The following is a 72,089-nucleotide window of genomic DNA, read 5'->3' on the forward strand; positions in this document are numbered from 1 at the left end:
GAGAATCAGCCAATCGTCTAGGTAAAAAAGTAGACAACTGCTGTGAGACTAAGTTGCCACTATGGGGAAGATCCTTGTGAATACCTGGGGGGGGGGATGAGGACACACTAAAGCACAGCACCTTGAATTGGTACATCTGGTTATTCAGGATGAATCTTAGGTACTTCCTTGAAGACGGATGGATAGGGATCTGGAAGTATGCGTCTTTCAAATCCAGATTTATAATGAAGTCCATTGGTCTGACGGCCTGCGTAACCATTTCTGTGGTCTCCATCTTGAAAGGAGTCTGCTGGACAAAATTGTTCAAGGCTGAGAGATTGATGACTGGTTTCCTGCCTCCAGATATCTTTTCTACAAGAAAGAGTCGACTGTAGAAGCCTAGAGACCTGTCTAGGACCTCTTGGAAAGCATTCTTCTCTAGCATGGTCTGAACTTTGGCATGAAGGGCCTGTTCATTCAAGGATTCCTTCCAATAGGAAGAGGGAGAGAGAGAGTGAATGGGACAAGGTATACCTCTCGGAGGATGGACCAAGGTTCGGCCCCATGAAACATCCACCTCTGCCACCTACTCTGTAGCTATCCTCCCATTGGTGGACTGGTAAGAGGAATAGCCCCTTAGCAGGAAAGGTCACATCTACCTCGTGACCCTCTAGCGTGAAAGGGCTGTTTGGGGCCCAGCTTCTAAGAGGCCGCCTGCTTTGGGACATTTGACTTTCTCTTGTGCCCCAGTCATCTTGTAGGAGACGATATCTGTGGCGGTGGTGCTGAGGAGTATGGACGTGATGTCATTGCCTGAAGGAAGAGGAGGTCTTGGTTAGCCTTCCTTCACTGCTCTGCAACTGACTCGAAGTCCTCCACGTTAAATAGAAGTGACCGTTCATCAAGTCATTGCGAAACTTAAGAGCTTTTCTCCTTAGCACGTGCTTCTAGAATTTTGAGATGACGGCGCCACACCTTCTCAAAACCCACTTGACTCGCTAACAGAGAACATTGTGGGTTAGGAACTCCACCATTCTGGTGCCTAAGAGAATGAAGGAGCAAATCACTTCTCTCTTCTGCTCGGTGAAGTCTTCATTCTTGAAGAGGTATGCCATCGATCCCAACAAGTACTCCAACCACGAAGAGTACATCTCAACCCGCTCCATATTTGCAGCGTCAGTCACTGTGAAAGTCACTGACAGAGATGGGAGTCTTTCGATGGTTGAAGTCTGGCTTAAGGCAAAAATGTTGCAGTATTTCCTGTCATATATACAGCTGGGGAAGTAAATGAGACGAGCGTACAGACCCAAGGGACTGGGAAACTCGTGCCACTTGGGCATATGCCCTACTCTTGGTTTCCTTAAACTCCCTAGAGAAAGGCAAAGCTACCTTAGTATTGCTGGGGTATCATAAAAGAGTTCAAGAACAGTACCCTTTCACTTGTGGGAACATCATCTGGATCTCCCATGGAGTTGATCTTCCTTATGCAGTATAAGACCTACAGAAATAAATGGTCAGAGTCATTCTCTTCAAAGAGAGAGAGATCATTGGACTAGCAGACACCAGCAGCATGCCATCTGAATGTTCCAAGCCCTCGTCAAAGGAATCTTCCACCCCTGAACTTACATCCATAAAAACCCGAGTGGATCAAAGTAGTCAACTATGAATCTAGCAGGACTTGAGACGTACGAGGTAAGCCACAGTCCTCTGGTCTTGAAGAGGCCAACCTGGGATCAGTAATGCCTTTCTGGGAATCTGGGATCTCAGATGTCGAGAGCTATTCTTCAGAATGGTCTACGTGTCCTATCTCTCTCACGGCCGAGTGGTAAAGGTCATGAGGTGCAAAGACGACTCCTTCCTCCTAGCCTCCTTAGGTTGTATGACCTTCGGTGGTATGGAAGGAGGAAGTATTACTTCTGCAGTTAGAGTGAGAGGTTAGGGTTAATCTAAGTCCACCTCTAGCCCCTGCTAGTCCTAGGATGATGAGTCATCTGGGGTGGATTTGAATGTCATTGTTTCTGTTTCTTCTTCTGAGACTTAAGCAGAATAATTCCCAGTCTCTCCCACTCTTGGTGGTCAAGGCCGGTGTTGGAGGCCTTCGAGTCCAGGTACCGTTGATACAGGCATGACCATTGAGGGGCCCGGAGAAGGCGCCTGTCTTGCTGCAGTGCTACTACATCTAGGGTACAAAGGATGACTACTCCTTCCCGAGGACTAAATAGTAGAATAGGGTGTGTCACTAAAACAGTCCTCCCCCATGAGTGTGATGGATGTACTACAGAATGGTGGAGTGAACGTTGGCGAGCAACTGTAGAGGCGTGAGTAGGTAAGGTGGAAGCACCTGTGTTTATTCTCTCGCTGTAGATGCATAGTGCGATGGCAAGCGAGTGCGCCCTACTAAGGTAGCTCGTGGTCATGGTATTTGCATTCCCGAAGCATAACATATTGGCGAGTATGCCTGTACTAATCCACAACTGTCCTCATTCGAGTGCTTAGGTAGGACGAACAAAGGGTGGAAGAGTAGAAGCAGAAGTTGCTACAGCTAGGAGCACAAGATGCTCCTTCAGTACATTACCTATGGAGTCTCAAGGGAGAAGACTGTAGTCAACCCAACGGGAGGCAGGTGTGTGCTCCCGCTGTGTCCCCAAGTGCAGAACCTCTAGCAGCCGTACCTTAGAGAGGTTTCCTCAGGGCCACAAGGAAGGCCGCAGCTGCCACTTCGCTGGGGAAAGTGCTAGTGTCCTCAAAACCATAAGATTGTCCAGGGGTCAAGCAGCCACCACTCTAACTCACCGATCCCCAGATGAAGCCAACTGAACAGAGTCGGCGTGGATGAAACGAGCCAATGGAGTAAGACACTGGAACGTCTTCACCTTTGGGGATGACCCCGAAGGAGAGAAGTCCCTTTTGGCCTTCTTCCACTGACTACCAAACCACTCCCAACAAACATCACAAGGAGACTCCTTCAAGCAGGAGTGACCTCTGCACACAGGACAAAGAGCATGAGGATCCATCTCCGATGCTGACATAAAAGTGCCACAAGGGCGACCTTCCACACCAGGACAAACCCACATCGTCGAGCTTCACAATACACTCACTCCTGATTAAGAAAAATAATTTCTAAAGAAAAATAATTTTTATTTTAAAGTTTCAGGACAATTTGTATTATTCTTAAGTAATAGATTCTACTGAGCCAAAATAAAAAGTGACGTCATACCATCGGTGTTTGCGTGAGCAGGGAGGCTGGTCTACCCCTCGCTAACTAGCAGTGGGTGGTTATACCTTGCTAAAAAGTCTTTTGGCTGGTTTCAGCTTTTGCTAAGATACACATTCACTGTAAAGAGCAAAGGGGTTTGTATTAGGTGTTGGAACAAATCATGAATTAGTTGACTTTTACATTAACAGCTTTATACATTTCACCCAGCTAAGTCAACTTTTCTCCAAAGTTTGGGAGCCAAAGATTGTGTGTATATAAGAACATATCAATTCCTGCTTATTTAGTTACAGACTGCTGCTTAAATCATTACAGTATACCACTGAAATATAAAGAACAATTTTGTTGATCTTAGGTACAAAGTACAGTAAAGTATTTGCTAAATATTATGAACATACAGAGGAAAATTATAGGTTTTAATATCAATATTATTGTGATATACAATTTTGCTTGACCTCATCAGAGACTAACAAGTTCAAATGTAAAGTGAAAAATTGTCTGTTTTCAAAATCCATCTTCAACAAGATCAGGTTACTTATATAAACAAAACCAAAATTACGTTAATTTGTTGGAGTAAACATAGTGTTAACTAATCACCTAAATTGTTTGCCAATGTGAAGTTAACAGTGTAGCCATGTCCCCTAAATTATTACAAAATAATCATAATAAAATCTAACTTTCACCCAATTGCCCCTTTGACTGCAGAGCTCCATGCCTTATGCTCTTTTTCTTCTTTGAATATTTTTTGTTAATTGGAAATGTTTTGGCTTTAGAAGTAAATATCTCAAATCCTAAATACTTTCTGTCTTGAGACCTGTCCATTTAATAATAATGAAGTGTGAAAGGAACTATAGTATAAATAAAATATGAAAATTGTTATAGAAATAATTTATTCAATCGTTAAATGCATGTTAAAAATACAATATCTCAAATTACCAATTAATTTTACATTATAAGAATATTACAAAACATGTTTCAATTACATACAAATAAAGATGAAAAAAAATAGAAGAAATATTCAAAGTCAATTTACAACTTTACAGACACAAAAACCTTCCCTTTTGTTTATAGTCTAACTGACAAAAATATCAATCTAAGAAGAACTTCAAAGTAAGGTAACATTTTGTACTTAGGAATTCTAAACTTTCCCTTAGAATTTAAACTGAAAAGGAACCTTTCTATCAGCAAGGACACCATCAGGTAAGAAAACCGAAGCCAAAGTTTGACAGATTATCAATGCGCAAGAAGAGGATACAAAAGTCAACTCTGTGAGTTTTGCACCGCTAGTTCTGACACAGTCTGTTCCAAGACTGTCATCAAGTCAAAGATGGTTGGGTTGGGTGGAAAGATCATAGCCTCTGTACCATGGTCTTCCATTGTCTTAGGTTAGCGTTCTCTTGCTTTAGGGAACTCTCGGACACACTATTCTATCTTATTTCTCTTCCTCTTGTTATGTTAATGTCTATATAGTTTATTTAGGAAATATTTAATTAATGTTGTTTCTCTTCTTAAAATATTTTATTTTCCCTTGTTTCCTTTCCTCACTAGGCTATTTTCCCTGTTGGGGACCCTGGGCTTATAGCATCCAGCTGTTCCAACTAGGGTAGTAGCTTAGCAGTTGATAATAATAATAATAATAATAATAATAATAATAATAATAATAATAATTTTATAAGGTATGAATTTTATGAAAGGGTCTGTGGAAGGGGAAATATATCTTGACTGGTAATTTCTGGTAAGAGAGAATGTCAAGCTGTACACTTTACATAAACTTCTGACATAATCAAATGCTACTAAGAATTTGCGATTACCGTATTTCCTGTGTCATGAGACGCTACGAGTGGTAACACGCTCCCTTAAATTAGCAAAGCAGTTTTGGGGAGAAAAAGAGAAATTGAGTATCTTAGCAGCAATTCCTGTCAGTTGCCACCACAACTACACGTTTAGTGTTTGTTGCTTTAAGTATTGTTTACATTAAAACAGTGTTGCCAAATGTTCCTAATCAAATTTTAGCTGGCAAGTAAAATTCCAGTAATATATTCAAAATTCCTCATAAACCCTATATTTTCACACAAACTTAATCATTGGACAAAGGAGTCTCTAGAAATTCTCCTATGAGAAATATTTTTGCTAATGTATGTAATTCTAGGTCTAGTTATTTTTTTGCTAACTCAGTAACACTGCATTCAATTAACAGTGGGATTTTTTTTAACAAGGTTGTATTCAGCAACAGATTCCAAATCAAAATATTGCTTGATTATAAAATATAAAAAAATTATGAGAAAGTAACAAATACTGCATGAATAGCTTATATGTCATAGAATCGTCTGCTACGAGACCACTAATTGGCATGTTTCCTTGTAGAAGGGGGTTGGTGAGTCATCAGCTGATTACCAAAACGAACAAACAACTTGCTATTGTACTTCATTAAACGAATTTCAATATAAAAATAGATCCATTTATTACATACGAATGATAAATGTAAGTTTATATTACATGTCAGGTGAGTGCGAGTGTCTTTGTCATTTAGTTGGGTGCTTAAGGGTTGTCAAACTCCACTATACACCTATTTCTTAGTGTTAAGACCTGGGGTGAGTTTTGGGGGCACTTTTCTGGAATAATGGTGCATCTTATGACATTGGAAAAACGGTGTGTTAGGCCTATGGAGAACTAAGACTACATCCTATTGAAGCAGTGACCTAGATTGGCCTTAATCTCCTTACAATACTCTAGAAAAGGACTAATAAAATTGCCTAAATACCAGCAATTTTTATTTCCTTAATGACAACTGCTTGACTGCCATAGCCTGGGACCAAGGAGGACATTTAGCATTGGAATGGAAAGGGGGAGGGGGGGGAACCTGAATTTACATCATGAAATTGAAAGTTTAGAGAGGTAAGAAGAAAAAAGTTGGAACAGAAATACAGCCCAAAAAGGGGCTCTCAGCAGCAGAGGGACACATAAATATTTGCTCTCTGATATCCTGTGTTTACAATATATTCTCCCCTTGAAATTTGTCTCGCTATTTATACATTAACCTAATGGTCTCTTTGATTTGTGTTTGGATTTAAGACACAAATGTGAGGGGGTGGAGGAGGAGGAAAAATGGTTATTCAACTTCTGAAGATACAATACGCAGGATTGCGGAATGAAGCAAATGGTACAGGTGGCCAACTGCATGCACGACAGGAGAATATCATCATAGCAAATGCTGAGGTCTTTCTTGGAGGCCCTCCCAGAAGGAAGTGGGCACTTTTGCGGACTGTAAATACAAGACTGCTCTCTTGAAGAGAGGTAGGGCAAAGTGGCAAATTACACAAGAGGCAAAGAAGGAAAATTATTTAGACTAATGAAATAAAAGGGTGAACAGTTGGTGTTTCTGTTTTTTTTTTCCTAAGGTTAGGCTTTCAGATAAGGAACTGGGGATTCTGATAAATGTAAGGAGAGCTATTGAAAATGTCCAAGTCTACAAGCAGATAGGAGAGGTAGAAGATGGAAAGAAAACTCAAGTCATGGAATCAAAATGAAGCAGTAAAGATTGAAGAGCAGAGTGAATGAGCAGACGACACAGCACTGGATGCTGATTCCCGAGAAAAATTGTAGAGATTGCTACTGGGGGATGCGATTAAGAACGTAGCATGTGGACCCTTAGTGCCTGGAAATCATGTGTGGGATGACGGCACTTATGGATGATTGTGAGCGTAGAAGATCTAGTTTGTGGCGTTCTCATGTGAGAGAGATGTTCACGAGTTTGTAACATCTCATGCGCTTAACCTTGGCAATGATCGTAAACTTATACAGGTTCTAGATCAACCCAGCAATCATGTTTGTCGGAATGATAGTTCGTGTAGAGAGAGGCCAAGAAGTGTATGTGAGGAAAATGTACTCACTACTTATGAAAACTGATCTGAAGAGTCAACCATCATAGGAGAGCTCCTTATGGTAGCTCATGGTTGCCTGCTAGTTTGTGAGTGTTAAGAGAAGGTCACCAAATTGCTGGTAAGCATCCTGGCAGGAGAGGAATTAGAGCAAGGGGTATGTATCTTGACCAATAGAGCTTCTGGCTCATCTCATATGAGATTTGGCACTGGTAGCAGGGGCGTGTCCCCTGGTACTCTGTATTGTACCTCAATTCCTTCCCAATGGAAGAGTGTTGCTACAACATTGTTCCTCCAACAAAACCACATCAGAAGATTCTGTTATCGTCTCAGGAACCCTTCAACGGGGAGCCAATATGGCAGCGGGTATTGATATCAGTGGCATGCACTGCTCCTCTTTCCAGAGAGAGAGAGAGAGAGAGAGAGAGAGAGAGAGAGAGAGAGAGAGAGAGAGAGCAACTCATCGATCGGCCTTCCTTTGAAGATGAAAGATAGAACTTGAAGTTCATCTTCTGTAGTCAGAGATTGACAGACACTGAAGGTCTCGTACACATGAGGGATAGGACAGCATCAGACATGCAACCCAACAGGAACAGGTATACAGTATTTGATAAAGGCAGTTAGCACAGATACTGTAACACAATTACGCTACCTGGTGTATAGGGGAGGTCTACTCGCCAACTACTACCACTACTACTACCTGAAGTAATAGTCCTATGAAAGGTAAAAAGGTTTGTATGATGTGTAGCAATAAACCAATAATAGAAATTGAGATAAAAAAACAAATTAAGCATAATAATAATAAACCAATTGAGTGAAATTTAACTTGGTACAAAAATCCTTAAAGAAAGTTGCACTACAGTAATTATGTCTCCCCTCCACCACATACTGCGTAAGAGATCAGCAGACAAATGTAAATAAAACACTTCAGTTTTCTGTTGTTCAAGGATTTCCTCTAATTATTTAATCTCCACAAATGCAGTTAAGGTTCCTAACTGTCAAATGTTCCTAAGCAACAAAGGATGTGAATAATTAGGGAGTCAGAGGTACAGTACAAAGAGGAGGTGCATAACTAGTTAACATGAGATGGCCCATCAGAGTGCAATAGCACAAGCAGCTGAACATCACCAGGGAGACACAGCTCTCCTTTAATCGGACATGTTTCTCTTGCTTGATCAAAATTACATTAAACTTGTTTTTAAAGGTCCAGCAAAGAGACATTTGCAATGGAACTGTCTCAATTCCAGTTGATTGACCTAACAAGAGAGCGCACAGCTAGAGTCAGGCAAATATGGAAATTTAAACGCTTTGTACCAGCTTTCACTTCTTTTCAAAAGAACACAACTTCCCCACTTCCTTAAAAATTTTCTCCAGCACAAATCTTCCTCGTATGCTTTGAAAACTGTTCTCCAGGCAAATGTCATATCACACACACTGCACTTAAATGGCTTCACCCTTTGTCTTAATACCTTAATTGCCTCTACTTTATATTACTGATTCAATGGACCTCAACTTGGGGTCTACGGTTGTACCTCTAATACTCCATTAGCCTTGTATCAGAGGGATCTTTTCAAGATGGTCACCGTTCCCTTCATGGCAGCAATCTGCACCTCATTTATGCTTCGGCAACTTGGTATCCCTTGACCGTATGGTCTCAGGTTTTTCTTTATAAGTCCTGATGCCTCCACCACCACAGGTATTACTTCTATTTCTTTCAGTTCACAAGTATTTTTCAGATCGTTCTTCAGTTCTTGATATTTTGTTATTCTCTGCCTCTCAACTCTGTTGAGGCTGAAATCACTGGGTACTGTCACATCTATAATCTTTGCTGTTTTTTCTTGCTTATTCCAGATCACAATATCAGGTCTTATAGCACCTCCTATATATCTTCTTGCCGGGATTATCCTATCATAAAAGATCGTAATACATATGTTCGAGGTCACTGGATCTGGTTCATGCTTCCACATCTTATCTTTTACTTCAATTTCACATTCTTTACACATTTTCCATTGTATATATTTACAGATCTTAAGGAAGGCCCAATGCTGTCTCCAACACCATTTAACCAAAACTGACATCTCTCTCTCTCTCTCTCTCTCTCTCTCTCTGTAGGATTTAAAAAACATAACCCGGGATATCTATTCATGAACATAACATACAAAATCTATCATCGCAAATCGTGAAGCCCTGAACGTGTGATGATGAAAAAGAAGAAAATGAATAAGAAGAAGGAAGATCTTCCTTTTGATCGAAGGGAGAATGAAAAGAACAAATGTTCATTCCATTGGCGAATTAAAGTCTGCCAGCTGAAACCAGATGACCAACACTCTCAACTGCTGCATGACAAAACCTGCACTGGTTGTTTCCTGATATGCTCGACCAACTTTTTTGAAGCCGTTTGTTAGGAGGCCTTGGTCTTGCGTTCTTATCATCATCCTTTCTCCATCAAAACCCATTATGAATTTTATGATGCCTTGTGAGATAACCTTTCCGAGAAAATGCTTTGTAACAGACACTGCACTTTAATGAACCAGTGTGAATTATATAATGTATTGTGAGATAACTTCTCTCAGAAAATGCTTTGTCACAGACATTACACTTGAATGGTTTCTCCCCAGTGTGAATTCTAGAATGTGTTGCAAGATTACCTTTCGTATGAAATGCTTTGTCACATACATTACACTTGAATGGTTTCTCCCCGGTATGAATTCTAAAATGTGTTGTGAATTGACTTTTCGTATTAAACGCTTTGTCACAGACATTACACTTGAATGGTTTCTCCCCAGTATGAATTCTAAAATGTGTTGCAAGATAACTTTTCCTATTAAATGCTTTGTCACAGACATTACACTTGAATGGCTTCTCCCCAGTGTGAATTCTAGAATGTGTTGCAAGATTACCTTTCGTATGAAATGCTTTGTCACATACATTACACTTGAATGGTTTCTCCCCAGTGTGATATCTAAAATGTGTTGCAAGACAAGTTTTCCTATTAAATGCTTTGTCACAGACACTGCACTTGAATGGTTTCTCCCCAGTGTGAATTCTAAAATGCCTTGCAAGGGAGGCTTTCGTATTAAATGCTTTGTCACAGACACTGCACTTGAATGGTATCTCCCCATTGTGAATTCGAGAATGTGTTGCAAGATTACCTTTCATATTAAATGCTTTGTCACAGACATTACACTTGAATGGCTTCTCCCCAGTGTGAATTCTAAAATGTCTTGCAAGATATCTTTTTGTAGGAAATGCTTTGTCACAGACACTGCACTTGAATGGTTTCTCTCCATTGTGAATTCTAGAATGTGTTGCAAGAATACTTTTCAAATGAAATGCTTTGTCACAAACCCTACACTTGAATGGTTTCTCCCCGGTGTGAATTCTAGTATGTGCTGTAAGATAACTTTTTGTATGAAATGCTTTGTCACAGACACTGCACTTGAATGGTTTCTCCTCAGTGTGAATTCTAGAATGTGTTGCAAGAGTACTTTTCAAATGAAATGCTTTGTCACAGACACTGCACTTGAATGGTTTCTCCCCGGTGTGAATTCTAGAATGTGTTGTATGATTACCTTTCCAATGAAATGCTTTGTCACAGACACTGCACTTGAATGGTTTCTCCCCGGTGTGAATTCTAGAATGTGATGCAAGATGACTTTTTGTACGAAATGCTTTGCCACAGACATTGCACTTGAATGACTTTAACCTATTGTGAGTTTCATAATGTATGTTAAGATCAATTTCATTAGAAAATATTTTGTTACTTTCTCTGCATCTGAACAGGTCTCCAGTGGGAATTAGCATTCGAGTGTTGGGGTTAACTACTCCACTAAATTGCTTTTCAGAATTTCCACCCACAACCGACTTCTCTCTCGTACCAACATAAATTTGAGTTTTATAATCACTTTCCTGACAAAGAGGTTTTTCACAGCCTCTATTTTCCCTCTGCTCCTCTTTCTGTAAACCTTTTTTCCCACTTCCTCTTCCCTTCCCTTTGTCCTCTTTCCTATTGGATCCCAAATGTATGTCACTTTCCTCTTTTACACTTGTCTTTACACTCTTCTCCTCTTCTTTATTGACTTCCCTTTTGCTAATTTGTGAACCCTCCTCACTCTCTGATGCATCAGAGTCTAAACAGTATTTCATGTCACCTTCATTTGACTCAAATATTTCTGGTTCTGCTTTGAATTCTATTTCTGGCTTGGTTTTGAATTCTATTTCTGGCTTGACTTTGAATTCTATTTCTGGCTTGGCTTTGAATTCTATTTCTGGCTCTGCCTCAAATTCTGGCTCTGCTTTGAATTCCATGTCTGGATCCATGAAAAGAGAGTCATCATCAAAGAGTCCACAACTGTTGACCAAATCATCATTTTCTATCTTGACTGCAGAGTGTGAAAACGAATCTTCCTTTTTGCTTTTTATTGGAAATTCAATTGATTCAGAGTTCTTAATCCTCTCCCTATCATTGGATGACATCCTCTTCAATATTATCTTCAACAGTAGACAAATATAAAGTTAACAGCAAACTTCCTATTCTCTACATGAAAGTCTTACAGCATGAACTAACACAGACCCTTCCTCCTTTTTCTCAGTCCTGTATCTCTTCTAGATATTTTCAGTAGTTTACATAATCTTCGTCACAATAGCTGGATGATTATTTCCTTTGTGATGAAAAATCTGAAATAGTAGAGAACATCTATCATTGGAATAGGAAAAGAGGAAAATATTTGTTGAAGTTTTCTGAAATACAAATAAAAATGTTTAAATTGAAAAATTTTTCTTAAGTAATTGTATTTTTCATAGCCATAACAACCTGAGTCCTAAATTTAATTAGGTCAACTCACAGATTAGAGGGTTAAAAGTTCCCTTGGAACCAAAACTGGAAGTTTCTGTAACTTCACCGTAAGTGTTCCAGGCCTGATCTGTGGAGAAGCAAAGAGAAGCCACTATTGCCCCCTATATGTTTATCATAGGAGAAAGTGATAGGCCCTGGGTCATACATGAATTGTACCGTCCCCTGTAAACAGAAATCGTACCACCTGGAGGGGATGTGAGTAAGAATCACATACCAAGTAAACGAATAATGAGTAGGTAGTGTCGCGACGTGGCTGTGAGGTACTAACAGAAAGGAGAGGTGAATTTAAGAGAATTTATTCAACACGATAGTGAGCTTATATGCAAAAATTTGAGGACTACCATGGCACAAAACATCCAACAATGTGAAACATGCAATGGCAAGCTTAAACAAGTTTTTCTATTTGTGGGAGAGAGCGAGTGATGAATAAAGCAATAGCATTAGAGTGTATGAGCGTGTATAAAATATGTGCAGTACATGGCTCCCCCCCCTAAAAAAGACATACATGTGAAATAGAGTATCCTGCCCTAAAGAGGCAAACTGTAGGTGAGTCATCTTGGAGGAAATATGCAGGTTTTAGGCGATTCATAAAGACCCAGTCATCTGTGCCACGAATGGTAATTAAGAAAGCCTTCGGCGTGTGACAGATAACGAGGAAAGAGCCCGTGTAAGGGACATCAGCGGTGACTTGCTGTAATGTGATGTGATGTGATTAGATTGGCATTGCCTTCTAAATAAGAGGACCACGGGCTCTTACATTGGCAGCGTGTAAGTGGGATAACCTTGTGAAAGTGGCAGATCAGGAACACAGAGGACGGACAGGATGAAGATGGGCGACAACAGCATGACGACCGAGGTTGGAGTCTAAAAGCTCAGCTGAGCAAAGCAAACAAGGCCTCCCTAAACATGGTTTCTCTTCAGTACTAGAGAAATTGATTTTTTCTTATTGTAAGTCCGTAAGCGACTGTGGTGGCTTGCTAGTGTCAATGTGCACGGAAACGTGTTGTAGAGTTTAAATCTTTCGGTATGTGTTGCTTCACTGGGCGCTTGTACGTCTGAGGACAGGGAGTAAATTTTTCCACAACGTGACGTAGGCACTGCTGCCAAGTCTATCATCATGTCCTGGCACCTCAACCTCTGCTTGGGTATGGAATTTGACTTTTCTCAGATTACCACAATAACCAGATTGTGGCAAAATGCGAGAATCCAATATCAACTCTGAATCAATTGCCTCTGCAAGGAGGCCAGAATCAATAAATTGTCGAGATACCTCAGGAAACGTATCCCTAGCAAGTGGGCCCAAGCGCCTAGCAATGTGAACACCAGAGCAATCACCTTGGGAGCCATACACAGTCCCAAGCACTGAGTCTCTCACTTTTACAGTCAGTCCCAATCTTCAATAAGGTTAGGTAACAGAGACAGGCACGAAAAGCACAAATTCACGTATATTTGGAAAACTTACCCAAACCTAACAACTCACTGCCCATTGCCTACACTTGGATAATTAACATGCTAAGTACTGACTATTATCATTTTTACTTGGTTTCTATCACATGATAAGTAGTTTGTAATTAAATCAGAAATTATACAGTTCATGTGCACATGTGTACACTATGTACTGGACACGGTAAGGCTATAGTATAGTACGTAAAAATACAGTACAGTAAGCGTTGCCCTGACCAAAACTATAATTTTACCGAGTAGTGGTCATACACTTACAGTATAATAACCAAACACCGTTGTTCCTATCTAGTAATACAGTATAACACTCGCCGATACTGTAGTGTATGTTACTATAATATATATACAGTACTATCACTACAGTAAAGCTTAAATGTACTGTATGTGTTTGGTGTTTTCATTCGGTTGACTTGACTCACCGCACAAGTAGCCTACTTTTACAATAAACAATACTATGCATTACTCTAATTTGGTACTGTACAATATGTATACAATTTAAGGTTAACTAAGTGTATTCATTTTATACAACGACCACGAACTATTTTCGTACAAAGTTTTACAGTCATGAAGTATGACGCAACTCCTGATGTGTAGGCGTCGTCTCTTGCGCAGTACTGTAAGAAGTCATATATTTACAGTATCACCATCCCCACTGTTATCACCATATTAAGGGGTTGGTTGCCTGATGCGCCCTCTCTAATGCCATCTATCAAAGGCATCATCTTGTCTCCATATCATCCTTCACCTTATCTCGCCATCTAATCCTTTGCCTCTCTCTCGATCTTCTACACCTAACAGGGTCCTCCAATGCTCTACTCACTCCCTCCACAACATCCATCCTTCACACGTGCCCATACCTCTCAGTCGTGACACTCTTATCATCTCAGTAATTTTTAAAACTCTTCCATTCTTCTTATTTCCTAATTTTCCAATCTTTCAAGAAGTGATATTCCCATAATCCACCTCAGAATTTTCATCTCTGTTCTCTCAAGCTTTGCTTCCTCTTTTCAAGGGCGGCCTTTCTGGCCTTATGCATATATGCAGTATATTACCCAGTATATATAAAAAATGTTCAGTATGTACTACTGTATAAAAATAAATCACCTTTTTACATGAAAATATGATTCTGCTCAAAAAGAACTGAAGCGTGGATATACATGCGACGAGAGATGATGTACGACTGACGAGCAGGGTTGAAATTTCTGATGTTGGATATGCACCCCATGAACTTCCGAAAAGCGCTAAATCTTTTTTTAAGATATAACAATGATAAAGCTGAAATTGTTTTAATAAGTCAAGTTGGGAAGAAAGACTCTGAAAGGTAACCAATTTATCATATTATATACAATCACCGGGAAAAACACTTTATTCCGTGATGGCATAAAATGGCGAAACCGTGCCAGATAGTAAAAATGCGGTAATTCTCTATAAATGCGCCAGATCTAGCACAAAATGCGCTGAAGAGGCAACTCTAGCGACGAGTCAGAGTGAGATTGGAGCGGAGAGGGAAGTGGAGCGAAGCTAACAAAGTGCAGAGTAGCACGGGCTGTTTGAAATTGTCGCACTCTAGCAAAATCGCGAGGAATAAGCACATGTAATGCAGAGGCTGACTAATATACAATATCGTAGAGGGAAAACCAAAGGTACTTTTGAGAGAAGAGAAAAACAAGAGCTTGAAAATAAGCGTCCTTCAGATCTACCAAAAGCTTGAAGTCTCCCTCTCTGATAGAAGACATCATAGACAGCACTGTTTCCATCCTGAACTTCGTTTGGCACACACTTGTTCAGAGAAGAGAGGTTGATGACTACCGTATATTTTCTCGCATAAGCGATCCATTTGTAGCTTCACTTGTTAGGCCACTTGACCTCCTTGGAGCGTCTAGTGACAAATGGCCCTCTCCGCATCAGGTCTCTCCAGTGGCAGCTATAGACCTTTTGGTCTCAGCACAAGGACATCCCAAACCTTTGGGTTCCGAAGGGATTGAAGAGAAAGAGATGTGGCGGGTGTCACATATCAAGCTCTGAAGGGGAGTCGATCTTCTCTCTCCCCGAGAATTGATATTCTTCACAGATACATCAAAAGAAGGGTGGGGCTCACATGTTGAGCACTGTCTCTTGATTAGGGTACGAGTCCAAATGACATTATCACATAAACCTCCTGGAAATGAGGGCAGCCTTTCTGGCTCTCAAGCAGTTCCAACAGCAATGCCCTACTCCCTGTAGGGCTCATGTAGTGGTTGGAAAAAATTTGAATGACCCCATGATGTAAAATGTACCATAGATAGATAGACAGCCATTGCACCCAAAAAAATGGCTCAATAAATTTCTCCAGTCATCATTTACTGCAAATTTTGAGAAATACTACGAATTTTAAAGATAATTTGTATTCTTGCTCGCTACACAAACCTGCATCATTCACATTGTATGGGGTTTACTCCTAAGTCATTTAGTTACGACGAGAACAAAAGAGGTTGTGGGATTCTAGCAACATTGTATGGTGAGCAGCTATCCCATCCACACTGTGAGGGAGTGGCTGAGTCATCAAGGCAGCTTTACTTTTATTCCATGGTCAATTCTTGTGGGGGAGGGGGTGGTCGATGAGGCAGGATTTTTAAAATAAATGACTCAGGTTTGTAAAGCTGGGAAAATGACAAATTTGGAAATAATATGTATTTCTCCTAACTGTACATACCTGGAGCTCTTTACAATGGAGATGTATTTTGTAATAGCTGAAACTAGCCATTAAGCTTGTCACAAGAAGTCTTTACCCTCCACTAGTTAGCAGGGGGGCTGACCAGCCACCCCGCTCACACCTGCACTATTAACAAACCGTCACTTTGCAATTGCGTCATGACTTCCGGGTGGAAGGTGATGGTGGTACCAGTATGTGTAAAGAGTTCCAGGTTTGCATTACTGCAAAAAATAATGAGGAAAGAGCCCGTGTAAGGGGGTATCAGCAGTGGCTTGATGTAATGTGATTAGGGGACTGCACGCTCTTGCATTGGAACCTGTAAGTGGGATAATCTTGTGAAAGTGGCAGATCAGGAACACAGAGGAGGGACAGGATGAAGATGGGATGACAGCAGCATGGCAAACGAGGCTGGAGTCCGAATCTCTTCCCCACTGTCATCACCACATTAAGGGGTCAATTGCCTGATGCGGCCTCTCCAATGCCATCTACCAAAGGCATCATCTTGTCTCCATATCATCCTTCACCTTATCTCGCCATCTAATCCTCTGCCTCTCTTTCAATCTTCTATCCATAACAAGGTCCTCCCATGCTCTACTCACTCCCTCCCCAACATCCATCCTTCACACGTGCCCATACCTCTCAGTCGTGACACTCTTATCATCTCTGTAATCTTTAAAACTCTTCCATTTTTCTTATTTCCTAATTTTCTTATCTTTCAAGAAGTAATATTCCCATAATCCACCTCAGAATTCTCATCTCTGTTCTCTCAAGCTTTGCTTCCTCTTTTCAAGGGCAGCCTTTCTGGCCTTATGCATATCTGCAGTATATTACCCAGTATACAGAAACAATGTTCAGTATGTACTACTGTATACAAATAAATCACTTTTTTACATGAAAACATGATTCTGCTCAAAAAGGACCGAAGAGGAGATACACATGCGAAGAGAGACGATGCAAGACTACCGAGCAGGGTTGAAATTTCTGATGTTGAGTACGCACTACATGAACTTCCGAAAAGGGCTAAAATCTTTTTTAAGATATAACAAAGATGAAGATGAAATTGTTTCACTAAGTTAAGTTGAGAAAAAGACTCAAAAGGGAACCAATTTATCATATTATATACTATCAGCAGAAAAAACAATGTATTTCGTAATGGTGCAAAATAGCGAAACTATGCCAGATAGTAAAAACGCGCTAAATTCTCTATAAATGCGCCAGATCTAGCATGAAATGCACTGAAGTGGCATCTCTGGCGACAATTCAGAGTGAGATTGGAGCGGAGAGGGAAGTGAGGCAAAGCTAACAAAGTGCCGAGTAGCACGGGCTGTTTGAAATCATCCCTCTGCGAGAGTATTTTTCAAAATCATTTGATTTTTTATTCAACAGATTATACGGGTCTCTGTGTTGCACTCTAGCAAAATCGCGAAGAATAAACACAAGTAATGCAGAGGCTGTCTGGTATACAATATCATAGAGGGAGAACCGAAGGTATTTTCGAGAGGAGAAATGAACAAGCTCTTGAAATTAAGTGTCCTTCAGGTCTACTGAAAGCCTGAAGTCTCCCTCTCTGATGGAAGACATCCCAGACAGCACTGTTTCCATCCTGAACTTCGTTTGGCACACACTTGTTCAGAAGAGAGGTCGATGACTACCGTATATTTTCTTGTATAAGACGATCCATCTGTGGCTTCACTTGTTAAGCCACTTGACCTCCTTGGAGCGTCTAGTGACAAATGGCCGTCTCCGCATCAGGGCTCTCCAGTGGCAGCTATAGACCTTTTGGTCTCAGCACAAGGACATGCTGAACCTTCAGGTTGGGAAGGGTTTGAAGAGAAAGAGATGTGGTGGGTATCACATGTCAAGCTCCTCAGGGGAGTTTATCTTTTCTCTCCTACCCCAGAATTGATATTCTTCACAGATACATCATTAACTAGTGGTGGGTGATTATACCTTGATAAAAGTCTTAAGGCTAATTTCAAGCTTTGCTAAAAATATATTCCCTATAAAGAGTTTAAGGTTAATATAGCTAGAAAAATACAAATTACTCAAAAATTTGTCATTTTATATTCCTTTTGTTTTTTGTACGTTTATGTTATTTGCTCTCATCCCATCTTTAAATTGTCTCTAATTCATTTGTATTTTCTTTCAGTCTGATGCAATGCCCAACTCCCTGTATGGCTCATGAAGTGGTTGGAAAAAACTAGAATGACGCTACGATGTAAAATGTACCATAAGTAGATAGACAGCCATTACACCCCAAAAAATTACTCAATAAATTTCTCCAGTCTTCATTTACTGCAAAGTTTGAGAAATACTACAAATTTTAAAGATAATTTGTATTTTTGCTGGCTATACAAACCTGAGTCACTTACATTGTATGCGGTTCACTCTTAAGTCATTTGGTTATGACGAGAACAAAAGAGCTTGTGGGATTCTAACAACATTGTATGGTGAGCAGCTATCCCGCCCGCACTGGGAAGGAGTGGCTGAGTCATCAAGGCAGCTTTACTTTTATTTCATGATCAAGATTTGCAGGGTGGATGAGGCAGGATTTTTAAAATAAATGACTGAGGTTTGTATAGCTAGGAAAAATGACAAATTAGGAAATAATTTGTGTTTTTCCTAACTGTACATACCTGGAGCTCTTTACAATGGAGATATATTTCGGCGGTAGCTGAAACCAGCCGTGAAGCTTGTTATGAAGATTATTTACCCTACGCTAATTACCAGGGCAGGCAGACCAGCCATCCCACTAACACCTGCACTATCAACAAACCGTCACTTTGCAATTTCAGCCAGAATTATGGGGCAAGGTGATGGTGGGACAAGTACGTGTAGGGTTCCAAATTTATCATTTGTTCCTGCACTTTATATACACCATTATGCTCTTTATATAGGAGACTCCTTCCATAGTGGGTGGAAGTCCAAACACCAACTTGCTGGTGTTTACTCTTTGCTTTGCACGAGTTGTTAAGAGACACCCTAACACCTTGAGGGTTAATGGCTTCAGCAATCCATGCTAGGTGTAAAAATTTAGCAATGTGACTTGACCAGTTAAGCAAATTTAGAGCTAAACTCTGCACTTAACCTAGACATTGCCCGACTCCACGTCGATGGAGATCAGAGATATAACAAAAATATACAGTACACATATATCAAGGTACACAAGAGATGATGGTACCCTCCTGCAGTTAAGGAAGTCAGTTTGCAGAGTTCCTTGGATGTTGAGCACCAAGAGAGGGGAGAGTGAAAAAGGAAATGGCCAGTCACTCACGCACTCATCCTAGACTTACTTGCGGGTAACATCTGCCCTCAACCAACTGCTACTTCTCCTAAAAGGCACCTGAGGTGTTATTGACCGTTTCTTGCAGCCAACACAGGCCCTAAGGTAAAATGCTAGGTTCCTGTAGGTTACGTCTTGCAGGTTGTGGCTGGTGAAAGTGGTTTGCCATTTTCATACATCAAATTCTTTTTGAATGCCAAGGACGTGCTGATGTCCCTGACATCATGAGTTCAGGGTCGATGACTAGAAGGTGAGGAGCCTGGTTGTATGGCTCTATTGATCCCCTGTCTGATCCAGAGAGAGATGGAGTTCTTAATGACCTTCCTTTTGACTCTCCCCGAGCTCACAAAGAGGCTGCTGATATGAGGGCGGCCTCTGGCGGGGCAGAGTAACAGTTGATCTGGGTCATCTGTTACAGAACGGAGACTCTCAATCCGAAAGGGCCCAAATCTAGGATACGCTACAGCTGGATTTCAAGTCTTAGCCACGAACTCAGCGACAAAGATAAGTGTCACATCTCCATTCCCCTTGAATAGACAATGTCATAGGAAAGACCATGTAGCTTGCTAACTCTCTTTGCAGAGGCCAGGCCCAATACGAAAAAATTCTCTAACATCAAGTCATGATCTGATGCTTGTTGAAGATGTTCCACGGAGGTCTAACTTCAAACTAAGGGCAGATGCACTCAAAATTTCATATGATGAGAGATAATTTCATTAAGGAAGAAATGCTAACTCCATTCAGTCTAAAAGTTTGGCTCTACGCTGAGCGATACTCTTTGGCCGGTGATACTGAACGGAGTTTTTCTTTCCTGAGGTAAAACAGAATCTTTCCTCTTGTAGGAATAGTTGCATTGAAGGGAGCGATACCCTGTCAACAACACCAACCACAAAAGACGGTCCACTTTACCTGATATGACTCACGATGGTATCCTGCCATTCTCCTTACAACTGGTCTCAAAAAGCCTCTCTTTCCAAGGAGTTGTAGGGTAATTTCCAGGCGTGAAGACAAAGCAATGGAATCACCAGATGAAAATTCTTTAAGGTGATTGTCTCAGGACTACTTACTAGGCAGAATGGGGTAACGCGTAGACGTCCAGACCATTCCTTTGATGTTGGAAGGTGTCCTGTCAGACTGCCTGTGGATCCAGTACCGGGGAGCAGTACACTGGTAGCTTTTGGTACAGAGACGTCGCAAACAGGTAGATTGTCAATGAACTCCACAAAGTCAAAACTTTGTTGGCTATCTGTTGTTTCAAAGACCATTTGGAGTCTACTATCAGAGTCCTGCTGCTTAGATTGTCTGCCAACACATTTTTCTTGCCCGGGATGGAACAGTCTGTGAGGGCTACCAAATTTTCTTCCGTCCATGTGATGATTTCTACAGCTGCATGGTAAAGGTGCTGTGAAAAAGTACTTCTTTGCTTGTTTATGTATGACATGACCATGGTGTTGTCACTCATCGGCACCACGGAATGCCCTAAAAGGAGCTGATGGAATTGCTAGAGGGCCAGAAAGGCTGCCCTCATTTTTAGGAGGTTTATGTGACACTGTGGACTGTAATTGGAGCATAACCTTTATGCTGTGAAGTGCAACAGGTGAGCCCAGTACCCTTCTTATGATGCAATTGTGAAGAACAACAATTCTGGGTCAGAAAAGAGAAGATCTACTCCCCTCAGCAGATTGGTGTCTGACACCCAAACTTAGGTCTCTTTTCTGCTGAGCCTCCCAGCACCAAGGTGTTTGGAGAGTTTGGGTGCTGAGATAAAAAGCTCTTCAGCTGCCACTGTAGAGAGCATACGTGTAGGCAACCACTTGGGACACGTTCCTCCAAGGAGGTTAAATGCCCCAGAATCCTTTGCCACAGAACTGCTGGCAAGGCGACCTGCAAAAGAAACGGATGAGCCACCCGTTTCGATTTGCTGACGATTTTTCGAAAAACAATTATTCGAAAGACAATTGTTCGACAAACATTTTTTCGAAACCCAATTATTCAGAAACAATTGTTCGAATGTGTAATTGTTCGAATGTACAATTGATCGAATTACAAGATATTCGAATAAGCAATTTTTCGAAATTAATATTGTTTGAATCCATGAGTTACAGCGACTGCCTAGTTGAGCAAAAGTACGAATTCATTATTTTTGCGGTTTATAAGCAAGTGAGTAGTTAGGCCTATATGAGAAATAACTCAATTGAATTGTTTGTCTTTTAAATATATTGATAAAAAGGTAACCTTAAACAAATCCTGCTTTTGAAAATAAACATTAATAATCGAATGAGTAGTTAAATGAGAAACAACTCAATTGCATGTTTTTTCTTTGATACATTTATAAAATAAAATACAAATAAAAATGAACCGTAAACAAATCCTTCTTTGGAAAATAAAAAACATTAAAATTTTCAGTTATTTTGGACGTTTTCATGTTTAGTAGAAATTTCTTGAACCCTAAAATGCCTGAGTTCGTTAAGAGTGAAAATGGAAATTCCATGTTAGTAGTGAACGGACATTTATTTGTTAAAGACAACCAAATCCAAGATAAAACATATTGGAAGTTTCATAAATTTTCAAATTACTGTAAATGTCGTGCTATAACAGTAAAAGATGTTTCTATCCCTAACGAACATAATCATTCAGGTGATCCAGCTGAAATATAAGTGCGAAAATTTATGGAAATGCATCTTCGGATATTAGTGAATCTGGAGTGCAAGGATTGCCAACTGTAAACAGTATTAAGCACTCAATAGAAAGCTTTTCTTGCAAGAAAATTGTGGACTATCTACACACAATCATAGGAGGGCTATACGCTAGTGTTTTCAATCGAATATATTAAGACTTTCAAGAATGAAGATTTTCATCTTTTTGACTCTGGTCTGGAGGAAGAGAGAATATTGATATTTTCCACACACGCAAATCTTGATGTTCTAACTTCGTGTCGGAATTTCTTCAGCAATGGTACTTTCAAAACTGTCCCGACACTGTTTGACCAATTTTATACTATACATGGCTTAAAGAATGGGGGTTTTATACCTTATTTTATTTGGTTGCTGCCTAATAAAAAAGAAGAGACTTGGTGCAAGAAAGAATTTAATTTAGTCAAGCTTTATGGTTGTTTTTTTCCATTTAGGACAAATTTTATATAGGAAAGTATGCAATGTTGGTTTAATAGTACAGTATGATATTGACGTAGAGTTTTCAATGAAAATTCGAATGTTATTAGGACTAGCATTTATCCTTGAAGATAGTTATTGAAACTTTTGAAAATTTAGTAGAACAGGAGTTATCTTCACTCGAATTATGCTCTTGTTATTTTCAAGTTTTTATGGTTTATATATGAAACATTTATTTTAATGTTGTTATTGTTCTTGAGCTTCCCTAGTAGTTTTTCCATATTTCCTTTCCTCACTGGGCTATTTTCCCTGTTGGAGCCCTTGGGCTTATAGCATCCTGCTTTTCCAACTAAGGTTGTAGCTTAGCATTTAATAATAATAATAATAATAATAATAATAATAATAATAATCATGATGATGATGATGATGATGATTAATCCTATTCTCCTTTATGGTTATGTAAAGTATGCTATGGATTCGAACAACATGAATTTCGAAAAATTGCTTATTCGAACATCTTGTAATTTGATCAATTGTAAATTCGAACAAATACACATTCGAACAACTGTTTTCGAATAATTGGGTTTCGGAAAAAAGTTTTTCGAACAATTGTCTTTTGAATAACTGTGTTTTGAAAAATCGTCTGCACACGACCCGTTTCACCCCCTCTACTTGTTCTTCAGATGGGAAGACTTCGTCAAATTTGGTCGTGATCCTCATTCCTAGATATACCATTCCCTGTGAGGGTTGCAAGGATGACTTCTAGTAATTTACTACAATCTCCAGATCCTGGCAAAAGGTGAGAAGTCTGTCTCGATGGAGAAGAAGGGTCTCCCTTGAGTCTACTAGAACTAGCCAACCATCTAGATAATGAAGCAGACGTATGCCGTTCTTGTGGGCCCAGGTGGATACCAGGGTAAAGAGCTGTGTGAACACCTGAGGTGTTGTGGACAGGTCAAATCACAGCCCCTTAACTGGTATATATTTCCACTTAATGTGAATCTCAGGTACTTCCTTAAGGATGGATGAATGGGGATCTGAAAGTACGTATCTTTGAAAGTCTATTGATATCAAGACGTCCTATGGTCTGATGGCTTGTGTGACTGCCTGGGCAATTTCCATGTTGAGCGGAGTCTGGTGGACAAACTCGTTCAGGGCTGAGAGGTCGATAACTGATCTCCAGTCTCCGTAAGTCTTTTCTACAGGAAATAATCAACTGTATAAGCATTCTATATGGTCTGGACCTCGGCCCAAAGGGTCTGTTCCTTCAGAGATCCTCCGCATAGGAACCTGACATCATCAGATAGAGGGCTAGAGGAGTGCGAGAGAGAGAACGGAACAACGTATCTCTCTCGAAATATGGAGACCGACCAAGACTTGGCTCTGTGGAGCATCCCCCTTCACCAACTGCTCTGCAGACATCTCCAGCCTAGTGGACTACCTGGGGGAATACCCTCCCTAGAGGGAACATCTGTGCTTTTTTCTCTCTTGCTTACGTTCTTGAGGTTGTGCGGCCTGTTTCTGCAATGCCCATACTTCTTATCACAAACACGCGTTGTTGGAGACAATCTCTGTAGTGGTGGTACCGCAGAGCAAGAGCATGAAGTCATGGCCCTATGGAGGAGGGAGTCCTGGCTTGCCTTTCTCCATCTGTCTGCTGCTGCCTCAATGTCCTCCACGTTAAAGAGGGAGGGACTGTCCATTGAGTTTCGCAACTTCATTGCCTCTCCCATTGGCACCTGCTTCTGGAATTTTGAGATAACCACATAGCCTCCCTCATCTGGGCAGTAGTCTCCCTCTCAAGTTCCTCCTAAGCAAGTTCGTGACTTGTCGCCTCCTTATTTTATCTCTTCGGAAAATTCCGGTGATTGTAGCCGCCAACATCCTGGAGTCTCCGTCCTTGCCACTGTGTCTCCAAGGGGTATTGCCTTCAGGGGAAGTGCCTGTTTGGTCTGACATTATTGTTCTCAGCCAAGCCAACCATGCCTTGCTAATTTCCACTTGATTACGGACGCCCTTTTATAAGCGCTCGCAAGGCGACTCACAGACCTTCCGCAAGTGCTCTTGCGAAAGTTCGTGTGCCAGTTCGCGATGTCCGTACTCGCCAGTCTTGCTACTTTGTTTCTGATGAAGGTCTGTTTTTTTCTCGGAGGCACACTCCACTACAGTGGCATGTATGTGTTCTGCCTTTTGCTATTTGGGAGAAGCGCTTGTTCATGAGTAGTGCATATACAAACATTGTTCACCAAGGACTCTTTCGGCTGGCCCCTCGTTTGTGAAGGATGCTCCATGGTTCATAGATCTCACTAGGGATGTTAAGCAGGCTGCGATTGATCATGTTCCAGCGCGATTATTAAGGAACTTTAGACAACCTGTGACCATTCCCCAATCCGTATCAGGATCTCCTGGGAAGTTTCAGTAGGTCCGGAAGACAAGTAGGAGCACACATAGGAGCAATACTCTCACACCAAGGATCAGAAGGTGGATTGGCCCGAAGGTTGTCTAAGGATGAAATGATAAACACTCTTGCTCGGCCGCCTTTCAGAGGAGGCCTGATGAGCACAGGCAGCGGACAGAATACGAGGCACTGGAAAAAGAAGTTAGGTTTTCTTTGACCTTCAGGAAGACCCCAATTGGGAGAATGACCACTCCCGACACTCACCACATGGAGAAGCCAGTGTGTAGGATTGTCATCTGCATGCAGGGCAAAGTCAGTGAGGATCCGTCTCCACTACAGATATTAACGTTCTACAAGAGCAGCCCGTTATGTCAGGTCTAACCATCATATTAAGTCTTACGGCTAGGTAAATATAAGGCTTAACGGGAGAGTGATATGGCACGTTTTCACTATAACAAGCCAAAATCAAAACTGAGGGATTGGGTGAGCTTGTCAGTGGGGTGGCCGTCTAATCCCCACTAACTAGCGAAGGGCCGTTGACACCTTGCATAAAAGTTTATGGCTAGATTCCAGCTACGCTGAAAACATGGTTTGTATTTGTGAAGGAACAAACAGTTCTTAACCAGCTTGAGGCAAATCCCTTCTCAGCCGAAAGCAGAGCTATATTCTCATACCTTGGTACATATCTAGTTGCCCAACTTAAATTAAAAGTATTATGTTATGTAAGGCTTTGGTCTCTCCATTGTATGAATACAGTACTGATCTGAAATTTCTTGAAACACAAGTTAATCATTAATCTATCAGTTACTTTCACTCAGTTACAATGCTACTCACTGTACTTGTCCAGTGGGATTTCTAAGTAAGTCTCAGGGATACCCTGAGATGCAAACTGTTCCTTTTGGGTATTTTCGTAGGATAAAGAAGGCATATAACTCTAGCTGCTATTCATTACCTAGAAGAGAAACAAATAATTACAGATTGTATGCATTAAATCATGAACATTACATTGATGCTGCAGACTTGTTCAATTGGATTTAAAACTAAAAACTTCTACTACAATGACGACTGCCCGTTTTCTTTTTTATTGCGAAATATCAGCCATTTTAAAATCAGTATTTTTTCTAATTATACAAACCAAAGTCCTTTAATATGAGTAGGATTTCAGCATATCTGGAACAACTGTTAAACTTTTAACAGGGTAGTTATAGTTACTGTTGGGGGAATTGTAGGTCTACCCACTTTCCAGGTAGAATAACCCTCACTTTGATGAGATGCTTTTATTCCATGAGGAACTGGTGGGTATACAGTACTTCTGTGTACTTCTGTATCTAGTGGGAGGTGAAGGTTGTCTGGTGTTTCCGACTCCCAACTTCAAACCTTGCACTACTGACAGGCTCTTCCTGAAAGTCAGAGATGAGCTAATGCCCCTGACTTTGTGAGACCTTGCCAGAGACGGCCTTTCAAGCCTGTCATTGGTTGAAGGGTAGACACAGATGATGGTCTCATGAAGTTAGGACGAAAAAGCCTGCTGGAGTCTTGAACTGAAGTGCTCTGTTCTCTTAAGGTAGTGTACATAGAGCCTTTACAGGACAGAGAAGCAAGTCATCCTGACTCCCTCTGGATGCCTCCTAGAGAGGAGAGAGGGAGAAGGATTCAAACCTGGTATTGTGGACCACTGGATTCTGGGTCTTAGCCAGACTCAAGAACTTAAATAGAGGGGACCTCCTCCCATCACTCTGATTGACTTGTGTCATACGAGATGCCACACCGCTCATCAATTCACTTCGCCTACGCGAAGGTTAGCAGGAAGAGTCTTGGATGTCAGAACCCTGGCTGACGTCCTCTCAAAGGCTCACATGGGATAGGCATAAGGGACTTGATAACTCGAGCAACATTGTACTTCAGGGGCCTGAGATCTGAAGGTGGAAAAGACTGCTCAAAGATCCTCTGACAAGAGAAGTATCCCTTCTGTGGTACCAATCATGGAAGACACCCCACTTCCCCTGGTAAACAGCTGCAGAGGACCTTTGTAGGTACAGCATCCAGACATCTCCTTCCCAGTGCCTCGCAAAAAAGCCTTTTACTTAGAGCAGATGATGCTGGAAAGTTTCCACCTGTGAAGCACAAAGGACTCCGCTATATGATGGGACCTGAAGTTCGGGCCGACACAAATTAAAGGGCCATAAAAATAGTTCGCTTGGCATTTCAACAAGGAGAACCAGCAGAGAACTCATGGGTGTGCACAAATATGTGAGGGACAACTCCTGCAGGAAAGTGACATAGGATACGTACACAGAAGAAACTCATGGGCATGCAGGAACAGTTGAGGGTGTACCCCTATAGGGGAATGCTCCAGGGTGTGCTGACAGGAGAGAACTTGTGGGCGACCAAATATAAGAGGAACTTGAAGTTCTCCTCCTAGTGGGGCATATATTCAAGGCTAATGGTGAGGACACTCCAAATAGCAAGAAAATATAGGAATTCAACAGAGACATGACAGCTAAAAGATACATCTGTAGGGACTTTCTGAATATGGGAAGGCGCTGACGAAGAGGGTGGCGCCGCTCCCCTACAACTCAGTGGTAGCAAACATTGCTTCCCATTCATGACGGAAGACCCTCACATACAATGAACAAACTGCCGACAATTATCTAAAAGAAATAACAAAATATCAAAAGAGTCAGTTCACGGTGCTGGGAGGATGTCTTTACTCTTCAATGTTTGAAAACAGAGTGGCTGCTCAGGGTGCTGACAGGGGGGTGAGAGGGCCTCCCTGCCAGTAACTACAGACATTCCATTATAAATACTAAGAGCAGAGACCCAGTTGTGCTAAAAACACTCCTGTTAAAGGACGAGGCTTTGTATCCGTATAGGAACCAATTCACTTTCAAAATGTTCTTGACCTTCAAATGCAAATGACTTTAGGAGATACCTGTATCACATCTTGACTTGCCTGACCAGACCCTAAAGCCATCATTGCTTGAGGTTTTATTTGTGCAGTACTCTCACATAAGAATTCAGCCTGATGTAAATGTATGATAAATATGTAGATACCTATCATAATGCAACAATTAGTGAGATATTATAACTGGGGTAAGATCCATATAACAGGGTAATATCGACCACCACAGAGTACATTACAGTATGTAATGTATGTAGTATTCCCATTCTGTGTATTATTTTGTTTATATGGATGAATCAATAAAAAATATTGATTTATATACTTTATTAAAACTTTGGAATAATTTGTATTTTTCTTAACTATACAAATCTGAAGCTCTTTACAAAGGAGTATTATTTTGCCGATAGCTTAAACCAGCTGTTAAAGCTTTCGTGAGGTGTAACTACCCTCTGCTAGTTAGCAGTGGTAAACTAACCACCCCCCTTACACCAGCACTAGTAAAGAATCGTCACTTTACAATTACGACAGAACTTCTAGGGGAAGGTAATAGCAAGACCAGTATGTGTAAAGAGATATAAGTTTGTATACTGTAGTTAATAAAATTAGAAAATATTCCAAATTTGTCATTTGCTCTGGCACTACAGAATATACAAACCTTGCGCTCTTTACATAGGAGACTCACCTCATGGTGGGTGTAAGTCCTAAAACCAACTGGCTGGAGACTGTCCCGGGGTACACTCTATGCTACACACGAGTTGTTTAGAGGGAACTCTGACACCTCCTGATCCTAATAGGATGACAGCCAGGGCAATAAGTGCTAGCGTAGAATTCAGCAACATGACTTGACCTGGTAAGAGTAAAATTGGAGCTATGCTCCTCACTTAGCCTAAACATCGCCCAACTCCACATCGCTTGAAGAACGTGGACATAACAAATATATCAACATAATTAGGATACACAAAGGGCATAGTACATCTGAAGTCAGAGGAGGTCAGCTTGCAGAGTTCCTTGGATACTGAACTTCAGGACGGGGAGGATGAAATAGAAAGTGACCAGTAACTTACACATTCCTCTTAGACTTACTTGCAGATAACATCTGCCCTCAACCAACTGCTTCTCATCCTAAAAAAAAACCAAGAGGTGTTATTGACTACGTTTTGTGCAGCCACCACAAGCCCTATGGTGAATGTATACAGCTTCTTATGGGTTGCCATGCAGTGGTTGGTGGCCACTGTTTCCCATTTCCACATACCCGCTTGTAACACCAGCGTCACAGAAAAATTCCTTTGAACTCAAAGAATTTTCTGACACTCCTGGCTTCATGAGCACAGGGACGATGACTGGAAGATGAGGAGCCTGGATGCATGGCTCTCTTGATATACTGTTTAATCCCAGAGGATATAGAGTCTTTGTAATATTCCTCTGGTTCTCCCCGTGCTCACCAAGAGCCTGCATTTGATAGCCTCACGGCAGAGTAACAGTTGGTCTGGGTCATCTCTTACAGAAAAGAGACTCTCAGTCTGGGGTGCCTGATTCTAGGATCTGCTCCAGTCGGATTTTGAGTTTTGGTTATGACTCCAGGATGAATGGGTGGCGATGTCATAGGACACACCATGTAGCTTGTTGACTCTCTTTGCAGAGGACAGAGTTAGGTGAATGACTGTCCTCTGGGTCAGGTCACAATCTGATGCTTGACAAAAACAGTGGTCCTTTCAGTGAGTACAGTATTCCACTACGATCCAGGAGGTGATCTGATTCCTGACTGATGGCTAGTGCTCTCAGAATTCGGTACGAGGAGAGACCGTTCTATGACACACACCACAAAGGACAGTCCAATTTGCCCGGTCTACTAAAGCAGATGTTTCCCCGGAGATATCCACCCATTATTTTGTCCCCAATTTCAAAAGCCTTTCTTCCTGAGGAGTTGCTGAATAACCTCCAGGCATGAAGAAGAAGTGATGGAATCGCTTTATGGAAGGTCTCCTCGTAGTTATCTGAGTAGATGGGTAAATGTCGGAAGCTCTCTTATTGCCTCTGTGAGCAGATACAGAATGCCCAGGAATCATTTAGCATGTTGCCCTAACTGAGCTATTAAGGTCATCAAGGGAATTTGCAATGCTCTCCCTGATCATATTGCATGCCAGCACGTTTTTTTTGACCGAGATGAAACTGGCTGAAAGGCTGAAGAGCTGTTCTGCGTCCCTCCGAAAATTTCACAGCTAATTGGTAGAGGTGCCGTGAAAAGTACCTCCTTGCTTTTTTGTGTGACACAACCGTAGTGTTGTCACTCATCAGCACTACAGAGTTCCCTGAAAGGAGCTGATGGAATCATTTGTTTGTGTGACACCATCGTAGTGTTGTCACTCATCAGAGAGGTCTGCTCCCCTGAGCAGGTTGGTGTCTGACCCTCACCACTCGGGTCTCTCTTCCGCTCTAAACCTACCAGCACCAAGGTGTTGGATGGGTCGAGGTGATAAGGCCAATAGGTAGAACTGAGGAGGAGGATCTGTCAATCCTGGGACCGCCTGTCTCACCGCCTGGATAAGGTCCAGGAAGTGGGGAGCATCTCTCGAGTAAGACACTGCTCTCGATTGAATGCCAAAAGTCTGTTTCCTTGGCTTAAGTGGAGAGCCAAGAAAAAGGGAGGGTATGAGAAGATGTCACCTTGTGCCCTTCCTTATCCTCAAGTTCTTTAAGGAAGTCAGTGCCTTTCCCATATCTGCCCGAGAGATTGGCCTATGAAGGAAAAGCTACCTTCCCTTACAAAGGAACCAGCTGTTCCTCTCGTAACCACTGCAAAGAGAGCATTGGTGAGATAAGAGCTGATAAGGGGCGCTTATGCGGGCACGCTCCTCAGCTTGCACAGGTAAGGTGTAAGTCCACCTGTGGACACCTGACTCCCTGCGAGCTTGCAAGACAGAGCTCGCCTTTATTCAAGACAATCCTTCTTGCGTGTGTGAGTCTTAACAGGAAGATTCACACAAGCATGCACTATGAGCACCAGAAGTGAGTCGCACTCCTTTGTCAGGCCGACAAGCTCACCCACCCACCTCGCTAGGAGGTAAGGTGCGCCCTGCTGTGCAAGACTCAGCCGCTATATTCCGGATAGCGAGCTACCTTGCAAAGGAACCTGACATTGTCAAATGTAGGATCAGAGGATGTTGAGAGAGCGTGAACAAAACCATGTATCCTTCTTTGAGTACGGAAACCAATCAAGGTTAGGTCCTGTGAAGCATTCACCTCTGCCATTAAAATAACGGGCTACCTAAATCGCAAGCAGGCCTCCATCAAGCAAAGAAGCTCGGCCACCCACCTCATTAGTGTTTGGTGAATGGGTGCGCAATGCTGCGCAAGAATCCCTCGCGAGACTCGGGTCTGTGCTCACGCCCCAAGTAGAATGAACCAGAGTACTCTCGTACGACCTGCCTCCCACAGAAGCCTGGTGAGTAAAGTTATGCGGTCCTACAGGAAGAAGCATTCACTCACAAAAGGTTATTAAAGATGTGGGAAATGGGTTGTACCAACGGTTATATACCTTTTCGTCCAACATCTCTTTGTCCACTCCCTTTGGTCCAACATCTCTTTGTCCGATGATTTTTTAGTCCAACTTCTTTTCGTCCATGTGTTTTTTGGTCCATCGTCTTTTAGTACAACATCCATGATTTTTTTCGTTAGTCCATTCATTCAATATCTGAACGTAAAACTCGGTAGTTTTGTCTTTAGGTAATCCAATGATTCCTCGGTAGATTGATTGCTGTTAAGAGCCATTTCCTAAAATAGAAGTGATTCTTCGGTAGTTCGGTTGTTGCTAAGAGAAATTTTTGTTGGAAAATTTAGTAAACTTGTTTCTTGTCCTTGAATTCGAAAGGAAGCATCAACACAATGGCAAGATTTCTAACGTCTTCAAAAGGAAAAAAGAAAGTAATTGACGAGAACAATTACCTTTTTGATTTTCACTCTCACAATCGAAAATTGGATAAAGATTATTGGTGGTGTGAATTTAGAAAATCCTGCTCAGTGCGGATTCATTCCATAATACAAGAAGATACTTCAAAAATTGTGTATGTGTCAGGCGAGCACAAACATCCAGCAGAAACAGCGTTGGTAAGAGCAAGAAATGCTGTAGCTGAATTGAAGGAAGAGGCAGTTCAAAGCATTTCAAACAGTGTGCGTAACATTATCTCAGAAATTGTAATTAGTCTTGATGAAAACACCCGTGCTCTGCTTCCTTCCATCCCAGTGCTTTCAAGAACACTCCATAAGCTCAGGAAAATTATCGCCAGGATTCCTACTCTTCCAAGTACCAGACATGGATTTGAAATACCGAAAAGCTTTAGAAATTTTAGTAATGGAGAAAATTTCTTACAATTTGACTCTGTATCACAAGATATAAACAAGATTTTGATATTTGCAACTGACAGTGAACTAAGTGACCTTAAAAAATTTCCTAAATGGTTCTGTGACGGAACTTTTAAAAGTGCGCCTAATCAGTGGACACAGATGATGATGAAATTCCTGGAGAATTTATTAGTTACTTTGATGTCAACTATATGGAAGTAGTGAGAGGTCGTGGTAGAAGGAGAAGAAAGCCTCCGTTATTTCCAATGGCCTCATGGAATGTCAACAGCAGAGTTATCAATAACTTGCCAAGAACAAATAACGCTTTGGAAGGATAACATTCGTCACTGAAGTTTTCTTTAGACGCAACACATCCTAATATTTGGCGGCTGATAAAAAGTTTGGAGAATGAAACTAGCTTAATTCAAACCAAGAAAGATCACATTCATCGAGGGGATACAGTACATAAACAAACAAAAATATAAATAAATTAATCAGCGTATACATTCTTTAATTGCACATTATGGTTCTTATGAAAAAATTTAGTTTTTAAAGGCTGCTGCTCACAACCTACACTCTTTCTAAGCATCTTATTGATTAAAGATTTGTTTTCTACATTTTTATTAGTACCTTCAATATATATATTTTATTCTTGCTTATCAATGTCTGCAAAAAATATTAATTCTATTTTGCATTTTCATAAATAAATGAATTTTTGGGCTCAGGCTATGTCGTCCTGATGGAAGTTCCTTCATAGTAGCTTCCTAGATTATATTTAACTACAGTGATATATCCCAGAGAATTTTACTAAAGGTATCCTGAATTCTAACTCCTGGCACAAATATCCCTTGCTTTTGTCTTTAGGGATATCGCATAAGATCAGAGGACGAATTCTTGACAAGCCACATAGCTATCTACACCCCTAATACCGTTTACGCTTCGAGAGGGGAAAGTGGCAAGAATTGTAGGAGGGCCGTTATTAAGGCAACGCTCCTACTCGTACTGTTGTTGAGCGCCAGCACGACGCCGTGTCCTGGCGCCATCTTGTCATTCTTTCTCAAGTAGTGTTCCTAGCTAGGTGTATTCCTTGTGCCTCTCGCTATTTTGGAGCTTATTTCTGCTATGATGCTTTCCCCAGCCTCATCTGCCACTGGAAAGTTGAGTATTATCTTTAATTTGTATAAATGTAAGCTCTTGCCAGTTTTTATCTTCGATTAAGATCGTAATTAACGTAACAAGAGCTGTTGCCTAGCTGGATGGCGTCTTGGACGCGGTCGTTCTGTTTGCATGTGCATTTAGTTAGCCAGAACGACATTCCCGGTATATATGGCTTTAATAAATTTAGCTATTTAGCAATTTAGCTAGGAAATTTTATATCATGCCGATTGTTTCGGGGTTTTAGCAATTTATTTACCGAGCCCCACGAGTGCTAGGCTTCCTAGCCTAGGCACCTACATTTACTTTCATGCATGATATAGTTTTCCTGGTGTGATAATTTATTGAAGCTTTAGGCAATATTTTATACATATAAGATATTACTGAATATAAATTTTCCTCTTCCAAGATAGTATACAAAATAGTTTTGGTGACCGATTCTCACAGCGCCTAGGCTACTAGCCTAGGGGCTTTAGTATACTTTCATATATGTCCCCTATTGCCCTTGTATCGTCTTTTAAGTGGAGACTGAGACCTCCTATTCCTTTTAAGTCGATACTAATCTCCTTGGGAGATTCAAGAGCAATCCCTTTCCCTCTGAGTTAGCCTAGGCTAACCCTAGTCAGCTTTACCGCGAATTTTATTCGGGTAAATCTAGGTTCGGGTGTTTCTGTTCCTTTGCTCAACCGTAGATGTCAGTTTTGAGTTTAGGACAGAACATCAGAGTATTCGTCTGTGGTCGGTGGCCGTCTGGCTTGGTGAATTGAATTCCTAAGTCAGGTTAGGCTACCGATGCAGGAGGCTAGACCTCCCTAGGCCTCACCTGAAGGCATTATATGATATAATGCCTACTCCCTGTGGCCTAGCAGACAGTCCTGTGCCGGCAGATCCTAAGCTGAAGAATTGAATTCTTCCCTTGCTTAGGGTCTCCGACACTAGACTCTGTTCCTAACACCTGAGACAGCAGCCAGGGTGCTGCCATCTCATACTATTAGGCTAACCCCAGACTAGGGAATTGAATTCCCTGGCCTCTTGGGGTTGTCTTTATGTTGGAACAGAGTCTTTTTAGGCGAGGTAGAACCTGCCGGCTACTACCTAACCTAAAGGACCCTTACCCCTCCCCTTGCTGTCCTTTAGTGTTGGCCTAGCCTTCACACATCTTGGCCATCATTCTACAATCGGCCCTAGTGCAGGTAGATTGTGGTATTGGCTCGGGTTCTCTGTCAGTTGCTGGCAGAGATTCCCCAACCTATCGAGTGTTCTTCAGTCCTCTCTTGGACTGGCTTCCATAGCCCTACCGGCTGGTACCGGTGGGGTTGTGGCTGGATGGAAGCCAGAATGTAATTCCCCCTTTCATATAAACATTCATTCTGCATGGCGGTCTGCAAGGCTGAGCCTTTGCTTCCCCCTCCCATCCATGCTTTCTCTCTCTCTTACCAAGTACCCTGGGCCCAGCTGCCGGCGACCTAGAGCCTCTGGCAGCCGGCAGGACTGTAGTCCGCCGACAGATTGCACTGCCGCCGATTGTTATGGGTTGCCGATGGCCAGCGACCCAATGACAGCCGGCACACACCGGCCGGCAACTATGTTGACTGCCGACAGCCGGTCGAACATTTGTCTGATGACATTTCATTCACCGCTGGCTGCCGGTGGGACCGCCGAATGTTGGCGACCCACCGGCTGCTGGCGGCATGCAACGGCCGGCGGCATGCAACGGCCGGCGGCATGCAACTGCCGGCGGCATGCAACTGCCGGCGGCATGCAACTGCCGGCGGCATGCAACTGCCGGCGGCATGCAACTGCCGGCGGCATGCAACTGCCGGCGGTCTGCCGCCCCACTAACTCTTGAAGGCAGTATACCTTCAAAAAACCCAGGAACTACCAGCGTATGCCGGTAGGTACTACAGTATTGGCCGTGGAGTGGTCAGCAATGATTGCGATATTGATTATTCCGCAATAAATAAGCCACTGTACGGTCTGTGCGGTAGCCCATACATTTCCAACCTACAAGGTGCTTCATGGGCAGCCTATTGTGAGACCACTAGATAAAGAGAGCGATTCTCTCTTTTCATAAAAGTTATCAATGATCACTTTATTCAATCCCCAATATTGAATTCTTGAAGTCGGTGTATGTTACACCTTTATATATCATAAGGATAAAATGTCTTCTATTAATAATTCTATTTTAGAATACCAGAGATTCAATGCTGAGGGAGGTCATAACAATTGGCTGAGCAGGAAGCATATGTAGGTGTCTTTCCTCCTTCTTTTCTAGCTTACCTATCCTAAGCTAAAATATACATACCATTGTATGATGAAATTGTGAGATATTTCACCGAATACTCATCCGCCTTTCCTTTCTTTACAGGAGGACTATCCCGAGTGCGGAAATCACATCTGCAAGGTCCTCAGCAAGAACTGTGGCCATGGTTTATGCAGGACCCACGCTCGCTGCGCGACGACAAAGGGCTCTCTGAAGTATTGGGACCCCCAGGTATGTGACATTTGTTCCAATCTGGCTACTGAGGCTTTTGATGATCAAAAGTCTACTGAGTCAAGGGATGCAGCAAGAGAGAAGCTGCGGAAATGGGTCAGGGGTTTTCAGAAGAATACCACTGGCCCATATCTTCCTAATGAAGAATGAGGGCTTGTCTTTTCACTGGGGCATCTTTGGATGCAGTTATCCCTCAAGCTCAGGATGAGATCCCCCTTGTCCAGATTCCGTTAGAATCTGATGTTTCAGATGCCATGAAGGACATCCAGCTAGAAGACAACATGTCGGTAGTTTCCGAGGGTACGGAACGGAGTCTTCTAGCAGAAGAGCAGGGCCAGGAGTCTGTTTTACCTCCTGAAGGCGATGACGCAGTAGCCGAAGTTATTTCGGTTTCATCGGCTCCGGTGACTGAGCCTATCATATCGACCTCCTCTGCCCCCCAACTGGATACGATTTGCCACATGTTAACTTCTCTCCTGTCTATATTTCAGGACATGAACAAGGAGTCATCTGAGAAGGAAGCTACGCTTTGTTCGGAGATGCACCAACTCGTGACTTCCTGTTTAGCCCACAAGAAGCTAAACGTTAAGGAACTTCCCCCTTTCTCGGACGTCAACCCTTGGAGGTATGCTGAACACATGCCTATGTCAGGAGGGAAGATCTTCCTCTCCGACAAGCTGGGTACGGTCCCAGTGGAAGATATAGAGTTCTGGCCCATTAAAGGGGCCTATCCTGACTGTTACGTCCACTTAAGGACGGAACCTCCCTCGATAGAGGAAACAGAGCCGAAAGAGGTCATCATACTGGACCTCCCCAAGGATCAAGCCCTGTTCACTAAGACCTTGAAAGAGAGGGCCTTTACTAGTTCCAAGGTGCCGGCTCTCAGCAAGAAGCACCCATCATTCATTGCTGCTTCTTCCCGTGCCTTCCCCTTTATGGAAAAAGGGTTCAAGGCAGCCTTAAAGGTAGTCGAGGAAGGGAGCCCTAACAGGTAGCGACACAGTCGCCTGCTTTTACTTCAGCCTTTGAAAGGCAATCCACAACCTTTCGGCCGAAGTCTCGGGGTTCCTTTCGTGGATCCCCCAGACGCCCCTCTAGAGGCAGGGGCAACAAATGTGGACGTGGCCAAGGAGGCAAGTCCTCGAACCAGCACTCAAAATGAGATGATTCTGGTAGGAGGGAGACTTCCCCTTTTCTGGGATCGCTGGACCTTCGATCCATGGGCCCACAGCCTAATCAAGAACGGACTGGGGCGGAGTTGGAACACAACTCCACCAACCTTCCCTCAATTCTTCCAACACTCAACCCCCATTCCGGAAGAATATGTCCAAGAACTCTTAGACAGGAGAGGGGTAAGGAGGGCCAAGTCCATCAAATTCCAAGGAAGGCTGTTTTGTGTTCCGAAGAAGGATTCAGAAAAGCTCAGAGTCATTCTGGACTTGTCACCACTCAACAAGTTCATAGTGAACCACAAGTTTGGAATGCTTACTCTTCAACACATAAGGACCCTACTTCCCAAACAGGCATACAGAGTCTCCATGGACATGGCGGACGCATATTGGCATGTTCCGATCAGTCGACAAGTTTCCTCCTACCTAGGATTCAAGCTGCAAAAGAGACAATACGTCTTCAGAGCCATGCCCTTAGAACTAAACATAGCCCCAAGGGTATTCACAAAGCTTGCGAATGCAGTCATTTGTCAACTACGCCTAAAGGGAGTTCAGGTGATTGCCTACCTGGACGACTGGCTGGTATGGGCAGCATTCAAAGAAGAATGCACGCAAGCCTCCAAGGAAGTGATCCAGTTCCTGGAACATCTAGGATTCAAGATCAACTTGGAAAAGTCTCGACTATCTCCAGCTCAAAAGTTCCAATGGCTGGGTGTTAACTGGAACTTGAAGTCACACTGCCTCTCCATTCCATTAAAGAAGAGGGGAGAGATAGCGGGATCTGTCAATAGACTTCTTCAATCCGACAGGATATCAAGAAGGCAACAAGAGAAAGTGTTGGGGTCTCTCCAGTTTGCCTCAGTGACAGACCCAGTGCTGAGAGCACAATTAAAAGATGCATCAGGAGTCTGGAGAAAATACGCATCAAACGCTCGAAGAGATCTGACAAGACCAGTCCCAACTCATCTGCGATCACTCCTCAAGCCATGGTCGGAGGCAAAGTACCTAAAGAAAAAGGTACCTCTACAACCGCCTCCACCCTCAGTCACCGTTCACACGGATGCCTCAAAGGAAGTGTGGGGAGGCCACTCTCACCATCGGAAAGTCCAAGGACCTGGTCCTCCCTCTTCAACATTCTAGAAGCCATGGCAGTTTTTCTCTTACTAAAAAAACTGAAACTTCGAAGCTCAATCCACATCCGACTGGTACCAGACAGCGAAACAGTAATGAGATGCCTGAATCAACAAGGCTCGAGATTGCCTCAAATCAACCAAATGATGTCGGCCATCTTCCGCCTAGAGGAAAAGAAGAGATTGCACTATCAGCAGTTCACCTCCAAGGATTCCGCAATGTGACGGCGGATGCTCTATCCAGGCTCACCCCGATAGATCCCAAATGGTCCCTAGACGCAAGATTATTCTCCTTCATCTCACGCAGTCCCAGGACTGCAGATAGACCTCTTCGCAACGAGCGACAACAAGAAGCTACCCCGGTACGTAGCCCCATACGAGGATCCTCTAGCGGAAGCAACAGATGCGATGTCCATAGACTGGAACAGATGGTCCAGGATTTACCTGTTCCCTCCAACCAACCTCCTGCTGAAGGTCCTCAACAAGCTGATATCCTTCCAGGGAACAGCAGTGATAGTGGCTCACAAGTGGCCCAACAGCATCTGGTTCCCCCTGATAACAGAACTAAGACTGAAGCTGATCCCGTTGCCGAATCCAGTTCTGACTCAGCAAGTGCAGAAGTCGACTGTTTCCGCTTCATCACAGAAAACCCAGAACCTTCATCTCATGATTTTCTCACCTTAGCAGTCAAGAAAAGGTTCGGGATTTCAAAAGACAGTATCAACTTTTTAGAAGAATACAAGTTGAAATCAACTAGAAGACAGTACGAGTCTTCCTGGAAGAAATGGGTCTCCTTTGTCAAGGCAAAGAAACCACAAGAGATATCAACAGATTTCTGTTTATCTTTCTTTATTCATCTCCATGAACAGGGTTTAGCAGCCAACACGATCTCTACGTGTAAATCGGCCCTGACTAGACCCTTACTGTATGCCTTCCAGGTGGACTTTTCCAATGAAATCTTCAATAAGATACCTAAGGCCTGCGCTAGACTTCATCCCGCAGCACCTCCAAGGCCCATTTCTTGGTCCTTGGATAAGGTTCTTCATCTAGCATCTACCTTGAACAATGAAGATTGCTCTCTAAAAGACTTCACTCAAAAAGTGATATTCTTATTTGCACTAGCCTCAGGAGCCAGAGTTAAGGAAATAATGGCCCTTTCGAGGGACGATGGCCACATTCAGTTCACAGACTGCGGAGAACTGAACCTATTTCCCGACCCAGCGTTTCTCGCCAAGAATGAGCTGCCCACCAAAAGGTGGGGTCCCTAGAGAATCTGCCTTCTGAAGGAAAAAGCATCTCTATGTCCAGTAGAATGCCTAAGGGTCTATCTTCGTAGAACTTCAGACTTTAAGGGAGGACAGCTTTTCAGGGGAGAAACCTCAGGTTCAACATTGTCTTTGAGACAACTAAGGGCGAAGATCACCTATTTTATTCGCAGAGCAGATCCAGACAGCACACCCGCAGGTCATGATCTGAGAAAAGGTGCTTCGTCTCTGAACTTCTTCCAGAACATGAGTTTTGAAAGTTTTCGCTCCTATACTGGATGGAAGTCATCCACAGTCTTCTTCAAGCACTACGCGAAACAAGTGCAGGAGACAAAGTATTTTGTGGTGGCAGCAGGTAGTGTACTAAAACCTGCCGCTTGAATTTTGCAAAGAACAGTGCACTAATTGGGACTTTTTAGTGATGGGTGTACATGATTTACTCCTACGGTGTATCATGTTTAGCAAAGTGTCTAAGTAATGACACTATAGACTGTTCTAAGTACAAAGGTGACAAAAGCATAAAAGACTTACACGTGTGCCATGCGTATTCTACGCGTTTCCTTTAAACAGTAATGACAGAAACAATAGTGAAATACTACTATATTTCCTTTAGAGTGGCTTTGTGTTTCCTTTTCAGATGAAACTTTATTTCTGTTTTTACCATTTTTCTTATGCTTTTACACAATATTTTCAAAGAAATCTCTCTTTAATTGTATATATATGCAACTAACGATTTCGACATACTGTTTATTAATAAACATATTTAGGAATTTTGCGTCTCATTTCGCCCTAAAAATCCTAAAAATACAAATAAAGGTGTCAGAGCAAATTATTATCCTCTTATTCTGAAAATATCTTCTGAATAAATACTATTTTTTTTCTAAGCAAACAAACATCACAATTATATATTATTGCATTAAGTTCAGTCCCTAGTAATGACTGACTGTGAACCTGATTGCTTTACTGACTGTACAAATTTCCTACATGAATGAAAACCTGTCTACCTTGTTTACAACACACAAGCAGACCAAGGGAGGTGTCCGTAATCAACACATACTTTTACATGTATATGATGAGACCAATATATAACTTGTTTGCTAGATTGTTCCTTGAATTTACAATCCTCGGGTTTCATCCCAGAGTCTCCCATGACTCTTCCCTGAAGGGGGCAGGAAGCCCTGACATAGTCCATGCTCAGTTGAAAGGTGTATGATGGTAACACCATGTGTCTCTAGGTCTTGAAGACCAAGGAAAATTTATCTCGCGGTTATTGGCACTATTGAAAATCCACAGATACATTAATGCTCTGGTAAACTTCCATAAGGACAACATGGCCTGAGCCCAAAAAACAGATTTTAAGCGAAGCGAAAAATCTATTTTTGGGTGAGGTAGCCATGTCGTCCTGATGGACCCACCCTCCTCTTACAAAGGATGAATAAATCCTTCCCATATGTACTGTATCTGTAGCACCTCACTAACACTACAAAGAATGACAAGATGGCGCCAGGACACGGTATCGTGCTGGCGCTCAACAACAGTACGAGTAGGAGCGTTGCCTCAATAACGGCCCTCCTGCAATTCTTGCCACTTTCCCCTCTCGAAGCGTAAACGGTATTAGGGGTGTAGATAGCTATGTGGCGTGTCAAGAATACGTCCTCTGATCTTATGCGATATCCCTAAAGACAAAAGCAAGGGATATTCATGCCAGGAGTTAGAATTCTGGGTACCTTTAGTAAAATTCTCTGGGATATATCACTGTAGTTAAATATAACCTAGGAAGCTACTATGAAGGAACTTCCATCAGGACGACATGGCTACCTCACCCAAAAATAGATTTTCCGTTTTTTGCCTTCTATATTTTGCTTTTTCTGGTTGTACCTATAATTATCTAAAAGTCTACAATTAACATAATTTTTTTCCTTACATATTTTACTTTTTCTGGCTGTATTTTTAATTATTGTATAAAAACGCATGGAAAAATTTCTACTTGCAAATATACTCGGGGATACATAATCTAATATATGCAGTATATATACCTTTATATTTACATCTAACTGCTATAAAAATCTAATATGAAATCTAACATTTTGTCCAGACAAAATTGGTCAAAATCACGCTGGAACAAAAAAATAATCGGACAAAAAGACGTTGGACCAAAAGATCATTGGATAAAAAGACGTTGGACCACAAAATCATTGAACAAAAAGACGTTGGACGAAAAGGATTGGACAAAAAGACTTTGGACGAAAAGGATTGGACAAACTGACTGTACACGGTACCAACTTATCCGCAAAAAAAAAAAATTCACCTATTTATCTGAAAATGGGATGGGCTTTGGACTACCTGGTCATCCAATTACCCAGTAGGGTAGCCAGCACTTCCCAGGGTTTGTGACTGTTACTTAGCAACCACCCCCCCCCCCCGGGTTGACAAGTTCCACAGAGCAACAAGAAATCTGAACTCTGAAGCGAAAGGTCAATTCTTATCGGTTACTTCCGAGTTGCTGGAGATTGTCAAGCAAGTAAACATCTCAAGTTGACTGAGGTCAAGATGTGCAACCAGTTGTGCACAACAGCTATGTAGTAAGGGGGGGGGCGAATCCTGTCTTCAATCCAGTGAAAATTGGTTTTGTAAGTATTCTTATAGCTCGGTAATACCAGGCTAGCCAGTACTCCTTAGCAATCGTTATTGGAAAAGAGACCGGTCACTAACGACTGATTACATGCAACTTCTTCCAAAAGGCAAGATCGAGACGCATCTTCAATCTGCTGTTGGACAGGTAATGTATGCCTAAGACCATCTACGAACCAGTAACACTGACTGGAGTGGTTGGAAGAACATACGGGCACAGCCTGAATGATGTGTCATGTCCAGAATATGGTTGAACATTGATCAATGTTCGCAGTCGAGGCCTCCTTCCTATAAACGACAAAAACATTTGTATTTTTTTATTTCCGACTGGCTAAACTGGCATACTTCCCGTAAGGATTATAACCATATAAACTAATGATTTATTGGAATGAAGTTCTAATTGTATGATGGTACATAGTCTTTGTCGGTCAAAAAGATCGCTTGCCTCCAAGTAAGTAATCGAAAACAAGCTTTAGCCCGCTTTCGGGAAAAGTGTATGTGCGATAGTCTCACAAGTATGTTGTGTGAGTGCTCTGAAGAGCTCTCCATTCAGTGGGGAAACATGCCCGATAAACTAACCCTGAAGGATTACGTTACACGAAACTCAGCATCCATTAAGACTCGTTGTGGCCAGGGGCATAATGATGGCATGCGGCGCCCACAAGAGATCGACAGTAAACCATATGTGTGGCTATAACCGTGAGGTTTTGTCTTGATGAGCATGCATGCACAACTAAAGGAGTTTGTTTCAGCCTTTATGGGGGTGTTAGAGAATGCCTGCAGTTGTGTAAACCTCCTCAGGAAAGGGAGTTTCCCATGAAGAAGCGTAGTCTCGCATGGAAGGGTTTGTTAACTAAGAATGCCAGGAACATAAACACTAGGCAGGTTTGTCCAGGCTTGCAGGCAAATGCTGGCAAATGCCAGTAAGCGTCAGCGAAAGCTAGCAAGTGCCCGTCAATGATAGAACTCCGGCGAATACTATAGAATGCTAGCGAGTATCAGCAAGCGTCCGCGAATGCTAGCAAGTATCAGCGAGTGCCTGCAAATGCCAGCGAGCATCAGTGAGTGCTAGCGAGTATTAGCAAACACTAGCGAGCATCAGCGAGCACTGCCAAATATTAGCGACCACTGACGAGCGTTACTGAACGCTTCCAGGCGTTGGCAAACACTGGCCAGCGTTAGCAAGCGCTGGCAAGGGGACAATTGACTCTCACCTGTAAGGATGGATACAGGTAATGTGAGAAAGTGCACACTAACGAAATAGCACGAACTTGTGGCAACAGTAACCTGAAGCTCTCTGCACTTTTGAAGTAGCGCAAACTTGAGTGCTGCGAGTAAGGTCTAGGAAACTTTCAATGTGTGCTAAAACAAGCAACCTGGGCTGCAGAACTCATGCTCATCCTACGCCCACAGGGGGTTGGTGAGTAGCCTTATGTCATCCCCTCAGAAGGGAACAAAAAAAGGTTGTGCTGGACTTGAAGACCAGAAGTTTCTCTCTTGTAAGAGATTGAAACCATGAGGCGCGAGTCATGAAAGGCTTGACCTCACAAAGTTCAATGAGCTTGGTTGTGCTTCAAGAAGCATGAACAACTATAACCTACGAGTAGTTTCTCCCTCATAAGAGGTGGAAACCATGAGGCACAGGTCCCGAAGTACCTGTCCTCACTAAGCTCTAAGAGCTTTGTTGTACCTAAAGGCACGATGTCGGCAATAAGCCTGAAGTTAAAGCCTACAAGACTCGTCGATGGGAGAGGTGGTGTCCGTAAGTGATCAGCAGTCATCACCATCTGCGACAAAGACACCAAAGCGAAGTTCTAAACGAGACTCCTTTTGTAACCTGAGGGTACGGCGGTGATAAGCAGAAACTGCAAGAAGTCCCCTAACTCCTTCGTCATCAAGATCATAAGGGTCTTGCTCCTAAGAGCAGGAGCGGAGCTTGGATGAATCCAATTCCTGCTGGAGGAATCCCCAGAGGAGGAAACCACCCAGGCGAAGGAAGTCTATCCCGCAGATGGAAAAGACGACCAACCCCTGTTGCAGCTGTAAACAATTCTCCCCGCAAGGGGGAAGATTGCTGGACAGTGCCTCATTAAGGGTAACTCTCCCTTGCAAGGAATGTTGCCCAATACCTGGAGGCGGACTTCTAGGTGGCGTTCTCTGCTTCCCGTCACATGGCTGAGCTCAAATTTAAGTGCTGCCTGTGAAACATAGCTGATGCTCATTTCTGGGTTTAGAGGATTGTCTATTCATATCTGTTGTACATGTTATAATTATTATATGATCCTATTTCATTCTTGTGCATTATAGGATCCTATTTCATTTATGTGTATTGTGTCGTCTATACATTATGTGCATTATAGGATCCTATTTCATTTATGTGTATTGCGTCATCTATACATTGGCGCTCATTTGTGAGAATGTAAGCAAACAGTGTTTCAGTTTGGCAGCTCATTTACTCGCTGCGTATATGGTACAGTATTATTGTCTATAGACTTTAGTTAAACTTTATTATCTATTATATGCTAGCAGCAAATGGTTCATTAGCTAGCTGTGAATACTGTGAATTTACTAACTGACCCATATATGCTATTAGGTGTCAGTGTAATTTCATATTGAATTTATTTTGACTGCCGATGCAAATGCCATTTCATTTCTCATCATGCTATCTTTCATTGCAGATATTATCATTGTCATGTGATGCCTTCCAAGTGATAATAAACATTTCATGAACAAAAAGTGAATCTTATTTATGATAATATCAGTGATCTTGCTACATTACAATGCCTGCTGTACAATGCCCCATCGACAATTGCAATTATGTGACCCCCGACCTGTCTGACGCCATTGTTGCTGCCCTACTGACCGCCCATTGCATAAACCACACAGCTGCTGCTCGACCAGGTGCTGCAGCGCAACATGCACAAGTGGAAAAGGTTAAGAGGCCTACCATCACTGCCGCAGGAACCACTGAGGAATGGTCATATTTTTTAATAAGGTGGGATGAATATGTAAATGCCACAGCCATTAACGGGCAAGAAGCTGTTGTTCAGCTGCTAGAGTGTTGTGAAGATCAATTGCGTAAAGATGTAACTAGAGTTGCTGGAGGCAGCCTCCTCGCAAAACCTATTGCCGAAGTCATTGCTGCCATTCGAGCCCTAGCCGTACGTGAAGAAAATGTAATGGTGGCACGGGTCACACTCCATAATATGAGGCAAGACAGAGACGAACCCATCCGAGCATTTGGAGCCAGATTAAGGGGGCAAGCTGGTATATGTAAATTCCTCCTAGATTGCCCTTCCTGCGATAGTGAAGTGAATTATACTGAGCCAATTATTCAGGATATCCTTATCAGAGGCATTGAAGACCAGGAGATACAACTTGACCTGTTGGGTCACACAAATCAAAACATGACACTAGAAGAAGTTTTTAGATTTGTAGAAAGAAAAGAAGCCGGTAAACGCTCAGCGTCTTTATTCACGGAATCCCCAAGCACCGATGCCTCAAGTTCGTACAAAAAATTTAACCGAACCAGGATTGGGAAACATGACTTAAATAAACCTGCTTCTGATGTGAGTTGCTCTTATTGTGGTAAAACAGGGCATGGCAGAAAGGCCCCTGCAAGTCTCAGAAAATCAGAATGCCCTGCATTTGATAAAACATGCCTTTCTTGCAATAAATTACACCATTTTGCTTCAGTTTGCAGGAAGAAATCACCTCAGGCAAGTGGAATACAATCACATGCTGCAATCCAACCTGAAGATAATGCTGTGTTTAATGAACTTTGTTCTGTCACCACATATCATAACAACTCATCCATTACACTTGATCACCATCAGTATGACGCTATGTCAAAATCATGGATTAAAAGGCCCTCTGGGCCCCAACCATTCATTAACCTCAAAATATCCACTTCCTCAGAAGACTATTCCCACTTCGGCTTCAAACTTCACGCCCCACCGAAAGCAGCAGTGGCTCGAGTAATGGCAGACACAGGCTGTCAGAGTTGTCTGGCAGGTATCCATGCTCTGAATAAACTTCACATCAAGCATTCTGATCTGATTCCAGTTAATATCTCCATGAAAGCTGCCAACAGTAAAGGCATAAATATTCTAGGAGCCGTTATTCTTCGCTTTACAGGTACCAACAACAGGGGTAAATTGGTTGAAACCAGACAAATCACCTATGTCACCGACAACTCTGACAAGATTTACTTGAGCAAAGAGGGCTGCATCGCCTTAGGTATAATCTCTTCCACCTTCCCCTGCATTGGCGAAGCGACACAGGAAACATCATCGACTAATATTCAGACAGAGGAATGCTCGTGCCCCCAGAGACAACTCCCCCCACCACCACCCCAAAAGTTACCATTCGCTGCAACGGAGGCTAATAGAGAGAAGTTGCAGAAGTTCCTCCTAGAGCACTACGCATCCAGCACTTTTAATACATGTGAACACCAAAAGCTACCCATGATGTCAGGACCCCCGTTAAAATTAATGATTGATCCACATGCTGAACCAGTAGCGGTACATACCCCTATACCCGTTCCCCTTCACTGGCAGGATGAGGTAAAACAAGGACTGGACCAGGATGTGAACCTAGGAGTCCTCGAACAGGTGCCCATAGGCGAGCCTGTCACATGGATGAGCCGTATGGTAGTTTGCGCCAAGAAGAATGGTAAACCACGTCGCACAGTAGATCTGCAAGCCCTCAACCTCCATGCCACTCGCGAAACACACCACACACCATCCCCTTTCCATCAAGCTCGTGCAGTGCCAGCAGGTAAACGTAAAACCGTCTTAGATGCCTGGAATGGATACCACAGCGTACCGCTACGGCCCGAAGACCGTCACCTAACCACATTCATCACACCATGGGGCCGCTACAGGTATTGCACGGCCCCACAAGGATACATAGCTTCTGGTGACGGCTATTCCAGACGATACGACGAACTGGTCGGTCATATCCCGAACAAAACCAAGTGCATCGATGACACGTTGCTCTGGGCAGACAACATAGAGGAGAGTTTCTTCCAGACAGTACAATGGTTAGATATTTGTGGTCATAATGGTATCATTTTAAATCCTGACAAGTTCGTTTTTTCAGCTAACACTGTCCAGTTTGCGGGGTTTGAAATCACACCAGATTGCGTCCGGCCATGTGAGAAATATTTGTCTGCAATACGCGATTTCCCCACACCAAAAAACATAACCGACGTGCGCTCCTGGTTTGGCCTCATCAATCAAGTCTCTTATGCCTTCTCTATGACCAAACGCATGACCCCGTTTCGTAACTTTTTGCGCCCTGGCAACCCTTTCTGTTGGGACAGACACATGGACACCCTTTTTGAGGAATCTAAAGATCACATAATCGACGAAATCAAGAGGGGCGTTCAGATCTACGATAAAGAAAAATCAACATGCCTTGCTACCGACTGGTCCAAATCAGGCATTGGGTTCTGGCTCACCCAAAAACACTGCCTGTGCACACCAACCCGGCCATTTTGCTGCAAATCGGGCTGGAAAACCACCTTAATTGGGAGTAGATTCACACACCCAGCAGAGTCTCGTTATGCACCCATTGAAGGAGAGGCCTTGGCTGTAGTGGAAGCCCTTAACAAAACCAGATTCTTCGTCCTTGGATGCCCTAGCTTGTTCATCGCAGTGGACCACAAGCCCCTACTTAAAATCTTTGGTGATCGATCTTTTGAAGACATCTCCAACGCTCGCCTTCGAAACTTAAAAGAAAAGACACTACGATACCGCTTCGAAATGGTCCATGTTCCTGGCACAAAACACAAAGCAGCCGACACGCTCTCACGACATCCCACAGGCAATGGTCCTCCAATGAAACTACGTTTGCAGGACGACATCGCATCCATGCACTCCTGCAGTGATGAAATAAAGGATGATATCGACTCTGCCCTGCAGTGTGCACACGTTACATCCCTGCAAACCCTTGGCTCAGTGACGTGGGACAAAGTTCAAACTGCAACTAACAGCTGCCCGGACTTTCAACATCTGATCTCACTGATTGAAAATGGCATCCCCGAGGCTAAGAATGACGTACCACCGCATCTCCACGAATACCATAAGTTCCGCCACGAATTGTATACTGTAGACGGTGTAGTCATCTACAAAGACAGAATTGTGATCCCCCCCACCCTTCGTAAACAAGTACTCCAAGCCCTTCATGCGGCTCACCAGGGAATCACCTCGATGACAGCACGAGCAGATTCGTCTGTATTTTGGCCCGGCATCTCTAAAGATCTCCAAGACACACGTATGAACTGTTATCACTGTAACCGCATTGCACCTTCCCAACCCGCCCTTCCCCCACATCCACAAAACCCTCCTGCCTATCCATTTCAGCATATTTGTGCCGATTTTTTCCACTACAAAGGACAACAGTACCTCGTTGTAGTGGACAGGTATTCAAATTGGCCTGTCATCGAACGCGCAGCAGATGGTGCCACTGGGCTTATCAACAGTCTACGGAGGATATTCGCAACATATGGAATCGCTGATGAGCTTTCTTCTGATGGTGGCCCAGAGTTCTCTGCAAAAATCACTCAAGATTTCCTTCAGGCTTGGGGGGTCGACCATCGTCTTTCCTCAACCTATTTTCCCCATTCTAATTGTAGGGCAGAGGTTGGCGTTAAAATAGCGAAAAGACTCCTCACCGACAACACTGGGCCCACAGGAGACCTGAACATCGACGCCTTTCAGCGCGCCGTCCTTCAATACCGGAATACCCCTGACAAAGAAACCAAAGTTTCTCCAGCTATGTGTATCTTCGGAAGGCCCATTAAGGATTTCATCCCCATCTTGCCAGGAAAATACAACCCCCATCCCACTTGGAGAAGCACCCTCGCACAACGCGAGGAAGCACTCCGGAATCGCCATATGAGAATGGCCGAGTACTGGACCGAGCACACTAAGCGGCCCCCGCCATTGAGAGTTGGCGACAACGTCCGCATCCAAAACCAGACAGGCCCGAACCCATTAAAATGGGACAAAACAGGCGTTGTGTCCGAAGTGCGTCAATTTGATCAGTACATTGTCAGGGTCGATGGCTCTGGAAGGGCTACTCTTCGCAACAGACAATTTCTGAGGAAATACATCCCTGCTATTCCAAGACGACCACGATTAACCATTGGATACCCAATTCCCCAGCACGAGAAATCACGTCAACGCCCATCATCGCCACCAGAACCTGATACAGAACCGCACTCTACTGATCGACTGGAAGTGCCACACCCTGCGCCTACATCTCCCACAGATGCCACACCACCCCCATCACCACGTCCTCAATCTCCCATAACACCTGTTCACCACCCACAGGCACCTGACGCAGCACTACATGATGCACACCCTGATGCCTCTCCTAATAATTTCTTTCAAGCTCCCCCAAGTGCCCTTCCGGATCGTCCTCAGAGGCTGCGCAAGAAGCCTGCCTACTTGACTGACTATGATTGTAATACGTATTGATTCGTTTTTGCAGACCAATACTTTTCCACCCTTTATTTATCTTTATGATATTATATTTTTCATTCAGCTATGCTCCATAGCCACATAGCTAATATGCTTTTATAAAGTAGTTTTCATATATTGCTCCAACATGTTCAGTTTTGTTTTTGAGTTTTCTTATTAGTACCCCAAAAAAAACTTGGGAGGAGATAGAGGATTGTCTATTCATATCTGTTGTACATGTTATAATTATTATATGATCCTATTTCATTCTTGTGCATTATAGGATCCTATTTCATTTATGTGTATTGTGTCGTCTATACATTATGTGCATTATAGGATCCTATTTCATTTATGTGTATTGCGTCATCTATACATTGGCGCTCATTTGTGAGAATGTAAGCAAACAGTGTTTCAGTTTGGCAGCTCATTTACTCGCTGCGTATATGGTACAGTATTATTGTCTATAGACTTTAGTTAAACTTTATTATCTATTATATGCTAGCAGCAAATGGTTCATTAGCTAGCTGTGAATACTGTGAATTTACTAACTGACCCATATATGCTATTAGGTGTCAGTGTAATTTCATATTGAATTTATTTTGACTGCCGATGCAAATGCCATTTCATTTCTCATCATGCTATCTTTCATTGCAGATATTATCATTGTCATGTGATGCCTTCCAAGTGATAATAAACATTTCATGAACAAAAAGTGAATCTTATTTAGGGTTCACCCCAAAGTGATGTCCCCAACTAGAGAAACCCCAAAGGAACTAGTCTGCTATTACACTTATTCCTAAGCCAAAGCTGCAAAAAATGAAGGTGAGCAAAAGCACAGTGTGCTGCAGTCAACTGTAACATTCGGAACTATTCCTTAGCGGACAGACCCGAAAGCCCTAAAGTAAGGTAGGAGTCCGAAAGAGACTTCCCTTAGAGGTGAGTGCCGTTGCTTCAATATGGGAAACAACTCACTTCACATAAAAGGGAATTCCGAGGTCACGTCTGAAAGAAAAAAAGGAAATTTTAAAACTTTTAGGCCAGTTCCTTTCAATAATAAACCGGTAAAAATGTTTTGACAGGAGAGCAAGACTACGTCTTTGCTCTACCGAGCCAAAATAAAAAGTGATGTTTGTTTGCTGGTGCTTGTGTAAGTGGAGTGGTTGGTCTATCACTGCTAGTTCCTCTTCTAACTAGCAGATGGTAGTTACACCTCTCAAAAGCTTTAACACCTGGTTTCAGCTATCGCCAAAATAATATTCCTGTGTAAAGAGCGTACGGTTTGTATATAGCACCGGAACAGCTAAGTAATCGCGGATAACGAGAGTCAAGTATACCCCTCAGACATGGACATGACTGCAAGGCCAAGTGTACGAATTGAAAGAATAGCAAAAGACTGAAACACCCAGATAAGGGAGCACAGTACAAATGAAGTGAAAATGAAGGTTGTTCTACCTGTCAGGTAGGCCATTTCAACTTTGTCGATGTCATGCTCCTACTATAGGGCGATGGTTTGTATTAATTGTGGGAACAAAAACCAATTTGCAAGGCAGTAAGTATGTGATCACTGCTTGCTGCCAAAGTCAAAAGTGGTAGTCTTAATGACTGACAGGTTAGCGGGTCTTGTACTTCCCATGCCTTTAGTTATACAGTAACCACTTTCTCAAATCCATCACAACCATTCCAGCTTCACAGGACTTATACTCCTATTAAAAGATTATGGTTCATACTCGTGTATGAACTACTTCAACTTCCACCACCTAACCTAACCTAGAATGCAGAGTCATTACTTATGGAAGACTGAAGGGGATCTAGTCATTTCGTAACCGTGCATTTTTGTAGAAGAGCATTGGTTATTTCATAACCGGTTTTTGGTCGTTTTATAACATATAGAGATACAAGATTTTCTTTTATTGGTTTTTCTATTGTTCTTTGTTGTCGGTGGTAATTGATGGTAGTGAAGTAAACTGTGTTGTTGTGAGCAATTGTTGCCATGATATAACTAGTTCTGATCGGTTACAAAATGACCAAACATGTACTGTACGTTTACAGTATATGTCGAGGTTACGATGAGCTATTTTATAACAAACATTATTGACAGCATCAATTTACAGAAGCTGACTACTTTTGTCAACAATAAGGACTTTGATCAGCTCATTATTAAAAATGGTTTGTGTTTGCAAGTTATTACAAACAAAAAGGCATTTTGCTTTTCCAACTAGGGTTGTAGCTTAGCAAGAAATAATAATAATAATAATAAAGGGTCAACTCATAGAAATTAGAGACCTTGAAAAGCAATCACCAATTTTCAACTAGCAAACACTTTTTTAATTAAGGCACGATGTGATAATTAACAACAGTTAGTATAAAAGTTATTATCTTGAGTAAACCTTACTCTGACAATCTTAGTTTTAATCACAAAAACTAGACTTAATTGTTGTGAGGGTTCCTTTTTTCAAATGTGATTTTCAGAATTGTTATACAGTATTGTGTTACAATAAAAGTCACAGATGTTTGTGTTGTGTGTAACAAAATTGTACACCCCAAACAGTGGGCCATCTTATGTGATCTAATAAAAGATGGATTTAAACAAAATGCTATACAATTAAGTGGATCTTTCAGTTTAGTTTTGTTATTATTTTCTTATAAGTGACATAAGCCCTATGTGAATTACACTATTGCATATACTGTATACAGAGGAAATATTTGCATCCCACTGATGAAACAGAGAAATAGTTTGATGAAAATTTACATAAACAGAATAAAACAATAAAAATATCACATATCTCTATGGGTTACGGAACGACCAAACAACCGCTATGAAATGAACAAATTCTCAGATACAAAATCACTACTGTACTGTCGAACTCATCACCCGTTAGTTCTTTTAAGTTACGAAACAACGAAGCATGCAGTACAGTTACGAAACTACTAATATCCGACTGAAGCCCTAATGTTACCTAACCTGACACAGGATTCCTTCTTCCTGATCAGCAAATATCACAGTAACTTTGAGCGGTGCATGAGTAAATATTTCACAGAACTTCTGAAGCATGCATTTATTTCTAAGATAAACAATAATTGCTGCACAGCAGATTTTGCAACGATGAGAAGTTAAACGTACACAGCCCACACAACCGTTGTAAACATTTACTAGTTGATGCTTCAAGTCATCAAAATGTAACATTGTTATCATCACTCGCCATTCAATTTACGAATGTTATTATTAACCATATTAAAACAAAAGGCACCCAAATTCTATTTCTCAATGAGGCTTTTAAATATTTTGTTAAATACTGACTACGATTAGAGAATCTGCAAGGTTTGTAGATTGGCGGACACAGGCTGGGTCAGGCACCAATATGTTTTGTCAAACAGATATCTTAACATAAGATGCCCCCACCCCCACGTAAAATGTGACTACATCAGCTTGTAATTTGACAATGATAATGACATCAGAGTTTGGGTATATATAACATATATATGGTTTTAATCCGCGTCAATATGACCATTTGGAAATATTTACTTATGCAATCTTGTACTTACTAATTGACTGTCCTCCTTCAGGCAACTCGGAGCCTTTGTATATCAGCAGCAAGTTCCTCACGCGTTCATTAAATGTGGACATCAACTAACTTAAACTTTCCCCCATAACCTAACCTAGAAGCCGTGTCCTTACCTACTTACCTAAAAGTGTTAGCCCCCTGCAACCCCCCTATACTGCCCTATTCTAAGTTAGCCATGATAATACATACAGGTGGCCGCTATCATACATACACCCCGGCAAACTCTTCCAAGAAATGCTTTGTTGTTCTGTAAGAAAAAAAAATCTATTGGTTAATATTCCCTAAATAATGGAATCTAACATCAGCGTTCAAAGCAGTAAGTTATGCCACAGCAATTTAGGTTACAGATTCTGAGTATATTTAGGAATAGGCTGAGCCCATCCAGCATACCAGTGTTTCAGTGACATACTTAAGTTCTCCATAAGAAAAGTGTACTTATAATCTCAAGTAAAACAAGTGTTCGTTGGTGGGAGAGAGAACCTTAGTGCCAATGGGGATCCTTAAAGTCACGACCAGAACTTACTTGAATTTATCACCTCTACAAAACTCCCATCATAATCTCTTTTATTATTATTATTGTAACAGATAAAACACTGAAATAAGTTTACTCACAATAATTACGAGATTCTTCGAGAATAAAATTTCCATGACAACAACATTGGTCAGCTGAGTCTCCTCCGATATTCGGGACGGCTCTAAAGGCTGAGTCAACAACAAATTTTGTCATGTCAACAAACATTTGGATCCGATTTGTCTTAACATACGTTTATTTCCTTTATCAATTTTATATTTTATCAATATATTTAAATATTTTAATTGCTATTATACTTTATTTTATTATTTAAATAATCTTTATTGCCAATAAGACCAATCTGTTTTGATAATTGATATATTTACACTAGTAAAATTAATTAATCTTATAAGAAACGTCTCTCGCTGGGAACAAATGAGCTTGCGATCAGTACGAAAACACTTAAAGCTTAATCGTGATGAAAACATAAAAAAAAGGATTAATCAGAAATAAAAGGAAATTATGGGTATGAAATTCACAGCATCAGTATTAAAGTGCCAGCTGCTCCTTCGAGACTAAGTCATGATAAAACATTAAAGTTGTTTATAAAAGTTTTTTTTTTTTTTTTTTCAAGTATTTTCCCATTTGTTGGTTTTGAGACACCAGACCTAATGACGAGTCCAGGAGAGAATTGGTGTAGGCTAATATGTAGTCTACACATTTAATATCTCCTTTTAAACAATTGCAAACTCTACTGTTGAGTGTTTCAACAATTAATGTTAATGAGAGAGAGAGAGAGAGAGAGAGAGAGAGAGAGAGAGAGAGAGAGAGAGAGAGAGAGAGAGAGAGAGAGAGAGAGAGAGAGATGTACTGTACGTTTGAATAGAATAAAAAAGAGTAAAGATACGGAAGCATCACTTCTTAATCTCACCTTAGTCATTCTATTAATGGGAAGAGAACTAATCACAGTCTCTTCTTTCAAAGATATTATTTCCAGAAGATACTGATATTGGAAAAGACTAGGCCTACCATTTGAGTTACAACTAGGGATACAGAAGTTTATAGTTTTAATTTCATGATAATTCTGAAAAAAAAAAACGGATTTTGAGCGAAGCGAAAAATCTATTTTTGGGTGAGATGGCCATGTCGTCCTGATGGAAGTTCCTATAGGGTAGCTTCCTAGGGTATATTACAACTACGGCGATATTCCCAGAGAATTTACCTTAAGGTACCAGAATTCTAACTCCTGGAGCGAATATCCCTCCTGAAAGGGATATCGCGACATATCAGAGGACGTATTCTTGACACGCCACATGGCAATCTGCACCCTGACAGAGACTTCGTCTCGCAGGGGCAATTGGCAAGAAACGAATTCGGGAAAGAAAAAGGGGGAGCCGCTCCCAAGGCTCCTTATCTCCCGTTTCGTAAGCGTGCCTGGCGCCAATCCTGGCGCCATCTGTATTCCTTGTAGCGTACACGAGGTGCTACAGATACTGTATGTAGGGAGGGGTCCTACAGCCCTTTCTTAGAAAGGCAAGAGCGGGTCCATCAGGACGACATGGCCATCTCACCCGAAAATAGATTTTTCGCTTCGCTCAAAATCCGTTTTTTGGGCTCAAGCCATGTCGTCCTGATGGAAGTATACCAGAGCATTACTGTATCTGTGGATTCTCAGAACGTGCCGTACTCCCCGGAAGTAATTTTTCCCGGTCGACTAGACCTAGAGACCTAAGATGTTACCGTTATACATCTTTTCAACTAACTATAACCCATGTTAGAGCTTCCTGCCCCCTTCAGGGAAGAGTCCTACTAGACTCTGGGAAGGTCTCGAAGAGTACATATACCTATGTATGACTACCAGGCAAGCTAATATAGTGGTCTCACCCTATATAAGTAAAGCATAGTTTGTAAAGAACCACTGCGTCAATATGAAATATCGACCAGTAATCCGCACAATACTTGTATTGGACAAAGGTTTATATCCGCATAGGAAGAAACTAATAAAACCGCCCTCGTCCCTTTATGGGACGCAGTCCTCCCGTTAAGGGACTTCATAAACCAATGCAACATAGCTTGCATAAAAGAACAATTCTCTTAGAATTATCCCAGATAAGGTACATAGAATAAATGCTCAATTATACCAATAAATTGACACAGGTGAAAGAGACGCAAGGTTCTCAAGAACAAGTTTATTGACAGACAATAAATAGACAGGTTAACAACAATTATATATATATATATATTTTTGGGCTCAAGCCATGTCGTCCTGATGGAAGTTCCTTAAAGGCAGCTTCCTAGGGTATATTACAACTACGGCGATATTCCCAGAGAATTTACCTTCAGGTACCCAGAATTCTAACTCCTGGAGCGAGTATCCCTAAAAAAGACCTTAGGGATATCGTAAATATCAGTGGACGTATTCTTGACACGCCTCATAGCAATCTATACCCCGAATAGAGTTAACACTTCGTAGGGGTAAAATGGCATGAAAACAAAAACGATAAGAAAGGGGGGAGCCGTTCATAAGGCATCCCTCCTCCCCGTTTCGAAAGCGTGCCCTGCGCCGCTCACGGCGCCATCTGTATTCCTTTTTGCGTAGCTCTACGACTCGGTGTGTTTTCCCTGTTTTCTACCCAATCTTGGAATTTTCTCGCTTAATAATGCTTTCTCCAACTTCTTCTACCTCGGATAAGTTGAGTACTATTTCTTTTATGTATAAATGTAGGCTCTTGGTTAAAATTAAAGTAATTAAAAGAGTTATCTTTGATACAAGAGCTGTTGCCTGCTGGAGGCATCATGGATGCTGTCGCTCGCTAGAATAGGATTTATTTGTTAGCAAGAGCGACGTTCCCAGCCCCTTTGCGCTTAAATATTAGCTACTTAGCTTATTTAGGAATTCTGTTATGATGCGATAGTAGTGTGCCTGGCGAAGTTTTGCCAAGGCTGCCAACACTAGTCTTCGTAGGCTAGTTGTTGGCCTATGTACTTCCTGCATGATAATTAGTCTTCCAAATGTGATTTTATTGCTTTAAGCGTTAGGCAACGTTATACATATAAGTCCTTTTCGAGTACCTTCCAAGATAGTATTGGTGTGAGTTTCGGTGAATTAGGTAATCGATTCTCTTAGTGCCTAGGCTAGGTTGTCTTAGGTCATTATAATATTATCTGTTCCCCGTTTGCTCCCTTCTCTTCGGGGAAGGGGCAAACCCTTTCCCTCTGTTTAAGCCTTAGGCTTAACTCTAGTGGTTTATTTGAATTAATCTTCAAATATATCTATGCTGGAGTAGTACTGTACCTTCCCGTTCCAACTGTATTGGTTCAGAGGGGGACAGTACAACAGTGTTTAGTCTGAGCCCGGTTTGTCTGGCATGGGGCAGAGTCTCCCTTGCTGACTGACTCGGGCATTAAGGGTTATCCCCTTGGTCCACCTTGTTGGGTTCCAGTAGTGATCCCTTTACTCGGTGACTCATCAGACTGTCCTATTGCCGTTCCGGTCTCGGGATATGTTCCCTTTTCTGGAAAGGCAATTCCTTCCTTGCCTTGGTTCTTGGGAGGCAGCCAGTAGTGCCGGCCTCCCTCTCGGGTCTTTCTCTAACTGAGATGAACTGTCTTAGTTGGGAATGACCCTTAACCAAGGTAAGGTTGGATAGGACCCTCTGTCCTTCCCTTCTTTTTTCCGTTCCTTGTGTCAGTCGCCTGCATCCTTGCCTAGCCTAGGTTGGGATGAGGAACTGACGTGGTCTCCTGTCGGCCGGCAAAGTGTGCCGACCGGCAGAGACCATTACTTCGAGTGCTGCCCGGTCCTTTCTTGGTCCCTCCATCGCTGCCGTCTGAAGATTCAGTAGGCAGCGGTTAGGAAGCTTGACTTAGTGTCTCCCCTTCCTTTCGGCACTCTTTCGGGTGCCGGGCCCAGAGACTCATAGTCTCTTAACCCGGCACTCATTCTATTGTCTTAGTATGTGTTGTCCTTGCCGTCTGCCGGCCTACAGGCCGGCCGTCGGTGGGGAGGGGTGTTCTCCAGTTCTCTTGCTGTCGGTCGGCGTTGGGTGTATACCTTTGCCGGCCGGTCTCTTGCTCATCTGCCGGCCACTACAAGTGGGGCCGGCAGCCGAGCGCTGCCTAGTGTGGGGGCCAGCCGGCAGGGTTTGTTTACTGCTGCCGGCCGGCCTGCGACACTGCCCAGTCAGCCGGCCACTAAGAATGATGGCCGGCAACGCAGTGCAAACCGGGTGGCTACGGTCCGGCAACCACTGCCGGCCGGTTCAGGCATGGGATCTGGAGTTCTCCCCAATAAAGGTGATCTGATGTTGTGTACTTGAGATCTACCTTTCGAAAAACAGGGGGGGGGGTGCTGATCGGCAATAGCCGGCTGGCACACCACCCTCAGGTACTGTATCAGTCCCCTCTTGGTGGTATATTCAACCAAGGGAGTTCATGATGTAGTAGGTTACAACACTGTCTTTTCTATCTTACTTGTGTTACTGGTACAATTACCTGGTGTCGCCTTACAAGGATAAAAGATAATTCTTTTATCCCTGGCCGGAATGGTAATATTTTACCTTAGGTGTGAGCTACACCTAATTTCCTTTGGAAATACGTTCTCTGGTTATTCTAGTAAAGACTAACTATGTGACTTGGCTGGTGGGCTTCCACAGGTGTTTGTGTGGGTTTCACAAGTAGGTGTCTTTCCCTTATTTTTGTTGAATACTCATTTGTTACATGTGAATTGAAATTCACTTGATATTCATGGAAATTTTTCTTCTTTTACAGGAGGAGCATCCGAAGTGTGATAGTGTCTTCTGCAATGTCCGCAGTAAGAACTTTTGCGGACATGCCTCGTGTAGGAGGCACGCGGCTTGTGCAGCCTCCAATGATGACCATCGTTACTGGGATCCGCAGGTATGTGCTGTATGTACTAACCTGCTATCAGAGGCTTTTGAATCCCCTAGGTCGGCGGAGTCAAGAGATGCAGCGAGGGAGAGGCTTCGCTTATGGGTAAGGGGTTTTCAGAAAAACACCACTGGACCTTATCTTCCTAACGAGAAGATGAGGGCATACCTTTTTCCCAAGGCTTCCCCTGATGCTGTTGTTCCCCAGCCTCGGCCGGAGATCCCTCTGATCCAGATTCCAGTGGAGGAGGATGTCGCTGACGCCATGCAGGACATCCAGTTGGACGACAAGATGTCCGACTTGTCCGATCGTGCGGAGCAGGATCTCCTCGCAGAGGGCGAGGAGGAGGATCGAGATCCTATTGTTGTGGAGGAAGAGGTTCCCGTATCATCAGACGTGCCGGTTCAGGTCCCTGAACCTATCCCCTCTACCTCGTCCGCTCTTCCAGCAGAGCTTGGACAGGCTCTCTCTTCCATCGTTGGTATGATCCAACAGATGCAGACGGAGAATAATCAGAAGGCCGCTACTTTGGAGCTCCAGATGCAGAAGATCACAGCATCACGTGGACCTCCAAAGAAGCTCAACGTTAAGGACCTTCCTCTGTGCTCGGATGCCAACCCGTGGAGATATGCCGAGCACATGCCGATGACGATTGGGAAGATCATCATGTCGGAGAAACTGGGCTCAGTTCCCCTTGAGGAGGTGGAATTCTGGCCCAGTAGAGGGGCCTACCCGGACTGCTATGTCCGTTTGAAGAAGGAGCCGGCTTCGAAGGAGGAGACGGAACCAAAGGAGGTGATTATTCTGGATCACTCCAAGGCTCAAGCCACTTTGACAGCTGCTTTAAAGGAGAGGGGGTTCTCAAACTCAAAGGTTGCCGCCTTGAGTAAGAAGCACCCCTCCTTTGTATCCTCCCCGGCTAGGGCCTTCCCCTTTATGCAAAAGGGGTTTGCGGCCGTCATCAAGGCGGTTGAAGCTGGCAAGCCGTGCCCGTCTTTGGAGGAATGTAAACCTCTATCGTTGGCATTGCCAATGGACAACAAGGACTGGAAGGAGGTGCACCTTACTTTCTCGGTTGGGAAGTTGGACGCCGGCATTGCAGGACAGCAGTTCGGCGAAAACCTTCCCAAGTTGTCGGAATTCCTTCTACGGAGGGAATTGGACACAAAGGAGCGCCTGGCAGCCTCGATGTCTCTCCAGACCAACATGGAGACGATGGCTAGCGACCCCAAGATGCCAGAGATGTTCATGGTTATGGCCAAAATCCATCTGGCCACAGTAACCAAGGACCTCTATTGCTTCGTTAAAGCAAGGAGGGCCTGTAGGGAGTTTGTGTTCGCCTCGGCCACAGTGAGGCATGAACCCAAAAGGCTAATTTCATCCAGCATCTGGGGTAAAGATCTCTTTCCCAAGGACGTGGTCAAAGAGATCATGGACAAGGCAGCCACTGAGAACCGCAATCTTCTCCTGAAGTGGGGCCTGTCCCTTAAGAGGAAGTCTTCTCCGGATGAGGGCCCTCAGCCGAAAGGAAAGGCGAAGAAGTCAAGGTTTTCCTCCCGTCCAGCCAAGTCCTTCAAACCGCAAAGACAACAGCAGCAGCAGCCAGCTTTGCCTCCGGTTCCACAACTGGTAGCCCAGACCCCGACCACCTTCCAATGGGTTCCCCAAGCCATGTCATCAGCTTCCCCGGCATTCAATCCCGTGTTCGAGGGACAGTCGACCACGTTTCGTGCAAGACCCAGAGGAGCAGCTAGAGGGTCATCAAGACGCCCCTCTAGGGGACGAGGATTCAGAGGTGGTCGCGGCCAGGGAGGCAAGACTGCAGGGCAGTCAAAGTGAAGTGTCGCCGGTAGGTGGGAGACTTCAGTATTTCCGGGATCGCTGGACCTTCGATCCCTGGGCCCACAGCCTTCTCAAAAATGGACTGGGTTGGAGTTGGTACAGTACTCCGCCCCAGTGCCCTCAATTTTTCCAACACTCCACCCCCGTTTTGGAGGAGTACATCCAAGATCTGTTGGAGAAAAAGGTGATCAGGAGGGTAAAGTCCATCAAGTTCCAAGGGAGGCTGTTTTGTGTTCCCAAGAAAGACTCGGGGAAACTCAGAGTCATTCTGGACTTGTCACCACTCAACAAGTTCATAGTGAACCACAAGTTCAAGATGTTAACGTTACAACACATAAGGGCCTTACTGCCCAAGAGGGCATATACCGTCTCCATCGATTTGTCAGACGCATATTGGCACGTTCCAATAAGTCGTCGTCTCTCCCCCTACCTAGGATTCAAGCTACAACAAAAACTTTACGCTTTCAGGGCGATGCCCTTCGGACTAAACATAGCCCCAAGGATCTTTACGAAGCTTGCGAGCGCAGCTCTCAAACAGTTACGCCTAAAAGGGTTCCAGGTAGTAGCCTACCTGGACGATTGGTTGGTGTGGGCAGCATCCAGAGCAGAATGCTTGCAAGCTTCCCTACAAGTGATTCAGTTCCTGGAATATCTAGGCTTCATGATCAACAGAAAGAAGTCTCGTCTTTCTCCAGCTCAGAGGTTCCAGTGGTTGGGAATTCACTGGGATCTAGTGTCACACCGTCTTTCCATCCCGATGTCAAAGAGGAAGGAAATAGCGGGGTCTGTCAGGAGACTTCTAGGTTCCGAGAGGATATCAAGACGCGAACAAGAGAGGGTTTTGGGCTCTCTTCAGTTTGCATCAGTAACAGACCCAGTGCTAAGAGCACAGTTAAAAGATGCAGCGGGAGTATGGAGAACCTTTGCATCGAAAGAGCGAAGGGACTTGAAGAGACCGGTCCCACTTCGACTACGTTCTCTTCTCAGACCGTGGTCTCAAGCCAGTCGTCTAAAGAGGTCTCTACCTCTTCAGCCACCCCCCCCCCGTCAGTGACAATCCACACAGACGCCTCAAAGGTAGGGTGGGGGGGTCACTCCCATCGGAAATAAGTGCAAGGGATCTGGTCCAAGCTATTTGGGACCTTTCACATAAACTTTCTAGAAGCTATGGCAGTACTTCTTACCCTGAAGAAAGTATCCCCACGTCACTCGATCCACGTAAGGTTGGTACTGGACAGCGAGGTGGTTGTGAAATGTCTGAATCGGCGGGGATCGAGATCCCCACCTCTCAACCAGGTAATGTTAGCCATATTCCGACTGGCGGAGAAGAAGAAGTGGCACCTGTCAGCAGTTCACCTTCAAGGAGTCCGGAATGTGACCGCGGACGCTCTATCCAGGGTGACACCGATAGAGACAGAATGGTCCCTAGACGCAGGATCATTCTCTTTCATCTTGAGACAAGTCCCAGAACTGCAGATAGACCTCTTCGCGACGAAGGACAACAAGAAGCTGCCGAAATATGTGTCCCCATACGTGGACCCCTCGGCAGAAGCAATAGATGCGATGTCCATCGATTGGAACAGATGGTCCAGGATCTACCTGTTTCCCCCTCACAATCTGATGTTGAGGGTCCTCAACAAACTGAGATCCTTCAAGGGAGTAGCAGCAATAGTGGCCCACAAGTGGCCGAACAGTGTATGGTTCCCTCTAGCTCTGGAACTACGACTGAGGTTTCTACCACTCCCGGACCCAGTTCTGTCCCAGCAAGTCCAGAAGTCGACTGTCTTCGCTTCATTACAGAAAACCCGAACCCTGCAGCTCATGATTTTCTCTCCCTAGCGGTGAAGAAACGGTTCGGAATCTCGAAAGATAGTATCGACTTCCTGGAAGAATACAAGTGTAAGTCTACTAGGAGGCAGTACGAATCTGCATGGAAGAAATGGGTAGCCTTTGTCAAAGATAAGAACCCGCACGAGATCTCTACGGAGTTCTGCCTATCCTTCTTCATTCACCTCCACGGACAGGGGCTGGCGGCGAACACAATTTCTACATGTAAGTCAGCTCTAACAAGACCCATTCTATATGCCTTCCAGGTAGACCTCGCTAACGAGATGTTTAATAAGATCCCAAAGGCCTGTGCTAGGCTTAGACCATCAGCTCCTCCAAAGCCTATTTCATGGTCGTTAGACAAAGTCCTTCATTTTGCCTCATTACTAGATAATGAGGAATGTGCGTTGAAGGACCTGACTCAAAAAGTGATCTTCCTTTTTGCCCTTGCTTCTGGGGCCAGAGTTAGTGAGATTGTGGCCCTCTCGAGAGAGGAGGGCCGAGTTCAGTTCCTGGATGGGGGAGAACTGAACCTGTTTCCGGACCCTACGTTTCTCGCTAAGAACGAGTTGCCCACCAACAGGTGGGGTCCCTGGAGAATCTGCCCTCTGAAAGAAGATGCATCTCTATGTCCCGTAGAATGCCTTAAGGTCTATCTTCGTAGAACTTCAGACTTCCATGGGGGCCAACTATTCAGAGGAGAAACATCGGGCTCGAATTTATCTTTAAATCAGCTTAGGGCGAAAATTACATATTTTATTCGCAGAGCGGATCCTGACAGTTCACCCGCAGGTCATGATCCGAGGAAAGTTGCTTCATCATTAAACTTCTTTAACTTTATGGATTTTGAACACCTTCGTTCATACACTGGCTGGAAGTCTTCCAGGGTATTCTTTCGCCACTATGCTAAGCAAGTGGAGCAGCTAAAGAGGTCTGTGGTAGCAGTTGGTTGCGTCGTTAACCCTGCTGTTTAACTCTGCGAGGAACAGCGGAATCATTTGGGACTTGGATTCTTGGGTGAATGGTTAGTTATATGCGTTGATATAACTGGTAGTAAAGGCTCTCAGAGCCCACAGTGACTGTTCCAACGTTATGGTGATGGTAGCACAAGTACAGACAGGTGTGCCAAGCGTTTGCCAACGCTATTGTCAGCAAAGTAGTAACATGGACGTTAAGTTTGATACCGGGGTATGTGTAAGTGACACATATGTTTTTCTTTCAGATAATCATTCATCCATGCACTACAGTACTTGTGTAAATTGTTGGTCATCCACCTAGCATATGTACATATTTATGGTGACCATGTCTATTTATTGTTTCTCAATAAACTTGTTCTCGGGAACCTTGCGTCTCCTTCACCTATTTTTGATTTCATATTGTTTTTTGAGCATTTAGCCTATGTATATTAATCGGGGATATCTATAATAGCCTATTCCTTAATGCAAAGCCTGGATTATACTGGTTTATACTTTCCTTAGCAATAAGGACTCCACCCCTTTCTGAGGATGGTGGTAGCAGCAAGTTTAATCTTACGCAGATATAACCTTTTGTCTAATTTTACTTCGACCAGGGTGCTGGTCGGGACTTTTTCTTTTGGATACTGTAGTCCCGTAAGACTTCGCTTTACTTCATATAGAGTGAGACCACTATATGGTACTGGCTGGCGAGTGATTCATACATAGGTATATGTACTCTTCGTTCGTTTCTAGAGTCTAGTAGGACTCCTCCCTGTAGGGGGCAGGAAGCACTCTCATGGCTTATGATTAGTGAAAAGATGTATAACGGTAACATCTTAGGTCTGTCAGTCGAGTTGACTAAGAAACATTCTTGAGGAGTACGGCACGTATTGAGAATCCACAGATACAGTAATGCTCTGGTATACTTCCATCAGGACGACATGGCTTGAGCCCAAAAAACGGATTTTGAGCGAAGCGAAAAATCTATTTTTGGGTAAGATAGCCATGTCGTCCTGATGGACCCGCCCTGCTCCTTTTCAAAAATAAAATAAATAAATAAGAGTGAAAAGGATAGTAGGACCCCTCCCTACATACAGTATCTGTAGCACCTCGTGTATCGCTACAAGGAATACAGATGGCGCCGTGAGCGGCGCAGGGCACGCTTTCGAAACGGGGAGGAGGGATGCCTTATGAACGGCTCCCCCCTTTCTTATCGTTTTCGTTTTCTTGCCATTTTACCCCTACGAAGTGTTAACTCTATTCGGGGTATAGATTGCTATGAGGCGTGTCAAGAATACGTCCACTGATATTTACGATATCCCTAAGGTCTTTTTTAGGGATACTCGCTCCAGGAGTTAGAATTCTGGGTACCTGAAGGTAAATTCTCTGGGAATATCGCCGTAGTTGTAATATACCCTAGGAAGCTGCCTTTAAGGAACTTCCATCAGGACGACATGGCTATCTTACCCAAAAATAGATTTTTCGCTTCGCTCAAAATCCGTTATATATATATATATATATATATATATATATATATATATATATATATATATATATATATATATATATATATATATATATATAAAGAGAATAACCCAAAACTTTAAGCATAAGTATGATAGTAAACAGAACTTGTTTATCTGAAAGAAAAAACATCAAATGCCACTTTTTAAGATACCGAGGTATCAAGTCATAAAAGTCTGTATTACAAATCAATCACATTAGCGTTAGAAACGCTCGGCACACATGTCTGCACTTATGCTAGGTTCACCTTTGGAAAAGGAACAGTCTATGTGGGCACTCGGTGCCCTCATTTAGTTTGTAGTACAGTATGTACCTACACACTCACCCTGGACTTAATCGTCCCAATTAAGACCACTGTTCCTCGCAGAGTTAAACAGTAGGGTTAACAACACGATCCACTGCTACCACAGATCTCTTTAGTTCCTCTACTTGCTTCGCATAGTGGCGAAAGAACACTCTGGAAGACTTCCAGCCAGTGTATGAACGGAGATGTTCAAAGTCCATACAATTAAAGAAATTTAAGGATGAGGCAACTTTCCTCGGATCATGACCTGCGGGTGTACTGTCAGGATCCGCTCTGCGAATAAAATATGTGATTTTCGCTCTGAGTTGATTCAGAGATAAATTTGAGCCTGATATTTCTCCCCTGAATAGTTGACCACCCTTGAAGTCTGAAGTTCTACGAAGATAGACCTTTAGGCATTCTACTGGACATAGAGATGCATCTTCTTTCAGTGAGCAGATTCTCAAGGGACCCCACCTGTTGGTGAATAACTCATTCTTGGCGAGAAACGTAGGATCCGGAAACAGGTTCAGTTCCCCCCCATCCAGGAACTGAACACGACCTGCCTCTCTCGAGAGGGCTACGATCTCACTAACCCTGGCCCCGGACGCGAGTGCAAATAGGAAAATAACTTTTTGTGTCAAATCCTTTAACGCACATTCTTAATTGCTCAACAGAGAAGCGAAATAAAGAACTTTGTCTAAAGACCATGAAATGGGCTTTGGAGGTGCTGAAGGTCTGAGCCTAGCGCAGGCTTTCGGAACTTTGTTAAAGATCTCGTTACCTAGGTCGACCTGGGAGGCATATAAAATGGGTCTCATCAAAGCAGACTTACACACTGAAATCGTGTTAGCTGCCAACCCTTGACCATGGAGGTGGATGAAGAAAGATAAGCAGAAGTCTGTCGAGATCTCCTGCGGACTCTTCGCCTTGACAAAGGCCACCCATTTTCTCCAAGATGACTCATATTGCCTTCTAGTAGATTTGCACTTATATTCCTCTAGGAAGTCTATGCTGGCTTTCGAAATCCCGAAACGCTTTCTCACCGCAAGGGAGATAAAATCATGAGCTGCAGGGTCCGGGTTTTCTGTAATGAAGCGCAGACAGTCGACTTCTGGACTCGCTGGGTCAGAACTGGATGTGGTAGCGGCACAAACTTCAGCTGTAGTTCCAACGCCAAGGGGAACCACATGCTGTTCGGCCACTTGTGGGCCACTATTGCCGCTACCCCCTTGAAGGATCTCAGTTTGTTGAGGACCCTCAACAGAAGGTTGTGAGGGGGGAACAGATAAATCCTGGACCATTTGTTCCAGTCGAGGGACATCGCGTCCACTGCTTCCGCTAAGGGGTCCTCGTACGGGGACACGTACAGGGGCAACTTCTTGTTGTCTTTTGTCGCAAAGAGGTCTATCTGCAGTTCTGGGACTTGATTCAGAATGAAGGAGAATGATCCTGCGTCTAAGGACCATTCCGACTCTATTGGTGTGAACCTGGATAGAGCGTCCGCTGTCACGTTGCGGACTCCTTGAAGGTGAACTGCCGACAGGTACCACTTCTTCTTTTCCGCCAATCGGAAAAGGGCCAACATCACCTGGTTGAGAGGTGGTGACCTCGACCCTTGTCGATTCAAGCATCTCACAACTACCTCGCTGTCCATCACCAATCTTATGTGGATCGAGTGACGCGGGGAGACTTTCTTTAAGGTAAGGAGCACTGCCATAGCTTCTAGAAAGTTTATGTGAAAGGTCCTGAATAGCTTGGACCAAGTCCCCTGGACTTTTTTCCGATGAGAGTGACCTCCCCATCCCTCCTTTGAGGCGTCTGAGTGAATCGTCATCGACGGGGGAGGTGGCTGAAGAAGAACCGACTTCTTTAGATGTCTGGCTTGGGACCAAGGCCTGAGAAGAGTACGTAGCCGAGGCGGCACTGGTCTTCTCAGATCTCTTCGCGCGTTTGATGCATACCTTCTCCAAACTCCGGTTGCATCCTTTAGCTGTGCTCTTAGCACTGGGTCTGTCACCGAAGCAAACTGGAGAGAGCCTAGTACCCTCTCCTGTTCGTGTCTTGATATCCTTTCGGAATCTAGAAGTCTCTTGACAGAACCCGCTATCTCCTTCCTTTTCTTCGCCGGGATGGAGAAACGGTGTGACAAAAGGTCGCAGTGGATTCCCAGCCACTGGAACTTTTGAGATGGAGAAAGTCGAGACTTTTTTCTGTTGATCTTGAAGCCTAGGTACTCTAGGAACTGGATCACTTGACTGGAAGCTTGGGGTACCCACTGAAAAGTGGTCGGGGTTTGTGCCACCATCTGGGGCACTGGAGGCAATGGCAATTGCAGTTGCTGTTGCTGTCTAGAGGGCTTGGCTGGCCGAGACGGTAGCCTAGTCCTCATATTCTTCCTCTTTGGTTGAGGACCCTCATCCGGGGAAGACTTTCTTTTGATAGCCAGGCCCCACTTCTGGAGAAGGTTTCTACTCTCCACTGCGGCCTTATCAACAACTTCTTTGACCACATCGGTAGGGAAAAGGTCTTTTCCCAAATGTTGGAGGAGATTAATTTCCTTGGCTCGTGCCTCACTGTAGCCCCGGTGAACACGAACTCCCTACAAGCTCTCCTAGCCTTGACGAAGCCATAAAGGTCCTTCGTCACTGTGGCCAGGTGAGTCTTAGCCACCACCATGAACATTTCATGGACCTTGGGGTCACTTGCCATCGTCTCAAGAGTAGTCTGAAGAGACATTGAGGCAGCCAGTCTTTCTTTTGTCTCGAACTCTCTTCGCAAAAGAAAGTCAGACAGCTTGGGGAGGTCCTCGCCGAATTGCCGTCCGGCAATATCAGCCTCCAACTTTCCCACTGAGAACGTCAGATGGACTTCCTTCCAGTCTTTGTGGTCCATAGGCAGGGCCAGCGACAAGGGTTTACACTCCTCCAGGGAGGGGCAAGGCTTGCCGGCCTCGACTGCTTTTAGGACAGCCGCAAACCCTTTCTGTAAAAAGGGGAAGGCTCTAGCAGGAGAGGACACAAAGGAAGGGAGCTTCTTGCTCAATGCAGCTACCTTCGAGTTAGAGAAGCCCCTCTCCTTCATCGAGGATGAAAGTAGAGCTTGAGCCTTAGCATGGTCCATCACTATGACCTCCTTCGGCTCTGTCTCCTCCTTTGAAGCTGGTTCCTTTCTCAGCCGGACATAACAGTCCGGATATGATGCCTTGCTGGGCCAGAATTCCACCTCCTCTAGGGGAACTGAGCCCAGCTTATCCGAGATGACGATCTTTCCAGTCGTCATCGGCATGTGCTCAGCATACCTCCATGGGTTAGCATCTGAGCACAAGGGAAGGTCTTTCACATTGAGCCTTTTCTGGGGCCCATGTGATTCTGCAAGGTACTGCATCCGCAGTTCCATAGCAGCCGCCTTCTCCTGATTCTCCTTCTGCATTTGTTGGATCATTCCAACAATCGAAGAGAGGGCCTGTCCCAGCTCTACTGGGAGACCGGCCGATGTTGAGGGAATAGGCTCCGGAATCTGAACCGGAGTAGCCGACACCTCGTCGACCTCTTCCTCTACGACGTCCGGGGCTTGAACTTCATCCTGGCCTTCTGCCAGGAGGTCTTCTTCCAAACGCTCGTCCACGTCAGACATCCTGTCATCTAACTGGATGTCTTGCATCGCGACCGCGACTTCAGCATCCACCTGGATCTGACTTTGGGGGATCTCCTCTTGAGGCTGGGGAATCACTGCATCAGCTGATGCCTTAGGGAAAAGATACGCCCTCATCTTCTCACTTGGAAGATAAGAGCCAGAGGTGTTCTTTTGGAAGCCCCTTACCCAGGTACGAAGCTTCTCCCTTGCTATATCCCTTGATTCCGCCGTCCTAGGGGAATCAAAGGCCTCAGTAATCAGGTTAGTGCACACAGTACATACCTGAGGGTCCCAATACTGGAGATCATCCTTGGAGACAGCGCATGCTGCGTGTCTCCTACAAAACTCATGTCCGCAGAGGTTCTTGCTGCGGACGTTGCAGAAAACATTTCCGCACTTCGGAGGGTCCTCCTGTAAAGAGAAGAAATTTCCATGAGTATCAAGTGAACTATGTCTCACTGGATATGCATAGTATAGCATAACAATTCATAAAGGAAAGACACACACTTGTGTTTCCCTCACAACCCATTGTTGCAGCCTTCCAGATAATAATATCAAATGGTTAATATCTTCTAGAGTAACCAATGCAAAGTTTCCAGAGGAAACAGGTGAAGCTCACACCTAAGCAATGATTTTAAAATCCTGGATAATAGACAGGAAAGAACTCACTTTCCTATCTGTAGGGCAACAGCAAAGGACTGTGCAAGAAAACACAAACGTGTTAGAACACACAGTGCTGTACCAAAACCCATACTATAGTTTTCTTCTTACTGTATATGTTATACTGAAGAATACTAGTACAGTATAGGAGGATACGTGCTGGCCGGCACTTGCCGGCTGGCACACACCATAACTAGCTTTAAAGTATACTACTTAACAGCTATAAGGCGGCAGAACTCTGGTTCAAATGCATGTGCCGGCCGGCAGCAATTGCCGGCCGGCAGCAATTGCCGGCCGGCAACAGCCAATGTCAGCCGGCAATGGCTTTCGGTCGGCAACTACACAAGGTAGTACCCAGCTGCCGGCCACACTCTTGGTGACCGGCAGACAAGGGCTGACATTAGCCGGCCGGCAAAGGTACAGGACCGATGCCAGCCGGCAGCAAAAGAACCAGAGGCCTACACGCACCCGGCTGCCGGCCTCATAGGCCGGCAGCCGGGTCGGGTACAGCACTAGAAGAAAAATAGGATGGATGCCGGGATAAGAGTGTACACTACCTCCAAGCCCGGCAATCTGAAAGAGTGCATATAAGGAAGGGGAGAATCTAATTCAGGCTTCCTGACCAATGCCGTCTGGCTCTACAGGCAGGCATGGATGAGGGACCAAGGGAGGTCCGGGCAGCACTCAAAATATAAGACCCTTGCCGGCGGCAAGGGGCTGAGTCAATTCCACATCCTAACCTATTCTAGGTCCAGATGTAGAACGACGTACAGTACTGTAATGGCTTGGCCATTACGGAGATAGAGGGGGAAGGGACAAAAGAGGGTCCTACCAACCTTGCTTTAGTGACGGATCACCCGCAGCCAAGAAACTTATCTCAGCCTAAGGGAGATCCAAGGGGGGAAGCCAGCAATACTTGTCAGCTTCCAGAGCACCAAAGCAAGGAAGGTGTTGCTACTCCCAGGGAAAGAAACTTATCCTCCCCCGAGAACAGCAACAAGGACTAGTCTGGTAGATCACAAAAGAAGGAATCATATCCACAGAAACCTTCGGTAGTGACCTAAGGAGGCTAAGCCACCTTTGTCTGTGTCAGGCCAGCGAGGGAGACTCTACCCCAAGCCAGGCGAACACAGACTCAGACTAAAAAACTCTGTTGTTCTGTCCCTCTTTGAACCAGACTTACTGGAACAGGAAGGTACAGTAACACCCCAGTATAGTTTTATCGAAAATTAATTCGGAAAAAACCACTTAGGGATAAGCCCAAGGCTTAAACAGAGGGAAAGGGATTGCATACCTTCTCCGAAGAAAAGAAAGCAACCGGGGAGTATGAGAAAGTATACTAAGGCTCCATAAGCAACTTAGCCTAGGCACCAAGAGAATCGATTACCTAAATCACCGAAACTCACTCGTATACTATCTTGGAAATATTCCACACAATCTTAAATGTATAAAACATGGCCTAAAGCTTCAATAAAATTTCGATACACTCGGAAAAACCAAAATCATGCATGAAGTACTAGGACCAAACGACTAGGCTACATGGCCTAGCGTAGGCCAGAATGGCGAATACTTCGCCAAAATAATACTAAGCACGAAAGGAAATCCTATGTAATGCTAAATAGCTAAAATTTATTAAAGCAAAACAACCGGGAATGTCACTCTGACTAACTAAACTTATACCTAGCGAGCGACAGCGTCCATGACGCCTCCGGTAGGCTACGGCTCTTGTAATAAAGATTAATCCTATTAATCACTCAAAAATTTACGAAGAGCCTACATTTATACATAAAAGACATGCTACTCAACTTATCAGAGGCCGACGAAGACGGAGAAGCCATGAAAAGCAGAATAAATCCAAGATTTGCGAGAAACACAGGAAAAAACACCGAGTTGTTAAGCTACGCAAAAAGGAATACAGATGGCACCAGGATTGGCGCCAGGCACGCTTACGAAACGGGAGATAAGGAGCCTTGGGAGCGGCTCCCCCTTTTTCTTTCCCGAATTCGTTTCTTGCCAATTGCCCCTGCGAGACGAAATCTCTGTCAGTGTGCAGATTGCCATGTGGCGTGTCAAGAATACGTTCTCTGATATGTCGGGATATCCCTTTCAGGAGGGATATTCGCTCCAGGAGTTAGAAGTCTGGTACCTTAAGGTAAATTCTCTGGGAATATCGCCGTAGTTGTAAAATACCCTAGGAAGCTACCCTATAGGAACTTCCATCAGGACGACATGGCTTGAGCCCAAATATATATATATATATATATATATATATATATATATATATATATATATATATATATATATATATACACATAAATATATATTGTCACAACTTGGGTGTTAGAATGTGAAATAAAAAAAGGTTAAATATAATTGCATACAGAATACCCAAGGTATAACAAAATTAAAAGTGAAGATAAGCAAGGGAAACGCATGTAACTGTGGTATGCTTGGAATGGGAAGTTGAAATAATATTTCAGTAACATAACATTAATTTAATTCAATGCACAGTAAACATATACATGTAAAGTAAACATAATACACACAAAATAATACACACAAATATAAAGATAATATAACTGCCCTAACACTGGACAACACACTGGTGAGATAAGGGGATTACGAGGTACAGGTTACAAAATACTTAGCCGAAAAAGCCGACCAGTAGAGAAGTTCACAAAAACGATACAAAGACGAGACACAATACAGGTGAGGGAGGCAGACTTGTAGCAGTGGGTAGCAGTAATGAGATGCCAGTGACTACCGATCCCGCTCAGACCCTGTATATATACAGGCCAGAAGCAGTCACGGCGTATCCTGATTGGCTTACGTTGAGGTGGGAGCAAGCAATCCCACTTGCGACTGCTAATTAGAAGACATGACAAGTGCTCAAGCAATTAACAAACAACCTGCTTGTTGTACAGGGAAGGCAGGCGGGGGGAAGGAGAATGGTGGCCGTGACACCCCCCCCACC

The 72,089-nt window shown here is 43.4% G+C and overlaps 1 pseudogene; it reads right to left on the reverse strand.

Annotated features, from left to right (window-relative positions):
- Positions 1–4,171: 4,171 nt before the first annotated feature.
- Positions 4,172–53,683, reverse strand: LOC137618685 (zinc finger protein 83 pseudogene; annotated as a pseudogene).
- Positions 53,684–72,089: the final 18,406 nt, after the last annotated feature.

This window comes from Palaemon carinicauda, chromosome 25 (genome assembly GCF_036898095.1).
Source record: "Palaemon carinicauda isolate YSFRI2023 chromosome 25, ASM3689809v2, whole genome shotgun sequence".
NCBI classification, from domain to species: Eukaryota; Metazoa; Arthropoda; class Malacostraca; order Decapoda; family Palaemonidae; genus Palaemon; species Palaemon carinicauda.